The sequence below is a fragment of the Enhydra lutris genome, unplaced genomic scaffold (genome assembly GCF_002288905.1).
Source record: "Enhydra lutris kenyoni isolate GAN:26980312 unplaced genomic scaffold, ASM228890v2 scaffoldscaffold20, whole genome shotgun sequence".
NCBI lineage: Eukaryota > Metazoa > Chordata > Mammalia > Carnivora > Mustelidae > Enhydra > Enhydra lutris.
In genome coordinates this window covers 22778028-22843762 of record NW_019154104.1, presented here as the reverse complement: position 1 = coordinate 22843762, position 65735 = coordinate 22778028, and the positions used below count along the sequence as shown (strand labels likewise).

The 65735-nt window shown below is 44.9% G+C and overlaps 1 protein-coding gene across 3 annotated transcripts; it reads left to right on the top strand.

Annotated features, from left to right (window-relative positions):
• Window positions 1–31591: 31591 nt before the first annotated feature.
• LOC111148682 (tetratricopeptide repeat domain 9) lies at window positions 31592–63568 on the top strand. 3 transcript variants are annotated; one of them, XR_002640711.1, is made up of 5 exons: window positions 31592–32001; window positions 57887–58069; window positions 60259–60791; window positions 62617–62758; window positions 63263–63568. XR_002640711.1 is itself a non-coding variant. In XM_022505457.1 (3 exons), exons 1-3 carry the CDS (start codon window positions 31596–31598, stop codon window positions 60336–60338), a joined length of 669 nt encoding a protein of 222 aa, XP_022361165.1. In that variant the 5' UTR covers window positions 31592–31595; the 3' UTR covers window positions 60339–61165. The 3 variants fall into 3 exon arrangements, 1 of the variants encoding a protein (XP_022361165.1); XR_002640710.1 differs by having other exon boundaries at window positions 62617–63568; XM_022505457.1 differs by lacking the exons at window positions 62617–62758; window positions 63263–63568 and having other exon boundaries at window positions 60259–61165.
• Window positions 63569–65735: the final 2167 nt, after the last annotated feature.

The following is a 65735-nucleotide window of genomic DNA, read 5'->3' as shown; positions in this document are numbered from 1 at the left end:
TATTTATTTATTTGACAGACAGAGATCACAAGTAGGCAGAGAGGCAGGCAGAGAGAGAGAGGAGGAAGCAGGCTCCCCACAGAGCAGAGAGCCCGATGTGGGGCTTGATCCCAGGACCCTGGGATCATGACCTGAGCCCAAGGCAGAGGCTTTAACCCACTGAGCCACCCAGGTGCCCCAACCACTGCTGCTTTTCTAATCCCAACATCCAATCTGTCTTGCCTGAACATTGTTGCTAGGGGAACTTTACTTTTAAAAGTGCTTTCTTGGGCTCCTGGGTGTCTCAGTCTTTAAGCATCTGCCTTCCGCTCCGGTCATGATCCCTGGGTCGTGGGATCGAGTTCCGAGTCAGGCTCCCTGCTCAGTGCAGAGCCCGTTTCTCCCTCTTCACTTCTCTTGCTTGTGCTCGTGTTCCCGCTCTCGCTGTGTCTTTCTCTGTCAAATAAATAAAATCTTTAAAAAAATAAAAATAAAAGTGCTTTCTTGTTCTAAAATCTCTACTGACTCCCTGTTTTCTGCCCACAGGACATAAGTGTGCCCCAGCTTGCTTTCAGCTTTATCTCTCAACTCCAAACCACCACCCAATACACTGAACCCCTACAACACTGGGCTGCTCATAGATTCTGAAACTGCACAGGATGTTGATGTCTTTGAGTCCTTGGAAGTGGTTCCACCTAGAAACTTTGAACGCCATTTTCTCTCTTTCCTCACACCCTAAGCTCAATATCCAGGAAAACAAATGTGTATGCATACACAGGCACACACACACACACACACACACACACACACACACACACACACTTAGAAAGAACTACTCATGTGTAAGCAAGATTAGAATGATGGGGAAAGTATTTTAAAGTTTATTGCTCTGCAAATGTTGACAATTAGGGACTAATATAATTTGGTTGGAGGAGAGCGGGTGAGTAGGGAGAAGCCAGGGAACGGTTAATAATACCTTTACTAGCAAATCGTCCCCTTCTCTTCATTTTCTCTTCTGCTGACTTGTTAGGAAATTTTCTTAAGTCCCCCATGAAATGATAACATGTTCATTTCCACCTCTCCTCAAACACCTAATTGTCCAGGCATTTAGATGATTGGATGATCTTATCTCCCAATCCACTTTCATGTTACTGTCTCTTGGGATTGGTTGCCTGGTAACTCTGATACCAGGCTTGCCTTCCTAATAATTATGCCTTTTGTATTCTCCAGTAATTATCTCCTGCTGAGTTTTCTTGTGGTTTACATTTTATTTCTAGATCTAAAATGTGTGGACATAAAAAAATAATAGTATTTTCTTAGGACCACGTATGGAGTATATTTATGTAATAACCCTTACCAAACAAGAAGAAAATTTCTGGGCTCATTTTCCATTTCCTGCCAGATAAAGTGCGCCTTCCCTTCACAGATCTCTGTCCTTGTGAGTATGGATTTATGTGAACCTGACATATAATGTGAGATCATTCTTAACTTTCCTGTGGGTGCTCAAGTGTAAGCATCAATGTCATTTCATAGATCCATATTAAAAGAAGATTTTAAAAATTGACTTTAAAAACAGAAAAAAATGTTTGAAATGACAGACTTTGTTATACAGTGCCTTTTCTTGTGTCACCTGTCCATGACATGAGTTCTTCCTAAATTATATTACCTGAGGAGTATCAATGCATATACCATTTGGACATACAGTATATCCATGTAAAATGTAAAACCATATCGTACATGTGCTAACATTCAGGGCTTTGTATTGTATTTTATTTTGTTGTTTTTTTAAGAATTAATGTGAGATTTATTTGGACAGCCATGCATATAGTCATTATTACCACACTTAATATGAGGTGTTAAATATTTGATCCAATTTTCTTTCCTGAATTAGTTCTTCCTTCCTATCCCAGTCAGTTTTGAAAACAATAGTAGAAGAAGAGCAGTCAAATTCCAAACTGAACTCCTCAGAATGAGGTCTTGGGAGTGGGTCTGAAATTGGGGTAGATATTTGCTGATTTTGTGTGAATCAAGGAAGGATCTTCAGTGGGCTCTTGGTTGTTGAGGTCGTTGTACCAGAGCAGGTAGTCCTGTTTAAGTTAGGACCTGAGGCCAACCATGGCCTTGTGCCTTCCATAGTTTCCCGAGATTCATCATATTCACCTGGGTGGAGCATATGGGGCAGGTGGCCAGGTGCAATGGTTTGTCAGGACTTTGCATTTTAATATGTCATCCACTAACCTGAGAATATCTGTCTGATTCATGGACAGGTCACTCAAAGAAACAATTTGTCTTTTCAGCATTCATTCATCTATTCATTTTTATTTATTCATTCGCTTCTCAGTTGTGGATGGACACAGAATGACCCTGTGAACCAATATTGTAATACAAAGTGAAAAGTGAGGTGATACAGGTTATTACAGGTTTTTAGAAGAAAAGTCAACTGCAAAGCTGTGGAATAATGGGGGAAGGTTTCTATTCTCAACATGTTTAAACTTGTGATTTTAGATGCATAAGACATAGTTGTACATATGTATATACTCAAAGATGAAACAAGTCATTCACAATTAATTTTTACTGCAAATTCTATTACCTTCTCTTGGCAGAAAACTGTATTTACATATAAGAGCTGGTCAGATCCCAAAAGCTAGATTAGAAATCACAATGAAATCTGTAGCATTTTGATATAGAATAGAAATAAATTTGACTCTGACATGTCATTAAATTGAAATAAATGGTATTAAAAGATCACACCTGTGTGTATAAATTCAATAAAAATACTTTTCTTTAATCAAGCGTAGGGAACGTAGGTAGAAAGAACTTATAAACATAGGGTCTTTAAGTTATTTGATTATGTCAATATTGCTTCTTATCAGTGCAAAGTATTAAAAATACCTGAATGGACTCTAAGAATCCCCTAAGTACGAAAACTTGATCCTGGCTTAATAATAGTTCTTGATAGAACTAAATTTAGAATATCACTACTGCATGATAGTTCCATACAATTTGTTCAACCATACTCCATAAGATACAGCTGTGGTAAATGTTAAGGAATAAATAAACTAGAATTGGTAATGACAATTACCTTGGTCATTCAAGTCACCCAAACTAATACAATTCTAGGCGTAAAAGGTAGTTTAGCTAAAACATAACAAAGTTAAAATACAACTGAATTGGAGAAAATATCAGCAAAAATAGAAATAATAATGAAGCACTTACAATATGTCAGGCACTGTGCTAAGCACTTTAAAAAGGTTGCTGCAACTGACCCTCCCAACAAACTCATGTGCGGTGACTATTAAATCTCCAACTCACAGAACCAGAGGGTAGAATGGTGGCCTCCAGGAGCTGAGGGAAATGGAGAGATGTTGGTCAAAGGGTATAAACTTTCAGTTGTGAGACGGATAAATTCTGGGGATCTACTGCACAGCGTGATGGATTGTAGTTAATAATATTGTACTATATACTTGGAATTTGCTAAGAGAGTAGATCTAAAATGTCTTCACTACCCAAACAAACCCACACACGTACACACAAAGGTAACCGTGAGGTGATATGTGTGTTAACTTGATTGTGTAAACATTTCACAATGTATACGTATATTAAATCATTACATTTTACAATATAAATAAATATAGTTTTTATTTGTCAGTCATACTTCAATAAAGCTGAAAGGAAAGGTTGCCGACTTACTTATGAGAGAACAGAAGCTTAAGGAAGGTGAGCAAGTCACTCAAACTCACAGTGATGAGTGGTGGAACCCAAGCTCCAGATGCTTTTCCTCTCTCCTGTTTTGCTCTTCTGCCCTTAATGTACTGAACATAACAACTAAAATTTGATCTAGTAGAAAAAGATGAGTATGGGGGCGCCTGGATGGCTCAGTGGGTTAAAGCCTCTGCCTTCGGCTCAGGTCATGATCCCAGGGTCCTGGGATCAAGCCCCACATCAGGCTCTCTGCTCCATGGGGAGCCTGCTTCCTCCTCTCTCTCTGTCTGCCTCTCTGCCTACTACCTGTGATCTCTCTCTCTGTCAAATAAATAAATAAAATCTTAAGAAAAAAAGATGATGATGATGACTCCTAGAAGAGGAATGCGTAATTTGCTTAGCCAGAGAAATCATTGGTGCAAAGACACAGAAGTGGAAGGGATTTTGTTCAAAGGAGAGTGGGGATATTATGCCTTGAGCATATAATATGATGCTAGAAAATGAGACAGAAAGAGACTTAACTTGCTTTGGAGTTGTTTTTGTTGTTTGTTTGTTTATTTGTTTTCTGCTTAGGAGTTTTGATTTGATCCTAAAGGCATTGGCTAGTCAATGGAGGCTTGTATTTGATAATAGGAACTCAGATGTCAATGTGGAGGGAGAATTGGATACATACTACGCATTAGTTCCTAACAATCCAGACAAGAGGTGATGCTGTACTAATCTATGGCAGGAACTATGAAAGTAATAAAGATAAGGACCTTGCAGGGGTAAGAGAAATTTGCTCTTCTCCCCCAGGGCAAGAGACACAAGCACTTCAATTGACTATTGGCTATGTGCAAAAATGGGAAGGGTCAGCAAAGGAATGCTGTCCTGAGTTTTTCACACATCAGTAATGTTTCCCACTGTGGGTTCTTCTTTACCAGTCCAGATGGGGAGTCATCATTTGCGGACTTCAGAGGAAAAAGTAATTATAAAATTCATTAGGCTTCCCGAATAAAGAAGTGTAATGTCTTCCAAGAAAATAATTAAACTACCATGGGCAAAGAGCCTCATCTGTGTAATTTAAAGCAATGTAGCGGGTCATTGTTTAGTGTCTCAAATCTAGTCTACACGTAGCTAATTCATAATCATGCTCCATCTGGCCAAAATTAGTCACATTATTCTGTAGGCCAAGCAAAAATACTGCTTTTGTCTTAGAGGTTTCAATATTCTATCTAATGTTGTCTAATGTGCATCTGGATTATCCATTCTCTTTTTCTCAATATATTTGAATCTTGCTAGAGTGAAAAAAAAATTAGAATCTATAACATGTAGAATAAATAGGTCTTGTTTCAAGAGCCCAGAGCCTTTAGTAGAAGGAGTTTAGGATGGAATATTCTTATACCTATTTAAAAGAAAAGGAACCCAAACAGATGTGGGCCAAACTGGCAGGTGTTGAAGTGGTCAATTAGGATAACACACTAAAATGAAAATAACAAGCAAATCTTTTTATTTACTTACTGCAACAGTATAAACAAGAAGGAAAAGAGAAGGGCACTAGCTCACCAGGGCACTAGTGTTCCATTTCTCCCCATGGCATGGCACCAGGCAGGGATCGAATGGAAGCACAGATGGGGATATCATCTCACTGCCAAGGAACCCTGAACAAAACCCTTGCTTTTTTATGGACTTGTGGGGCCGCAGGAAGGAAGAGGGGAAAGGGCTTGGTGTGAAAAGGTACTGAGTCCAAGTGGAGAAAACTGCCTTGGCCAAGCTCTTGGTGGAAGGGCTTGATAAGTATCTCAACAACCCCCCCCCCCCCAATAAAGAGGCCTCCAAATAGAGGTGCCTATAGGCTGGGAATGCTGATATGCATCTGAGTATGGCTGGCTCAAAAAGGGCCTGAGTCCTTGACTACAATGCCCTCCAGATGTACTGGCTGTGCACCAAATCTGATATGGGGAGGGCAGCTTCCCCTGGGGAGCCTGCCAGGCAAAGCCTTGTTATTGCCTGTGGTCAGACCTGACAGGTCACACATGGGATTTTTGGCCTGGAGCCACAGTTCTCACGGGGAATCCAGGAGATGGCAGATCTGGTAGTAAATCGAGGTGGACTCAGCTGTCCAGCACGCCGGTCTGCCAAAAGCCATAAATTGTGAATAGAGGGCATAAAGGAAATTTTCTGGTCTAATGTCATGCAATTACTAAAAGTATTCAGCAGTTTTGATCTTATATATCTGGGAATCCCAAGACCAAAGATTAGATCTAGGGCTGAGAGGAGAAACTGGCATTTTCCTTCTTAGTTCCCAGCTCCACTGGCTTCTCACTCATCTGTAAAACCGACTTGGAGGAGGGAAGGGAAGGGGAAAGGAGTGGTGCTCTGAAAATGTTTGCCCTTCCTCAGCCCTGTGAGCACTCACTTTGTCAGCCTCCATCACGGGAGAAGGCAACATCAGCAGCTACTGTGTACTTTCAGAACACCGGCAAGTCCCCCCATCTGGGCTGGATGCAAGTTACATCTCAGATGTGTCTTAAATCTGTTCCCTCATTCCCACTCTCGCTGCCTCTCACTTAGACTATTGTAATAGACCTCTGAGTACTGTCCCTACTTTTGGCTTATTTTTCCCACTGGAATATCTAGGAAGTAATAAAGGACCCAGAACTGAAGCCTCTTCGGAAGTTACTTCTGTAGAGGCGATCACTGAAGCCCATGGGTATGAACAAGCTTTCCTAGTCGGTGACATAGGATTAAGAAACAACCACCAAACTCTTCCACTAATGAATTATGGAAAGAGCACACGCCCAGTTTTTTCATTTATTCAATAAATAATTATCAAGAATATTTATTTTTATGCTGTTGCTACATGCTGGGGATTAAGAAATTCTTCCCAGGACATAATGAAGGCAATGGGGTGGGGTTTTCAGCCAAGCCCGACAGGCCGGATGAACAGGTTTCTCTGAATGGGGCAGGAAGGGGGGAAAAGCGGGGGAGAAGGTAGGAGAAAGGAAGGGAAATGGAAAAATGTTGACATGAAGAAACATCCTGCCATATTCAAAGTTTTGCCAACATTTCCCTCTGGATATTGGGGCTTAAGGGGATAATGAGTAAGAAGACTGAGTGTGAGATACAGCAAGAAGCAGATTGCATTGCAGTAACCGGAGGGCTCATATTCCACTGGAGAAATAGATTTATTTATTTATTTGAGAGAAAGAGAGTGCAGGGACGGGGTGGGGGAATGGACAGAGAAAGAGGGAGAAGTGGACTCCCTGATGAGCAGGGAGCCCCCCACGAGCCGCCAGCTGATCCCAAGACCCTGAGATCATGACCTGAGCCAAAGTAAAATGCTTAACTGACTGAGCCACCTAGGCGCCCTGAGGATTTTTTTTAAAGTGTTATTTATCTGAGAGAGAGAGAGAGAGCGAGCGCGCGCGCATGAGTGCACATGAATGGGGGGAGAGGCAGAGGGAGAGAGAGAGAAGCAGACTGCCAGCTGAGTGCAGAGGCCCCTCCAGTGCAGGGCTCGATCTCACAACTGAGACTGAGATTATGAGTAGAGCAGAAATCAAGAGTCAGATGCTTAACTGACTGAGCCACCCAGAAGTCCCAGAGAATTTTTTATTTAGAGTAATGAAAAGGTCAGATTCTGGCAGTTACATGAAAGACAGGTTGTAGGGTATAGTGACTGGAGACACTTCAGCCTATATTCTAAGTGAAAAAGAACATGGGTTTGAGTAGGGAAAATAACAATGACGTCAAGAGGATGGACATCGGGAGGGTATGTGTTGTGGTGAGCGCTATGAATTGTGTGAAACTGATGAATCACAGACCTGTACCCCTGAAACAAATAATACATTATATGTTAATAATTAAAAAATTAAATAATAAAGAAAATTTAAAAGAGGAAGGAATGGATGTGATAGACATCCAGTAGAATTTAAAGGACTTAGTGACTGAAAGGTTTTGGGAGTGAGGCAGTCCAAGGTGACTCCCAGTTATTTGAGTTGAGTGAATGGGTGGATATCATTCATATCTCTTTGGGGCCATTAAAATAGCCCTCCTTATTGATCTTCGGTCTTTACCCTTTCCAGTTTATCCTTAACATTCCCATCAGAGTGATATTTCTAAAATACAATTTTTATATATCCTATCACTTAAAATTTCTCGTTGCTACCTATAAGTCTGCAAAAGAAAATCTGTTCGGCTTACTTTGGGGTTCTTGGCAGAGAACAGTGCAGCCTCACTAAAAACACGTATTTTTTATAGCCTACATCATAAGGACATAACACTATACAATTATTCCAAGAGTACCTTGGAAAGCAGTTCCCAAATCCCTGTGTATTTTTATTACTTTCTGGAAAGACAATAACCAATGGTCAAAATATCAAGCCCCCCATATTCTTGACAAGTTGTCTTTTTCTGTCACCGTAAGGTCCCAGACACACCAAGAAGATAATTGCCTTTTCTTACCAACTGTGGATCTGGCCCCAAACCAACATAAACACCACCTAGCACAGGCAGCTCCCAAAACTCTAGATGAAACACAGATGAAGGGATTTCTTTGGCTCCATACTCCTAGACCTATTCTCTAGTCATTACTCACAAATAGTTGTCATCTTAGAAACAAAGAACAACTGAAAGTGACCCAGGGAAAAGAAGCTTCTCCATGTCCCTAAATCTCTCAGATTTTATGAGCCAGAAATTTTACACTGGCAGCTGCTAGGCCAAATTCCACTTGCAAACATCTTTTGCCAGCCAACACACTGATGGTTTAAAAAAATAGTAAAATGGTTTTTAAAAAATAGTGAAATCCTTATCCCTTCCCTACTGTCAAAACGTGAAAAATGAGTTTGCAGTAGGGTTGGGGGCACTCAGTACATTTTGGCATTCCCCAATCAATAGGAGCTAGAATAGTATTCCTCTTTGGATGGAGTATTTGGCTTCTAATTCATCACCCTTGGCCCAGTTCCCTCATGTGGGTTAGGCCTCTTGATCGTTGATGTGCATACAAATCACCTGGGAAATGTTAAAATTCAGATTTTTGATTCATGAGTTCTTGGATGAGGCCCAAGATCTGTTCTCAGGTAATGCTAACACTGCTGGTCCAGAAGCCCTACTTTGGTGACAAGGAACTAGGTAGGTAGCAGGGTACTCATGTGCTCTCCTTTGGAGCCAACAGTCTGGTTTTGGATTCTAGTTCATCCACTTACTAATTGAGCCACTCTGAGAGAATTTCCTGCATTAAGGAGGGCTCAGCTTCCTCATTTAAAAAAAAGATGCTAATAATAATCCTTAATTCAAAGGAGTTTAGAAAAGATTAAGTGAGTCATTGTACATGACAGGCCTCAAGAAGAGTGCGTGACACACAATAAGAAATCAATGTTAATTATTATGATTCATTTTTGAAGTTATCATGGGTCATTCCCTTCCTTAAAATTATGGAATGGTTTTCCAGTAGCCTCGGCATGAATTCCAGACTCCTTGACATGGATTACAATGCTCTTCATGACCTGGCCCTTATTTTCCTCTCCATCCTCATCTCTCTATTTTTTGTCCCTAGCGAGACATTTAATCTCTCTCATCTTGATCCCACTGCCCTAGGAGTTCTCTTTACCTAGAATACTCTTCTGTTTCTTTATCCAGTCAACTCCTAAAAGCCCTTCAACATTTAGTTGAATCAACTCAAGTTACTTGAGTTGGAATTCTTCCCAGACCCTTCCCATCACCACCGTGAGTTATAACGATAGCTCTCTTACGGGCTCCCACAGCATTGAGGGCCCATCTCTGCCACAACACTTCCCACATTATATTGTGATAGGTTGTCTGTCTCTCTTCTTTGGGGAAACTCCTGTGGTCATAAGCTTTCAATTAATGTCCACTGTGGAGTTAAGGAATGAACAAATGACTAAATATGTTCTTGGTGCTCTTGTAGAGCTCTGTTAGCCCAAATGCTTTTATGAGGCCTCTTAGTTCATGGGTCACAGATCTTTGACCTTTAAGGATCCAGACAGGCTACCGCCCCATCCCCTCCCTTCCCAGGGATGCACACATACTCACCACTGCCATGACCCCACCAAGTAACTGGTAACATAACAGCCCTAGGGGTAATATTCAGACATTGCAGTAGTTCTTGCATTTTCAGATTCAAGAATACAGCCAATCGAGGTATGGATGTGGGGCTCAACCATCAGCTAAGCTACTAACCCAAAACAGTGATTTTAAACCTACATTCAGCAGACTCAATTCAAATGCTAGGTGCTTTGCTTAAACCATATTCACTTAACCATTTTAACTCATTTTCTGGCCTCTGAGACCTCTTACAATCTTGTTCCAGTCCACTTCTCAAACCAGGTCTCACTGCCCTCACTGTACTCCAGCCACACTAGCCTACTTTTGGTTCCTGAGGTATCTAGTTACCGTCTGCAGGATCTTCACAGCAGCTTGTTCCTTGACCTGAGATGCATACTTCTCCCAGCTGCCACTCCTATACACATACAGACCTCCAGACTGTCTCTGCCTCCTTTTCACCTCCAGAATGCAAGCTCCTTGAGGCCCAGACTTTGTTCTTGTTTTAATTTTTCTTCCCCACTGCTCTATTTCGAACACTTAGTGCCATAGGAAGAGCTCAATAGATACTTGTTGAATGTTGAGTGAATTAACACTTCCTATAAGGTCACTATTTAACCTTGACGACCCCCTCCCACATGCTCACCCATTTAAGGGCAGCCTCCCCTGTCCTGCCCCACTTTAATTCTAGATGAGCTTCCTACTGGGTTTGTTTTTATGACATCTATTACTAATGATAAATATTTTCATTTGTTCACCTTTTTCTTCTTCTTGTATTATCTCCAACAGACTCTCAGATGGAAGAAACAATATTAATTTTGTTCAGTGTCTGGCACCTAGTACTTAGTTGATAAATATTTTTTCTTTAGAATTGTTCAGTAAAAATTAACTGGCCAAAGATGAATAGTGGCACTATTATTTCATTTTATTTGTCTGACATACAAAATCCTGCAAAAGTTTCAGAGCTGTTGTAGCTTTAAAATAGGAAGAAACCACTAGTATTAACTTAATAAAGTCAGAATGGGAAAAAGCCTTAGATGTTATGAGACCCATTTTCCTTGCTCTGCAGATAAGTAAATCAGGACACAGGAAAGGGAACGAATTGCACAGCTAGTTAGGAGCAAGACTGGAAATAAAACCCGGGAGTTCTCATTGTACATGACTCATTCATCAATGAGGAATGATTTAAGTCTTGACTTAAGTGCTCAAGATGAAGGTAGGCTTATGCAGCGGTTCTTAGCCCTGGTTGCATGCTGCAATCACCGGGAGAGCTTTATTTTTTTTATTTTTTTTTTAAGATTTTGTTTATTTATTTGACAGACAGAGATCACAAGCAGGCAGAGAGGCAGGCAGAGAGAGAGGAGGAAGCAGGCTCCCTGCTGAGCAGAGAGCCCGATGTGGGGCTTGATCCCAGGACCCTGAGATCATGACCTGAGCCGAAGGCAGCGGCTTAACCCACTGAGCCACCCAGGCGCCCCTCACCTGGAGAGCTTTAAAGAGTACTGACGGCTGAGACCCAACCCCAGAGATTTTCATGGAATTTGGTTAAAAATCCTGATGCCCAGGCTACAGTCCCAATCAATTAAATCAGAATTTCTGGGGATGGGACCTGAGCATCATCATTTTTAAAGATTCCCACATGACTCCAGCATATAGCCAGGATTGAGAAACACAGTTTAAGAGGAAGAAAGGGATGTACATATTTTGATTCATTTGAAAGCGGAACTCAAGACTCTTGGCTAATATCAGTCTAAATTCCTTGACCAGGTTTTCTTCCCTAATTATCAGTTCTTGGCAAGTCATTTGTAAAGAGCCATCCCCAACTTATCAGAATAGAGCCAACTGTCCTTGCAGGTCTGGATCAATTAATTTTGTAGATAAGGACTTTTGAGATGATTTTCATAGTCAAGTTCACAGTAATCCAAGGTAGACAGGAGGCAGGGTTGATTTCTTTGTGATACTCTCTACCCAGAAGAAACTTCCAATGGTTAAGAGGAACAAAACATATAAACTTATAGGAAGAAAACAGCTACTACATAAAACAAAACAAAACAAAAACAAACAAACAAAATCTTACAAAAGGGAAGCTTACAGATATTTTAACACTTATTCAAAATGTTATTCATGGAAATAGGAATGTTTTTAAAACCTCAGATTATATTTATGTCAAAGGGATTTAAATCACTTACTAAACTACCATCTTTTTCTTTCAAATTCATTATGTTATTCTAAAATGTTTCCAGAGTCTGGGAGTTTTGACTGCCAGATCTGATCACTCTGGTGACATCTTCAGGTGTTCTGCAGCAAAAGCAGGCAGGGCACCTGAAACTTCTCAGTAGGTCCATTCAAAGACAAGTCCAGGTTGCTACTTTTTAGGAACAGATTTTTCCATTTATAAAGTAGTATTTGGGCTTGTTCAGGAAAAACTGCATTCACTTCTATTATGCTCGTGAAGAGTTCACTTGTAGCCAGTTTCTGGAGGTGGTGGTAGTAATTAGACCAATTACACAAAGACCGCATTTTGATAATCATGTATTGTCAACAAATGACTCACGGTTTTGGTATCTGCAGCTGGTTAAGAAAATCCTGTGGAGGCAGAGTCACCATGGCTCACGCCTTCTCAGTGTAGGCAATGGAAACTGGTGGGGGTATAAAAAAGTCTTACCCTCTTTATCATAAAGCACAGCTATACATGCCGTTCATAAACAAATATGTAATATATCAGCCCTGTTAAAATTTCACAGAGACCACGTATTATATGATTCCTTTTATATGAAGTGTCCAGAAAGGCAGATCTATAGAATTAAAAAGTACACTAGTGATTGTCCAGGACTGGGAGAAATGAAGGTGGAGGGCTAGGAGTAACAACTAGTGGGAACAGGGTTTATGTTGGGGTTGACGGAATGTTCTAATATGGATTGAAGTGATAGTTGCACAACTCTGAATATTCCAAAAACCATTGATTTGTATCCTTCAAATGGATAATTGTACAGTATGTGAATTATATCACAATGAAGTTGTTAAAAAACACTTCCCTCCTTTAAAAAAAAAATCATGGGGGTGGTGACTACAGGAAAAAAACAACAACAACAACATCTAAAAAGGCGCCTTAAGGGGCCAACAATGGAAAAAAGGGGGTGGGGGGAGAAACTGCCTTCAGTCTCATTCCCAGCCCAAACATCAGCCACGATAGTTTGTCTCATTAGCCTGAGCAGTTCCTTATTTGATCTTACCAAGGCCAGGTAGTAACCCACATCTCAACCAATGGGTAGAGTCTGGAACTAGTTCTGCTGGCCAGAGTCTCTAATACCAGTTGGGCTGAGGAAAGGGGTTGGGGGAGGTATGCCTTATGCAGATCAGGCGTCATGGTTGCCTTGCAGGGGTCATATTAGAAACTCTTTCCTGGGGGGTTGGGAGGGGGGGTGGGATTATGGACATTGGGGAGGGTATGTGCTATGGTGAGTGCTGTGAAGTGTGTAAACCTGGCGATTCACAGACCTGTACCCCTGGGGATAAAAATATATTATATGTTTATAAAAAATAAAATTAAAAAAAAAAAAAAAAAGAAACTCTTTCCTAAGAACCGGGATGCTTGAGACCATGAGAGGCTCCCTGAGAACTTAGCTCTTGAACTCGTGTTGCAGGGTGAACTTCTCAAGGATATAACCTCTGAAGTGGTTAACAAACATGGCTTTTATGAGCGGATACTCTTGGAATCAACTCCTGTGGAAAAGAGAGGAAGGAAGCAGGAGTCAGTTGAGGGAAAAGTTGAGCTGTGATGCTGGCCTGGAAATGGGCTCAGCCAGCCCCAGGAGAAGCTCTGGAACTGAGACAGCCCTCCAGAGTTGTCCCAACAACTGAGCTTAAGCCCTTCATTCCTGAAGGGATATCTGAGGGTACATCACAGCATTCATTGCACTCAACGTTTTCTAAGAGTCAGAAGAACTCCATCAGCGGCTCATGAGATATCCTGGTTGTGGCGACTAAGGCAGACTACAGAAAATGACCGCCAAGAGGAATCCATTCTTTCAGTCACAGAATCATAGAGAATGAATTTGTATAGCATCATAACATATACACAATTAACATTAGCTAATATCACGAACTTATATTGATATTGACAAAATGCACGAACCAACTATCATCAAGGAAGCCACATCTGTCAATGTGGGTATTTAGTAAATGCTGAAATTTAGTAAATTTCAATACCATGCATCGGTCGGTTGTGTTATCTCGCATGTAGTATCAGGTAAGATACACCATATCTGTAAGTCAGATTGTCACGTGATAATATAAAAAAACATATAAATATGTTTAGCTTTTTCATATATATATTTAAGAATGTACTCAGTAAGATTTCCCATGTCTGTCGGACGTAGTTTTGTGAAACCCTGCTCTTATCAGAAGCTACTCCTCTTCCTAAGCCTTCCATGCTGTGCTCCTACTAGGTCTTTCTGGCTGTGATTGCTCTCCCTCTAGAGAACCCTATATTTAGAAGGCATGAAGAACCCAGACTGTCTGGAGAAGGGCTTTGGAGAGACTGTGAATTCCCTAGAATTGAATGAGAAGTGTGTGTGTGTGTCATGGTCTATGTACATTTTTCCAGGACAAGAGTCCATAACTCCCATAAGATTCTCAAAGTGACCATTCCTTTGAGTTTATTAATCATTCCATCTTCCATGATGCTCTTTCTACTGTTTTATTATATTCACTGTGTATATTTGTGTTCCATCACATGTTAGGAACCAGATGAATTCCCATATCTCTTCTCTTCTGAAGTTCCTCCTTAAAAAAAACAACTTGCTATGGGTCCTTTTTGAACAGATAACCTCTTAACTGAAGGCTTATATTAATATTTGGCGCCTGATAGTGAATATATCCTAAGTAGGTCCATTTCTAACACATCCAAGAAGCTCCCTAGAGTGGTTGGTATGACTTCATGATGAGAGCGTGTTCAAGGAGTTCCTTTCTTTGCCTCAATTTCCACTTATACTCCCTGTTCTGCTCTGAAGAGAAATCCACTGGGCCTGGGAAATTATACAAGCAAAAAAAAAAAAAAGGCATTGAATTGTCTTTTTGGTATAGTTGCCATTTATGAGCACTTAAGCAAGTGTCAGGCAGTGGGCTAAGTGTTAAATAAATAATTTCACTTAACTCATATAACAAGCCTATAAGGTGGATGTTAACTGTTTTTCTCATTTTACAGAGGAGGAAACAGAGGTTGACCAAGGTTAGAGTGCTCAAAGCTACACAGATGGCAAGTAGTGGAGGCACATTTGACTCCCAAGCTGATTAACTCCAAGGCTCACACTCTTGACCACTAATGCTGACTGTCCCGAACCATGAAGGCTGCCTTTCTAACCTTGTTCACTGGAGGGGAGGAATGTATATACGTGTGTGTGTATATGTGTATATATGTATATGTGTGTAGTGTATATAAAAAAGTTACAAAGCTTAATTAATAATTACAAAATGAATGCCATTTAACCACCACCTAGGCCAAGAAATAGAACATCGTGTCTTCTTATCCCATCTTCTCATCCCAACTTCCGTCCTCTTCACCGAAGGTAACCACAATCTTGACTTTTATGATAATATCTTCCTTGCTTTCCTTTATATTTTTACCACCTAACAACGCATACCTAAACATAATTGATTGGGTCTGCCTTTTTTGGGGGGAGGGGAGAGGTTATATGAATGAGCTCATACAGTATCTCTTTTCATATCTTGAGTTTTCATTTACTCAGCTTTATGTTTTCAATTGATCTAAATGCTTATAGTTGTATTTTGCTCATTTTTATTCCTGAATAGTGTTCAGTTGTGGTAATATGCCACAGTTTATTCTTTCTGTTGTCAGGAAACATTTAGATTGTTTTCATTTTGAGGCTATTTTGAATAATGCTGCTATGAACACTCTTGAACCTGAGGCCTGGGGCACCTGCACATGCATTCCTGTAGGATGTAAAGCTCCAGGTGGGATTCTGAGTCATGGGGTATACATATATTCAAATTTAGAAGAAAATACCAAACTGTTATCAAAGTGACTTACTGGGGTGCCTGGGTGGCTCAGTGTGTTAAGCCTCTGCCTTCCATTCAGGTCATGATCTCAGGATCCTGGGATCAAGCCCTGCATTGGGCTCTCTGCTCAGAAGGGAGCCTGCTTCCCTCCCCCTCTCTCTGCCTGCCTCTCTGTACTTGTGATCTCTCTCTGTGTCAAATAAATAAACAAAATCTTTTTTTTTTAAAAAGTGACTTACTACTCTACACTCCCACCTGCACAGTATGAGATTTCCCATTGCTTCCCATGATTATTTAAAAAACAGACTGCAACTTTATTCCTTGTCTTCTTTAGGGAAGAATCTCGTCTTTTCAGCTGTCTCCTACACAGTCTCCCAGGGCCCTTTTGGTTATTGAACTTCCATTTTCCAGCCACATTTCCTTTTTCTAATTATATTCTGTCTTTTGGAAAAGAAAATACTTCTGAATTCTTATCAGAAACAAATTCAGGGGAACTCATAGGAAGAACAGGGAAAAAAGACCAATAATGGAAATTTCCTAGAAAGATATTCTGTATCAGTTTAGCTATGCTACACAAATGTCCCGGAAACAGGAATAATTGCCCTTTTTCCAGGTTAATAGAAATCCAGTCCCAAGTTTAACGAAGTGTTTCCCACAAAATGCTACATTACGATTAGTAATGAAGACTTAGCAGGTTTAGTTTGTCAGAGGATTCAGTAAGCCTCAAGGATGAAAGCTCCTGAAAGGATTTTTGTCTGATGTTCAGAACAGAGTCCAGCACATAGTAGGTGTTCAATGAATATTTGTTGGTTGTTCAATGTAAGCCTCATGTGTCAAATGTCATTCCTAAATATCTCAACAAGAAACCCAGAGACTATATAGGTGTTTGAATCTGTAAGGGATGGAAACTTTTGTTACTACAGTCAGCATTTCAACACCCCTGAATCAAGCACTTGGCTCACTCTCTCTTTTCTTTAGGCTACATGCACTGGACTGGGCATGCGACAAGATGAAAAGTCCCAGTGATGGACTTGCCAAAGATGTAGATCAAGAGAGAACTTCAGGATCTTTCAATTTCCAATTACATGTTGATATCACCGACTGCAGCCAATCTTACCTTAAGAGAGCTGCAGTATACAAAAATGATATTTTGTGTTATTACTCATAATTCATTTAATATATATAGAATGTAACATCCTGGGCCAATCACTGTACGAGGTGACAGAGCATTAGCACTGAAGAAGATAGAGATGGTTTCAACGTTTTGGTCTAGCGTGGACCTGGTAATTAAGCTACAGTGGAATTAGAACCATGATGGAGAAAACAAAGTAGTCTGAGGGCGTGAAATGAGGGTATAAAACACATGGGGAAAATGGGAGAAGGCTTCCTGGAGGAAGGAATATCTAAGCCGAGACAACGAAGAGGAGTAGGAGTTCACCAACTGAGCAAGAGAGGTAAGAAAATGCAAGGCAGAAGGAAGAGCATGAAGCAAAGCCAAGAGGCAAGAGGGAACAAGAAAGTGAAAAATGACTGAAGCACAGAGTATATGAGAAGATTGGGAGAGATAAGCCTAGAGCAGAAATCGGGGGCAGGATTATTGAAAACTGCATCAAGAGGTTGAGAGCAGGTAAGATACTAAATGAAGATTCTAAGGAGACAAGCGACAGAGTCAAATTTGGATTTAGAAATTTGTTATCATTATCTAAGCCTGAAAAGATGATGACCTATGCTAAGCAAATGATAGTAAGAAATGAACTATATGTAGGAGGTGTCATTGATAGGAATTGGTGAAAAGCCCAGGGTGAGGAGAGGGAGAATTCAAGAAACCTAGCTTGGCAGTTGGGTGAATGATTTACTGAGATAGGAAACATATGGAAGAGCAGTTTGGGGAACGGGGTGGAATAGCTGGGTTTTGTTTTAGTTGTGTTTGAAGTGCCGATGAATTATACAAGGGAAGTGTACAGAGCAGATAAAACTAAGGAAAATCTGTGAGTCTCATAGGCAAGCTTAGGCACTCTAGCAGCCACTCAGTATAGGTGCTGTGTCAAAATATTAAAGGAAACTGATTTGGTGGATATATTTATTGTCCCATCATGGGCTTACATTGATTTAATCTTCTGGCTTCTCAGCCATGTTTGCTGAATAAGGACCTTAAAGTCAGGTGTTTACCATGAAGCAGATTCCAAGTGCTAAAATCAAGATCCTTTTCTTTCCAGGCAGCTCCCTGAGCTACGTTTCAGAGAGGGGACTCGAAGACCGCGGTAATGGAGGTCACATTGTTTGAGAATAACACAAACAAGGACAACTAACTTTTTAAGTGTTTGGAAAAAGGTGGTGCTTAATATCCTTTATAGCTACCACAGACACACAGTTCCACCGACTGCCTTCTCGAGCCCTAACTCATCCCAAAGCCCTAGGCGTTCTCCCAGGGAAGACCCAGCCTAGACTAGAATGATGGTAGTTTTTGTTGAAACATAAGTATTAGGCCTTTGCATTCCAACCTTACTGAGCTTTCTGAAACCCCAACCTCTTCTACATCCCCCCTTCTTTTTAGATTACTGAAGTGGTTTTCTAGTTGGACAACAAACTTCTCTGTATCTCAGCTTATATCTCAGTTGGTCGAATCCTGAGCTAAGGAGAGACTTTTTTTTTTAACCTAAACCTCACAATAATCCTCTGAGAGGACACTGGAGTTGAGAGAAGTTAAATAGCCTTCCCAAAGTCACAGAGCCTACATTCTTTAGCAATGTTATACTGGCTCCCATTTTCTACCTATTATCTTAACCCTGATGGTGACAATAATTACCACAAAAGTAATTAGCATGTATCGAGCATTTATTATACCCCCAAAACTCAATGAGAACACTTTACATAGATTTTGGCATTTCATCTCCACAATAATTTTATGAGCACCATTGTCTCCACTTTTAAGATGGGGATTCTGAAGCCCAGAGAAGTTATCGCCTGCTGAATGCACACAGGGGACAAGTGGCAGAACCAGGATTTGAACACAAAAGGCGGACCTCAGAATCCTCACCTGTAATCATTACACTTTGGTTGGGGTAACCTCTTAGGTCCCTCTCCCAACACCCAACCTCCCGCTGCCACCTGTTCAAAGTTTCAGTGATTTGTTTCTGTACAGGAGCCTTATCACATTATATTGGTGATGTGGGAACCTTATCACATTATATTTCAAGTAAGTTACATCATTAAAAGTATGGTTTTGAATGGTTGTGTTGCGTTCATCTAGTATAACAAGTTTTTGTCTAGCTTAAGCGTTGGAAGTAGCTAAGAAGGAAACAGGTGGAGCCAGACACAGTTCGGCTCAAGGCCAATTGAGGTAGTGAGATTTATTTTTCAACCCTGAAGGTGCAGAGAAAGACCTGTCTTAGCTTCCCATGCCACAGCTTGGGAGAGCCTAGGGCTTTGCCATTAGTAGAAGCCACCTTTGCCAGCAGAGGTCTCTGCTTCACAAAACAATATCCTATTGGCTCTTTTGGATCCAGAAACAAGAGACTGGCTGGATTTTATTCTCAGAGCTCAGGAGGAACTCCAGAGTCCAGATTTACCAGGACAAAACAAACAACCAACCAAAATAAGACAACATTTTGCCTTTCTCTGACTTTTTTTTTTTAACTGAGAGAAGATTAGTAACAGGCAACTGTAATACCAAAAAAATGTTTAAGTGATCCCGAGAATGTTGCCCCCTCCCAATGTCTTCAAGCTAATGCACTAGACGTGGAAATGTACATTTGGCCTGCTTTTTTTGTACTTGTACCCTAGCTGTCTGATCATCCTCCATTCCCACAATACCTTTGTCCTGACCTTCCAGCCTCTCCCCTGCCCCAATTCGGGTCTATCTGTTTTGATTCTGAACTCTTCTCCAGACCTTCCCTGTCTTTGGCTTCCTGCTAAGGTGCTTTTGTTAATGCTGGTACTTTGCCAGTAATAGCCAACTCAAAACAACGTAGTACCTTCCTTCTCAGCACAAAAAGATCCTTGATGACTGTAGAACAGATGTATCAACTATAATACAACTTAGTGGCTGGTAAATAGAAGTAAAGGAAGATTGGAAGGAGAGAAAAAGGAAAGTAGTGAAGAAGAAAGAGAAACTGTTGGGATGCCTGGGTGGCTCAGTTGGTTAAGTGGCTGCCTTTGGCCCAGGTCATGATCCCAGCGCCCTGGGACTGAGGCCCACATCAGGCTCCTTGCTCAGCGGGGAGCCTGCTTCTCCCTCAGCCTCTGCCTGCCACTTTGCCTGTGCTCTCTCTCTCTCCCTAAAAAAAAGAGAAACTGTTAATATACTCCTTTATATGGTTGATATGTCTTTCACATGTTTCTCTCCTAATATTAGACTTAAGAAGCTTCCTGAATCCCCACCAGTGAGCCTGGACTTTGATTTGCTGAGGAAGTTCAGAGAGCTGTGAATCTCTGGGCTTGATAAGCCAGATATTTTAGACTCCCCGTAGAAGGTTATCTGGGAAACAAGTGTAAATGAAGCTGTATATTCATCTTCATTCTTTTTCTCCACCCTACCCACCCTATATTCAAATACCTCCCTCCCAGGCTCTCACTTCAGCCCTGAATTTACTGACAGAGCCTCTGCAGCCTGTGAGTGGGAGAGCTGGGGCAGAATGTAAGAAAAGGAAATAAATAATGGATGATGAGCTTGGCTGGTGACATATTGTTGCAACAGCAGCGGAATCTGCAGGAGTGTAGACGCAATTCTGCAGATCTGAAGCGATTTTCAGTACAAGAGAAAGGGAAGAAACTCTGGCCATCTTCAGCAGCTCCACAATTTTAAGCCCACACTTCACAGTTATCATAAGGCAACCAGTGTAGTCCCACACATCCAAACGTAAACGGTGGTTGAAGGTGTGAGCTGAAGGCATGAAGACAGCTACCTGCTCAAAAAACTGTTCTCAGCCTGAAATGCCCCATTCATTCATCAAAAATTGATAGTTCCCTAGTTCTAATGTCGTGATGCCAGGAGAACAATATTGTATGACTCAGGTACTCAGATTCAACTGATCTGAGTAAAAAGGGATTCATTGAAGGCTGTGGGTGGAGAGAAAGACAACAGCAGGATGATGGACTAAGAAGCTATAGGCCATCCTTCTCCAGACACTCTGTTAACAGTATACTGACAAGAATACCTCTGTAAGAACTCTAGAGACCAGTCAGTAAGTGACAGCACTCAAGCATGCTAAACCAAGGAAGGGTTCCAACAAAAAAGGTAGGAAAATTTGCGGTATTTGGATCATTCATCCCTGCCCTTCCCTCAAGCAGGACAGTGCTGAATGAGCAACTGGGAGGAAATCCCTCAGACCATCATGATGGCAACAAAAGAGTGGACCATGTTCCCATCATTCTAGTTTGTCTGGGGAATGCCTGGGTGACTAGTTTCTATCTTGACTAGTGACTTGGACCGTTTAAGAAACTGGAACCAGTTTGGAAGCCACTGAAAACAAGTGAGCAGGATGTCAAAGCTGCAGAACCACAGGTAAACACTAGGGGGAGCAATAGACCAGAAAAGGTGTGAGATGTCCAAGAACCTGCCTTGGAGCTGATGGGTGAAGGTCTTCCCCTTCACAAAGATAATAGGAAAAGACCAACACTGCTGGGAGAGGTGTTTGTTTCTTTAAATGCCCAAATCCCAGCAAAAGATTATAAGGCAAACAAGAAATATGGGCCAATCGAGAGACAAAAATAAAGCACCAGAAAATGACTCCTAAACAACAACAAACAAACAACCCCAAAACCATATCTACGAGTTGTCTGATGAAGAATTTAAAATAAATATCATGAAGCTACCCAGTGAGCTAAAAGAGAATACAAACAACTAAATGAAATCAGGAAAATGAATAAAATAAGAATATCAACAAAGAGATATAAAGTACAAAAAATAACCAAATAGAAAAGATGGAGCTTTAAAATACCGTAATAGTACTGAAAAAAATCACCGAGGGAGTTCAACAGCCAACTTCATAAAGCAGAAGAAAGAATCAGTGAACTTGAAGATGAGTCATTTAAGTCATTGAGTCAGAGGAGTAAAATGAAAAAAAGAGTGAAGAAAAGCAAAGAAAACACAAGGTACTTATGGGACACTATCAAGAGAACGAATAGACATATTAGGGAATCCAGAAGAAGAGTCAAATAAAGGGGTTGAGAGCTTACCTGAAGAAATAATGGCACAAACATGCCAACCATGAGGAAAGAAATGGACACAGATTCAAGTAGTTTAGAGTCCAATTATAAGGTGGCGCCTGCGTGGTTCAGTCAGTTAAGTGTCTGACTCTTGATTTCGGCTCAGGTCATGATCTCAGGGTCATGAGATCAAGCCGCGCATCGGGCTCCACACTGAGCATGGAGCCTGCTTGAGATTCTGTCTCTCCCTCTCTCTCTGCCCCTGCTCCCCCACTTGTGTGCGCACATTCTCTCACTCTCTCTCAATGAATAAATAAATCATAGTAGACTATGATAAATCCAAAGAGAACCACGCTGAGACACATTACAATCAAGCTGTTTTTAAAGTCAAAGACAAAGAATCTTAAAAGCAGCAACAGAAAAGTAATTTGTAACATACAAGGGAGCTTCCATAAGATTATCAATGGATTTCTCTGCAGATACTTTACAGGCCAGAACAGAGTGGCATGATACGCTCAGAATGCTGAAAGAAAAAAACACACTGTCAGCCAGAGTACTGTATTCAGTTCAGAAAAACTGTCTTTCAAAAATTAAGGAGAAATTAAAACTTTTTCTGATAAACAAAAGATGAGAGGATTTATTAATTACTAGACCTGCTCTACAAGAATTATTAAAAAGAGTCTTTGAGTTGAAATCAAAGGTAAGGAGACTGCAACACAAAGATGTATGGGAAATAGAAGATTCTCTGGTAAAGGGAAATTCATGGACGAATATAGAAACCTGTACTACTATAATTTCATCCAGAGAATTTAAATGACAAAAACATTTAAAAATAACTATAAATGTATGTGAACAGGTATATGATATATAAAATTAGAAGTTGTGACAAAAATAACAAAGTGAAGGTGGGGTATTGTCCAATTTTATATGCAATTGAAGTTAAGTTGTTATCAGTTTAAAATAGAATGCTGTAACATTAAGATGTTTTATGTAATTGTCATGACCACAAAGAAAATATTCTGTGAGACAGCTAGTCAGATTGATAAAACTAAAAGTGGAAAGGTGGCTGGGAGGAGGGGGAGGTGAGTTTTTTAAAATGGGTATAGAGTTTCAGATTTGCAAGATGAGCGAGTTCTGGGGATCTGTCTCACAGCAGTGTGAATATATTTATCACAACTGAACATAGATTTTAAAATGATTAAGAAGGTATATTTTATGTTGTTGTTCTTGTTGTTTTTACCACAATAGAAAAAAAAAAGACTACTGGGGATGAGGGGAGAGTTAGCGTTTATTGGGAACAGAGTTTCAGTTTTGCAAGACGAAAAGAGTTTGGGAGATGGATGGTGGTGATGGTCGTCTAACAACGTTTGTGTATTTAATGCCACTGAAATGTATACATACAAATAGTTAAGATGGTAGGTTTTATGTTTTGTGTTTTGAACCATGATTAAAAAAAAACCACTAAGTCCAAAATAACCAATAAGTGTGACTATATCAATGAATTCATTTCAAATTCAAAATAAATTGTGTTCCACTTTCCCTGGCAGAGCACATTCACAATCCATTACATAATATTCCCAAAGACTTGCCAATAGAAATAAGTGAAACACTGCCCAAAAACCTGGTATGGGGTAGGTTACAGAATCACTGGGGCTCAATTCAGGGATACACAGGCAAGAACAATGAATGCCCCCAGTTCATGCCATGAAATAAAGGCACAAAGTCAGCATCATGCTACCACCACAAGACACCAGACACTGCCACCTGACCCCTACCCCTGATTCTGTCCCTGGCAACGCTTGTCAAAGCAGTCCACAGCCTCTCCCCCCAGAAGACTAATAACCAATAAATTATAAGGTAGCAATTGACTGAATAATTTTATGGAAACTTCCTATTAGCAGAGTAGTAGAGGGTATAGCTAGGTACAATTAAAAAAATATATATATATATATATAATACCTATTTCTTGGGGCAGCCGACCTCCAAAATGTTCCTTTAACATTTATACCCGTGTCGTCCCTGCACTTTGTACCAGGGTTAGTCTGTGTGACCAACAGAACATGGCAGCCATGATCATATATCACTTTTGTGATTAGATTTTAAAAGACTGTGGATCTGTTAGGGATGCCTGGGTGGCTTAGTTGATTAAGTGTCTGCCTTCAGCTCAGGTCGTGATCCAAGAGTCCTGGGATCCAGTCCCACATTGGGCTCCCTGCTCAGCGGGGAGCCTGCTGCTCCCCTTGCTTGTGCTCTGTCAAATAAGTAAATAAAAATCTTTTTTTTTAAAGGGCCCATATTAGCTCCAAATAGCTTTCCCTACTAACCTAAAATTTCACTAGTAGAGATAAATTTCACTGGGACTTACAGTAGATGGTCTTTGAGAGTCTCCTGAAAGGCATAACATCTTAAAATAGCATTTACAATAAGGTCATGACAGGAAACAAAAGCTAACTCTAATGATGCATCTAAAGAGACTCTTACCATGGAAACTATTTACTAAAGTGTAGGCATGGTTATAGGAACCAGGAAAGAATGTTGCTAATCCAGAGATTAGCAAGCTATGGAAAATATTTGGGCAAAAGGCAGAAATTGCGTTAAGAGAGTCCACTGACAGGTGGATCCCAGGAGTAGGGGGCGACCAGTCATAACTTTTGTAATGAGAGGACATAGCCACCTCCAGAGCCATGGTGCCAAAGAAGGGAGGGAATGGAAAAGAAATGTATTAAATCTCTCTCCAGCCCCATCCCCCAGGCTCATGAAGCGGGTGCTCTCCTTTGGGCAAAGCTGAGCAGCAGCAAGGGGACAAAGAAGCCCACTTGGTGCAGGAGTCGGTCCCCCCAGGGCACAAAGACAGACAGAAAGGGGCAGAGAATGGATGGTGGGGTGGTACAGCATTAAAGCATTTCCCGATTCTTAAAGAACCCTAAAAGTTATCTAAGACAGTCTTTAGACTATCTGTGAAAATTGTCTTTATTTCATCCCTAGCAGAAGTCCAAAAATGCCAAAGGCATAGCTTTTGGGGTCCAGTCACCCTGCTCTGGCCTTCCAAACTATGTGACCTTGGGCCAATTCCTAACCTTTGAAATCTCGGCTCTCTTTTTTGTAAAGTGAGTGTCATAATAACCTAATAGGGTCATGGTGAAATTAAATAATATTGACAGAGGTAAAGAGACTTACAATACTTATAATTTAATATAGATAAGTAGGTAGGTAGACAAACTCTGGAGTGATGCATAAGAAACAAGTAACAGCGAATGCCCGTTGGGAAGAATTTTGGAGGAATGAGTCCAGGGTAGAAGGAAAATTTAATTTTTATTATATGCTCCTTTTATGGAGAGTACTGCTGGAATTTCCCCCTTGCATATGTACTATCTTTTTTAAAAACTCCTTTAATACCAACAGTCTTTCTAGTTGGTGTCTTGTATTCTGCTGCTTGTTCCATTTATTTTGCAACTATTACTTATTAAAATGCTTACTACTGTACTAGGTGTTGGAGCTACAAAAAAATTAAGATACCATCCCTGCTTCCAAGTAGCCAAAGTCTAGTTGCAGGGACAAAAAGCAAGAAGATAAGCATTATGGAGTGTAGTTAAGTGTGGCCTGATTTTTCTTATTTAAAATTTGAAGACATGACACACACACACACACACACACACAATCCCCCTTGAACGACCCCCTTTTTGGTTGCACTTATCACATTCTAACATCCTATTTAACTTAGTTATTTCTGGTGTCTATGAAAATTTTTGCCTGTTCTGTTGATTGGTAGATGTCCAAAGCTTGAAATGGTGAAATTTCAGTAGATATTTGTTGAATGAATAATTGCTGTGTAATAGACAAGTGTGAAAAAGGAACTGCCGGAACAAAGCATGAGGACCACTGAACTTCTATATGGAGATCATTAAAGCTTCCCAGGACAGGTGACACCTTGTGCTAAATCTTGAAGCAAATCTAGTGACTTTGGCTGAAAGATCTAATGTTTTAAGAACACGTAAAAGAGAAATGCAGAGATGAAACACGCAGGAAATTCAAGTCCAAAGGCATAGAGGTATAAGAGAGATTGGCACATATGGAAAATGGCAATAAATATTGGTTGCTGGTAATTGTTTATGCTGGCTGGGTGATGGGTTCTTGAAGATTTGTTACACTGTTCTTTCTCTATGCTTAAAATTTTCCGTAATACAAAGTTAAGAATAAATGAATAAACTATTTTAATAAGTATAAAAGAATTTTAAAAATGAATGGTTCTAGGCAGGGGAGTATAGCGATATTTACCAACCACGGGTAACAGCAGCCAGACTCGGGGGGCAATAGGTATGTGTGTGGAGGGGAGGAGTTAAATACCTGACAAGAAATACATAAATCAGTAGTTTTCTAATCATAAATGACAACTCAAACTAGCTCAAGGAGGAAAGGGAATTCATTGGTTCACATACTAGGGAGTATAGACAAGGTGTACCTGGCATTAAAAACTACTGGATCTAAGAACTTCATTGATACCACCCGAGTTCTGTCTTTCCTCATATCCTTTTTGTCTCTGTTCATATTCGTTTTCTAGATACTCCTCCAAGTGGTGAGTGAGAGCCATAGATAGCCTGTACCTCAAATCCTCCCATCTTAAAGAGCTTTTCTGTCCCATCTTAAAGACTGTAAATCTCATGGAAGTCTGTGATTGGCTCTATTTGGGTCATGTGCCCCTCCCTGAACCAATCACCGTGGGACAGGGAGATGAAATAATATGATTGGCCAAGCCTGGAATAAGGTGTAGCAAGTGGGGACTGGAGGGGGCGGGGGAAAGACCACAGACACCGAGATTGACAGCTCCACCAGGACCCCATGGAGTAGGGGATGCTGGCTGATTGAAACAGCTGACGTCACAGCTCCCACAGAGAGCCACAGCTGATGTTGGAGATGAGAAGGTTGTGGGGTGCAGAGTGGATTGAGTAGTAGGAGAGAGTAGGGATAGGCAGAGAGGCCTTACTTTTCTAAATCAGGCTACACTGGACTGGACACTGGAATTATAGAGAAATTTGTTGTTGGGTTGTGGGTGAGTGGACAGATGTGGGAAGAATGAAAACATGAGGCTCACATTAGCCTCCTACAGCAAACACTACATCCAGGCATGAAGTGGTTAAACGTCTCCCACGCTTCCATGGAGGATGATTGAAGATTGCATATGGATAAAAACTGGTGATGGGAATGCTGTAATTTTCTCAGGTAAATTGTGAAGTTGAACGCAATTAGAAAAACATCCCCAAAATAGCTTTGGTTTGGTTGGCATGTGACCAAACCCTGAACAGCTTAGATTAGTATAAAAGAGATTCAAATATATGTCTTTTGCATATGCTTAGGAAACTGAGCTGAAGGAAGAGGAAAGCAGCTCATGCCATCTGTTTAGGGAGGTATGCAAGCTTCCGAGGGAGTTTGGAAAGAAAAGGGGCTTTAGTCTTTTAAGACCAGTAGGCAGTGAGAAAGGCACATGCTCAGAGAAACAGAAATGAGGTCAGAACCCAGGACAGACAGACCGGTAAAGCCAGCAGGAGCACCATGACTTCCGCTGTGCACCACACCCAGTTCCTGCCATCAGAACAGTTCCACACACATCTCCTCTAAGAAACCTCCCTGTGTATCACAGCAGTACTGAGCCCTTCCATTCGTGGTAAGGTCATTCATAGGATTCACTGACCTGCACCCAGAGCTTGCCTGTTAGCAGCGAAAGGAAAGGTTTTGATGACATTGAGCCCTAGGACCACGAGTGCTGGAAACCTACTGTGGCTCAATCATCTTTCTCCCCTGTGAGGTTCACGAGCACGTGATACATTCAAGAGCCATCAACAGAGGAGAAATCAAAATACTCCTTTATTTTCCCATGAACAGATGCTCAATTTCTTAGTGCAGAGCTCTCTTGTAAAAACAAGGTCAGAGCAAGCATCCGACAGTAGAGGCCTCCCCGAGCCTCTCCCTCCCCACTACACACTGAAATCTTCTCACCCTCTGTCTTGCCACACTAGATCAGAAATGGAAGCAATAAAAAGTATGCTCACCTATGCATTGAAGAAAGAGAAAACAAGATGACCAGATCCCAAGAGGCGGCCTTGGCTCAGCGTACCTATTCCTGTTGCATGAAATAGAAGAAAAAGCTACACAGAGGTTCCTAACCCTGCCCTTGTTAAATATGGCCCAGTTAATTTCCTGGAATCTGACCGAGCTAATGAACACGTCTTCTCTGGGAGAAGGCAAAGTCTGGAGAGAAGGGGAGACATGAAACTACCCTTTCCTCTAAATACTTGCTTCTCAAAATATGGGCCCTGGACCAGCAGCAGCAGCATCACCTAGCAGCTTGTTAGAAATGCACAATCCTGGACCCCACCCTAGATAAAGGGAATCTGGCAGTTGCATTGTAATAAAATCTCCAAGGGATTCATATACACATTAAAGTCTGAGAAATACTGAGTTTCCGAATCCGTGCCCAAATTGTCGTTTTGATTTTTGCTCGCTTCCAAAAATAGGGCTCTGCATATGGTCAATAGTTAATGAAAGGATGTTTGAGAAATTCTCTTTGGCACCTATTTAATTCCATGTAAAGGGAGACCATTTCTGAGAAACCAGCACCCATTCACCAATGAGTGTCTTAGAGACAGAAGCACACTGAAAACAACCAAACAAAACAGTCCTAGACACACACGCACAGCTCCACTGCATAGGACAGATGGACATAGTAAATTTCCTCTCACTTCACCCCCCCCATAATTTTCTCTCCTTTCCTCACTCGCACTCTCCTTCATCCAAGCTACTATGAAGCTTTTGTGTTGGGCTGACATCACTCACAGGCTAGTACCCCCCTGCATCACGTGTCTCTTGCAGCCCTGTCCTCAGACCCAAAATCTAAGAAGGAGACAATGCACCACTAAGCCAGGACACCGTAGGCTAACAAAAAGCAATTTGTCATATCGTATGTCTCCCCTTTAAACAGTTCTGATTGTCATGACCCAATTCATACCTTATCTCCAACAGTAGCAAAATCCCAGGCCTAGATCTTCATCCAACATGTGCCTGAGTATGAAATTAACGATAAAAACTCAGAGCACTCGGGGCGCCTGGGTGGCTCAGTGGGTTAAAGCCTCTGCCTTCAGCTCAGGTCATGATCCCAGGGTCCTGGGATCGAGCCCCACATCGGGCTCTCTGCTGAGCGGGGAGCCTGCTTCCCCCCCCTTCTCTCTACTTACTTGTGATCTCTGTCAAATAAATAAATAAAATCTTTAAAAAAAAAAAAAAAACAACTCAGAGCGCTCAACCCCAATTTCTCCTCTTGGCTCCACCTGATATAATCCCTTATAGGAAAAAGGGCCAGGGTTAACAAGCGCCTGCCATAATAGTATTAGGGGATCCAATAGTGACAGGATATAATGAATAATGATTAAATTACCATCTGCTGAGCACTTGTAATGTACTTAACAACAACCTCATGAAGGAAGTAGTATTCCCGTATAATCAGTGAGGGAATTTGAAGTTTTCAGAAATTGAATAACATCCAGGAAGCAGCCCAGATAGATACCCAGCATATCTCTTAAGGACAAAGCCACTCAACCGCGACAATAGTACGATGTTTCACTTGTCAGAAAACATTGCAAACTCCCAGGATGAGTAAAGAATCATTTTCCTTCTCGGGGGCTAATGTGAGGATTAAGCGGGATTAAAGATGTTAAGGCATTTAGAAAAGTAAGATACTGCAACATACAAGGTATCATTTAGTACATTAAGATCATGTCCAAATAAAAGCCTTCCATACTATACAAATGACAACGATACATATGAAAAATGTTCACCCTTATAATTAAAGATACCCCAGTTCATTCACTATCCAGTTCTCATTCATCAAATTAGAAAATACTTTTCAAAGCTTAACCCTCACTGTTGGCAAAGATGTTGTGAAAATACAACATTGCTGGTGGGAGTTCATGTTAGTACAACCTTTCTTAAAAAGCAAATAGATAATATGTTTCAAGACATTTTTAAAAATCGACATAATCTCTTGTAAGGAAAAAAAATTAGGACAAAATTTTAAGTACAAATACAGTTGAGAGCATAGATTATGAAGCCAGATTGCTTGGACTTAAATCCCAGCTCCACTGCTTACCAGCAGTGTGCCCTTGGGAAAGTTTCTGTCACCTGGTGTCCAAATGGGGATAATAATAGCACCTATTTCACTGAGTTGTTATGAGAATTAAATGAATTATTACACATAAAGTACTTAACCCAATGCCTGGCACAAAGAAAGCATGATATATAAGTGGTATCTATTATTTTTATTGTCTTATTTATAGTAATTGGAATCACTGTCTGACTATAGAAAAATGGTTAAGTACACCATGGTACGGACATAAAATGAATATTATGAAGCCACAAAACTTTAAAAGACTATTTAACCTCATGGAATGTAAAGTAAAAAGAGCAGGAAATTGTATCTATCACCCCCATACCATTCATGCTTGATAAAAGGGCACTTTGTACAAATAAGCATGTGTAGAAAACGAGTGGGGACTACATCAAAATATCAGCAAAGAGTATATGTGGGTGAAGGGGTAGGGTTGGGGGTCCCTTCTCTTTCTGGACTTCACAACTCTATGGCAGTGCTTCTCACAGTCTAATATCTTTGCCCCTTAACCCCAGCCCGTTCCCAGCAGACAGCGGACACTCAGGCTGCCTGGAAGAGTGAGTGACGGAATGGAACCTCGGGACGAAGGGCACGGAACTGTCCTGTAAATGGAAACTGGAACGCATGCACCCCCAGCCGGATGACCCTCAGTAACAGGTGTTTTCCATCTCTGACCTCGGTGATTCATTCCGCACAGCTGCCCCCACACAGGGGTGTCCGCGGCTCCTAGAATACAACGCCCCACACGGGCAAGTGCGCAGTGTTCCGGACGCCTGGGCGGCCACACACGGAGACACACCTCGGGGACAACCTGGATCCACAAAAAAGAGGCCCTGCCACCTTAAATAGGTTCTTTGCCTGACTGCAAAGAACAAGAAGCTATGGCTTGTGCCTACGCCCCTTGCTCCCAAACGCACCTTTCTAGTTTTCAAGCAATCTATTGAGGGTGAGTCTGCATGCGTCCGGTCGCTGGCGGACGCCCTCCCTACACACACACACACACACACACACACACGCACGCACACACGCACACCCACACGCACACCCCTTCCCCCACTCGTCTCTTTCAGGCTAGGCGCGTCTCCGAGGGTTGGGTTGAATGGGAAAGAACGGGGCCGTCTTTGTCATTAATCCTCCCCTCCTTCGGGCGAGCCAAGCTTCTTCCGGGTCAGCGACAATCACCGCCACCCCAGTCGGGCCCGCGGTCCCCCATCCCGCTAGCCTCGCGCCCGCGGGGGCCAGGTCGCCACCGCCCGCAGGTTGCGGGAGGGGAGGAGGGCGAGGAGAAGGGCGGGCGGCGCGGGAGAGGGGGAGGGAGGGAGGCGGGGAGGGACGGCAATCCGAGGAGGGGGAGGAGGAGGAGAGAGCAGCCTCCCGCAGCTGGCGAGGAGAATGGGAGTGCGGGGCGCCAGACCGCCGCGGGGTGTCACGGCAGCGGCCGAGCTTGCCGAGCGCGGGGCCGGCGCCCGCCGCTTTTAAACCCGGGCCGGCGCGGCGGAGGCGGCGGCGGCGGGCGGATCGCGGCGCGCGCTGGGCGCCGGGCGGCGGCCGGATGGAGAGGAAGGGCTCGGCGGCCGCGGCCAAGGGGAACCCGAGCCCGCCCGCGGTCGGCGAGGCGCAGCGGCCGCCGCCGCCACTGTGCGTCCCGGGCGGCGGCGGCGGGGTCCCGGCGCGCGGCCAGGCTGGGGCGGCGGCCGAGCCCGCCGAGTTCATCCGGCGGGCGCACGAGTTCAAGAGCCAAGGGGCGCAGTGCTACAAGGACAAGAAATTCCGCGAAGCCATCGGCAAATACCACCGGGCGTTGTTGGAGCTGAAGGGGCTGCTGCCGGCGCCGGGGGAGCAGGAGCGGGACTCGCGCGCGGCCTCCCCGCCCGGGGCCCCCAACCCCGGCCGCCTCTCGGAGGAGCAGAGCAAGACGGTGGAAGCCATCGAGATCGACTGCTACAACAGCCTGGCAGGTGAGCTGCGCCGCGCCGCGCCCGGCCCCTCCGCCCCTGCCCGCCCGGCGCCCGGCGAGGGACCCGGGCCCTCGGGTCCCAGCCGACCGCTGCGGCGCGCCCGCGCTGCCCACTTCCCCGCCGGCACCGTGCTGCCCCAGGAAGGAGGACCCGGGAGGGGGGCGCTTTGGAAAAAGTGACTTTTAGGATTGTACCTCCCCAAACTCGTCCCTTCCCCATGGACACTCCCGAGTCCCTTCCCCCTCGTCCATCGTAAATCTCACCTAAAAATAACTGGACAGACAGAACGAGCCCCGGCTGGCCTGGTGGCGAGTACTGCTGCTACTGCCCACCAGTGGACCTGGGTCCAAACGCGGGAAGTAGCGCCCAGGGTGGGCACCCGCACCCGCCGCATGCCCAGCGGCCGCTCTCCTCAGGTATCACTGGCACCAGAGCTCGCCCTCACCTTGCCCTCAACCGACCGCATCCCCATGGGCAAGGTCCTTCCTGCCCCAAGTTCCCTTGGCCTCGGTAGCAAAGGGCAGTTTGCCACGATGCCTTCGGCATCTTGAGCAAAATGGATTCCAAAATGCCACTTTCTTCTCTCTCCGCTCTGCTGGGGCCCCCGGTTGCCAGGTGAAGGGAGCGAGCTCAAAGGGAAGCTGGTTCATGGTTGGGCTTGAGCTGCGTGCGACATCCTTGCTCCTTCACTGGTCCTCTTCCAGCTGACTGCAGGGCCCGAGGCCAAGGGGGCCCTTCTGTTGGGATGAGAAAGTATATACATTTGGGATGAGAAAGGTACATTCATTCCAGAGTTCCAGAGTTCACTCTGGGGATTTAGGTCACCGTCAGGCATTTAAAAAAAAAATTTTTTTACTTTGCCACAGGAAATCAAAGTCTCTTTAAAAAAAGGAAGAGCGTGGGTCCTTCCAGGGCCTTCCTGTGAGAAGGTGTAGGCGCAATGGCCTTACATTTGGAGAGGCATTCTGTACTCCTCTCACCCCATTTGGTGGGATTTGGGCATGGTCCAATGCCCAATCCAACGGCCAAATAAAAGGCCATTACTCCTAGTCCCTAACCCTTGAAGTTGCCTTAACTAGCTCCGGACAGTTGGAGAAGTGTAGCTTGGGGAGAAGGACTGGGTGTGGCCGCGGAAGGTGAATGTGTTTTGGGCACAGGAAGTTGGGGGATGAAAAAAATATATTTCGATAATTCTGCTGTGTTCCCTTTGAGGTGTCTAGTGCCAGCCTGCCTCTGTGTTCCCATAATGCCATGCCCAGTATCACCTTCAATCAGGCAAAACCCAGCCACTTTATAAACTGTGGTTTACAAATGGAAGGGATTAATAGACTAGTAGTAGTAGCAGTTGTAAAAATGGTGGTGCCCATAGCAGTCCTAGTAGTAATGGCAGTAGGTAAAGTAGTTGTATAGCAGAGATGGGCTATCTCAATCCGTCATCGCCCACAGCTTGGTTCTCTTTATTTCCTGTAAGCCTCTGGCATACTTGCTTCTTCTGCCTGATGAATAGTTAAAGGGTAGAGTGGGCGTGGGTGGAGGAGAGGCCGTCTGGATCACTAATGCGGTGATTTCAGAGTGGTAATAGAGTTTTATATTTAGTCTTATCCACGGGCATTCTAGGGTTGCCTCTCACCCCACGCTTTTGGCCGCTGGCCTGTGGCTAGGACTGCCTATTGCCAACCCGAGAGGTTACATTTCCATGGCGAAACCAAAGATGTGTCCTTGGGCAGGCAAGCCCAGCCCGGGCGGGGCTGAGATCTCGCCAGCTCCTTCACCCCTACCCTCACCACGCAGGCAACTTGGGAAAACTTCAGCTGTGAGAGAATGGAGAGTGGCAATCGCTAGCGGATGGATTTCCCCTCTGCTGCCTTCTCCAGCCGCTCGCCCCTTCTTCGTATTAATAATGTATTGTGTGCACTGTGCTAGTCACCCTAGTGCAATGTGCTTTTTAACCTTTAAAACAACTTGCTGAAAGACTGCAGAGCGAAAAAACAAAAACAAAACCTGAGGTTCCAGAGCCACCCAACTCCAAATCAATGATCAATGTTCTCGCCATCATACCTTGATGTGCAAATTCAGTGTCTTCTAGGCATCTGGCTCCCTGAATCCAGTCTTAGGTGGGCTTCTGTTTGGAGTTCTGAGCCCTGGGAACCAGGAGAAAGAAACACAGGACCTAATTCAAAACCCTGATAGGGCTCTTCCTAAACATTTTCAAGTTTCAATGAAAGAGAAAAGAAGAGTAATTACAAGCTGAGCAGTCATGTCAAAGCCAAAATCTGTATCCTGGATAGAAAATTCAATTGGGAGATAGGATCCTGGAAGTCACCTAGAAAATAAGTAGAAGCCCAATGTTGGTTTCCTTTGGAATAATGCATAAAATCTCTTACTACTGTCTGAGAAGTCCTAGCTGATAGGAAGGTATCCTTTCTTGTTGGACAGCACACGTGATACATATCTTTAAAGTATATTTTCTTTTAGAAAATATCAAAAAGTTTAAAGGAGAAAATGCAAAATTACTCTTAACCCTGCCACCAAAAGACGCTCCTCGTGATATATTTCCTCCCTGTATTTTTCTCTAGACATTCATGTGAACTGTTTTCAAAGCCAGGACCTTCTGTATCTGCTTTTATTCCCAGTTACCATTATTATCAGAAGCATTTTTACATTTCTTTAAATGTGAAGATTATTTGAAGTGGCAACATACAATTTTTAGCGTTTACAATGACCATTTGATGGAAAGGGAAGAAAAGATCACTGCTACTGTTGACAGAGCCAGAACAGTGCCATGAAGCCCATAAGATACCCTGTCCCCGCTCGTGCCTGCTGATAGGAAGGAGACAGCAGCTGCACATTCTTTCTGGCAGAAAGGCAACTGACCCTTCCATCCGGACCCTTCCATCAGTGCCGACTGAGCAGCCCAGCCAGCTCTGGGTGGGAGCAGTCTGAAGACTTTTGTGCTCTCAAAGATCTGTCCTTCTACACAGCTGTCCATAGAGGGAGACATTTGGGGTTTGGAAGGAACTTGGACCAGCCCAGAAGTACCAGGAGGATTAGGCTATGTTGCTAAGGGCATCTCAGCACCCAACAAAAGGCTATTGGGAGGCTTCTGGAAAAAACCTAGGTCTGGTTGGACCCTGATACTCTTCAAGAAAGGCTCCAAGAGAATAGCAAGAGGGTGGTGGGGATGTGCAATGTACTAAGAGATGTTCGTCTAAAAATCCATTTGGATGACTTGAGGGGGTCACGTGAAGGATGTGCAGACAGTTGTCAGAGTGCCTGTGGTTGTGGTCTGTTCTGGTTTGGAGTTCCTCCTGATTAGGAGGGATCTATCTGACCAGTACTGCAAGACCCCTGGACTTGATTTTACCCGTCTTATTCTTTATGGAATTAAAAAAAAAAAAAAAAAAAGATGGGAAGTATCCCGTTCTTTCAGAATTTTGAATGACATTGATACAGTGATCGAAAAGATATTCTGACCTAACTAGGGCAATGTAGGACTCTACTCCTTGCCAAAGCTACAAAGGAAGCGCGTGTTGGCCTGTTAATCGACTCCTATTGACCTTGAACAAGACACAGGACTCCCCTGGGGCCCTGGAATGTTTTGTGCAGAGTTTCTTGAAAGACAGAGCCTTTTGCTCCCCATGGTTCCCATGGGGCTGTGGTGGCCCCAGCTGGGTGTGATCAAAAGATTACAACATGTAATGACTTTGTTGGTATTTTCGAATGACATTCAAGACTCAAATGCCCGCAGTGTAGATGAGTGCCTACAGGCCGTGGCATTGGATCTAGATGAGAGTCAGCTTGTGCCTCTATCCCTGGCAAACCCTGTGACTTTGGTTAAGCCCCTACCATGTCATTTTGCCCATTTTCCCATCCAATTACAGCTACGTTTAAGAGATTTTTTTGTTGTTTATTTTACCAAAGGGACAGATAGTACCCACTGATCCTATATGAAGCCCCAGGACAAGGGTATGGCAAGGCCTAGAGAGGTCACACTGGGAAAAGGCCTGGGATGGACATGTCTTAAAGCCATGGGACCAGGGCTGGCCACATAATTTGTGCAGCCCAGTGCAAAATGAAAATGGGGAGCTCCTTATTCAAAAAATGTGTGTGGGATGGGGAGAGGTATCAAGGTGTTGAAAGATAAAGCTTTTCTCCTTTCTTTCATGACCTTTCTCCCTCTCGATTTGACATGGTGCTTTTATTTGCTATTTAATGTCATTATAAGAAAATTAAAATTTTAAATTATTGTCATGAATTTTACTGTTCACCTTTATATTGTGCAAAGCTAGTTTTAAATGGAAACGTGAAAGGACTTACCTTTTATGTGCAATCACATAAATTACACAATTCACATCTTGTACCTTATACATACATATGTGGTCTATTCTTCCTAGAGCAGTGGAAATGCTGACAAAAACAAACTCAACTATTTTTATTTCATTTCTTTACATGCATTCTTTATGGGGCACTTTCCACCAAGTTTGCCTTTCTACTGAGTAAGGAAAGGAAAAGGCACTATTCCCTACTCTTACCCCACTCTCTCCTTTTATGTCATCATTTTCAGCATAAGCAGTTGGCTAGTGCAGGGTAGAAACATAAGTAGGAGAGGATATGATGGGGCTTTCGGTCATCTGTGCTTCTTACCGCTTTCTTTCTGTATTTGAAGCAATTTCTGGGTTGAATGGAAAGCATGCCTCTTGGGGCTGTCAGCATGTCTGCCTGCTTACTTAGTCACAGACCTGACAGTCTTACCTCGTACTCAAGCTGGGTCCTGCTGAATTCTCACGCATTGTGGGTCCACTGGAATTCTGTGCTCATGGAGCACCCTGAGTGCTACATGCAAGTGGGGTTGCAAAGAATGGTTGTGCCTCTCTCTTCTGCTCATGTCCGTGCACCATCATCCCATCAAACTTCACTTACAAAACACAGCTCCAAAGACAAAATTGTTAGGAAGTTCAAGGAAGCAATAACAGAGCATTAAACCAAATACAGGGAACTTCTGACCGCATATGGCACCCACCCTTGAAGTCACCCCCAATGGGATACCAGAAGTTGACTGGGTAGATACACCTAATTGGACAAACTTAGACGTAGACTCTGAGGCAGGTTCTAAGACCAAGGGTACTCAACAGAAAGGGGTGTGGAAGCAGAGAACCAAGCATGAAGATGGATGAATTGCAAATGCAAGAACTCAGTGGTAAGAAGGAGATGAAGACTAGAGACAACTGGTAACCCAGTAGCTATATAATTTATACATATAAATATACATACTTAATATATATAATTTCATTTGATCTCACTTTGTGAGACAGAAAACTTAAGCTTGGAGCAGTTAAGTCACTCACCCGTGGTCACGTGGCAGTATGTGGCAAGCTGGAATTTCTCATCTGCCACTCTATAGTTCCACAGCCTGTGGTCCTAACCATTTACCTCGCAGCCTCCGTTTTTAGGAGTTTTCTTCCTTAGATACTAAAATTCACCCCCGTGAAATTTCTATTGATCCATCCATATTCTTTTTTAAAAAATATTTTATTTTTTTATCTATTTTATTTATTTGAGAGAGAGCATGTGTGGGGGGCAGGGGAGGGGGAGATGCGGCGCAGAGGGGGAGGGGGAGATGGGGCGCAGAGGGGGAGGGGGAGAGACAAGCAGACTCTATGCTGAGCTGGGAGCCCGATGTGGGGCTCGATCTCAGGACACTGAGATCATGACCTGAGCTGAAATCAAAAGCTTAATCAACTGAACCACCCAAGTGCCCCTGATCTAGTCATATTCTATCTACCCTTTGAGGCAACACAGACTATATCTTATCTCACAGACTACATCTCATCACCCTTGTAACAAGGACAAGCCTTGGCATTTTTAGAGCATTTCAGTTGCCCCTCGTCCAGTCTTGTATTCTGTAGGTCAAACATCCTTTTACTGTGATTGTGTCTTGTGTGATTAAGAGTCCCCTTCCATGACCATTCTGGGTGGTCAAGAGACAAGTGTCCTGCGTTCTGTAACCGGGTCAGAATTTCCCTTTTGTCACCAGGAAGATGACCTGAATTTGTATGGACAGAGAAGTGCGAGGAGCTGGTGAGTCCTGATTTCCAGTGAGCCTAGAGGCTGCAGGAGCCCCACCACACTTCTTCCTCCTTTCTGTTCCCCTTGCTTTAGAGCGTGTGAATTCCAGTTAGGAGGTCCTGAGAAACTTGAGTGGAAGTGTTAAGAGCCGGAATTCCCTTCAGCCATTACTGTCTCAGTAATCGCTCTGTGGACACTGTGAGGAGAAACGATCCACTAGATGGATAACGTCTGGAATTGTCCAAATTACTCTAGACCTGGTTGGTTCTAATGTCATGAGAGCGAGGATGCCATCCTTTAAAATCATGTTTCCGTTTTAATGCCAAATGAAGTTGGGCACATTATTATTCCGGGTGGTGTGGAGCATTTGCTCTCCTAACATCCTGGAAAGTAATATTTACGTTTTCGTTTGTGTTTTTATGACTGGCTGGTACTAGGTTCTGGCTTTGTGGGCCAAACCTCATCTCTCAAGAAACAAAAACAAAGAGTCCCCAAAGCCAGCACCAAAGAGACCAGTGGCCCTGTGTCTAGTGGAATGCTGACTGGGGCAGACTCACGTGACCGCTGGTGGCACATTCACCGTACGGGAACTTAATCTGACCTTGGTTTGCCTCTCTTATTAAATGGGTATAATCATGCCAGCTTGACTCACAGGGTGCGGGCGAGGAGTAACGTGAATATATTTACGCAACTATAAAGTATGACTAGTGTAAATCAGCATTTTAAGTGGGTAGGGATACATAGGAGAAAAAAAGGTAGAGGAGAAATAAAAAGTGAGACCTGCCCAATGAAGGAAAATGCTCACCTCCAATGTTAATAATTCTGGGATAAAAGGCATACTTGGATAGTTAGTATCCACTAGGAAAACTCGCTTGATGCCCAGTTTCTGTATTAAATATCTATCCACAGTGACTCTCCAATAGTGTTTCAAACACACATACTAAAATAGTCCCCCAAATACTGGTTTCTTCATAGTCCACACACAAAAACACTTGCTTAAAAAAAATCATCTAATGAGAACGTGAGGGCTGTTCTCTGAACTAAGATTTCCCTGCTTCTGACATCCCTACCTTTGAGAACAGAATGGAAGCTTGGCTTGGTGAAAAAGGACTTGGACTCCAAGTTCTCCAGGTGCTGGTGCCTTGTGTCGAAGACTCTTCTCTTTTGGGCTCTAGTCCTCTTATTTACAAAGACTAGGGTTGGATTCCAAGCTCTCCGAGGTCTTTTCCAGCTCTTCAAAAAGGTCGTCTTCTCGCCACACTTTCTGAACTGTGTGGTCATTACACGGGATCGGGTCGTTCTGTGTGTGCAGATACATACCAGTCTCCAAAAGCTGTTATGACATGAAAAGGCAGAAGGAAGGCCACTCTTTAATACAAGTCCCTTGTGCGAGTAGATACAAGCTAGCATCAATGTATCTGTGTCAGGGAGATCATCTGAAATCCTTCAAGTGAAGCTGTTAACCTCACTTGAAAAGGGGACCGGGCAGATAAATTAACCTTAACTTTTTTTTAAAATTATTAAGACTTTTTTGTTTGTAGGGCAGTATTCACAGCAAAATGGAGGGGAAAGTACAGAGATTTCCCATACAGTCCCTGCCCCCACGTGCACCACCTCCCCCACTGGAACGTTTGTTACAAAGGATGGACATACGCCAACATGTCGTAATCACCCAAAGTCCGTAGTTTACATCAGAGTTCGCTCTTGGTGTTATGCATTGGATGGCTTTGGACAAATGTATAATGACATGTATCCACCATTAGGGTATCATACAGAGTGTTTTCATTACCCTAAAATTCCTCTGTGCTCTGCCTGTTCATCCTTACGCCCTACCCCACAACCCTTGCAAACCCGGAGCTTTTTACTGTCTCCATAGTTTTGCCTTTTCCAGAATGTCATGGAGTCGGCATCATATAGGACGTGGCCTTTTCAGATTGGTTTCTTTAACTTAGCAATACGCACTTAAGGTTCCTTCATGTCTTTTTTAACTTCTTAATTTTAAATCTTTCTATAGTATTTGACTCTTCTAACTATATATGCATGATGGCTATTATTTTTTAAGAAAAATGATGACAAGGTTATCACTTAGAGAAATCATGGATAATCTGGCTTTCTTCTTTTTATTTTCCCAAAGAAAAGCTACCTCATAGACATGATTTTTAGTGCCGTGCTAGATATTTTCTGTCTTGACTAGCCTGGTCAGGCAGTGACACCAAAGATGTCAAGCAAAATTATCCCAAGCCCCCCCAGTTTCTCTTAATATCCCACAGTGGGATTCATCCCCCTTTCTGCAGTGCCTGCCACCCCAGTCCGCACACAGAGCTAGATCCTGATGGCCTGGAACCCCCGGTGGGAGAATGCCCCTCAGTAGTACGTTAGTGACAGCTCGAAGCCGGCAGTGAGGCAGGGAAGGGAGTTCGGTCAGATCTTGTGATATGAATTGGTCCTGAGCTTTAGCGACGTGCCTCTAGGATGGAAGAAGGGGTGCCATGTGTCATCAGTGTCCAAGATTCTTACTGGCCCCTGAATTTTGAAATCCTGGCCATTGGTACCTCAGATACAGCAGCCTGAGCATGGGAAGGCAACTCGCTTATTCACTGAATCTTTCCTGTGCGCTTTCCTGGGCTCCTTACAGCCCAAACCCAAACCTTCCCTGTTCACCTCAAACATGGCACAGGTGTAGTGGGAACTGGAGTTCTAGTCCAGAATCTGGGGCTAACTTGCTCTGTGACTTTGGACAAGTCACATCACTCCGAGCCTCAGTTGCCCCAAATGTAAACAGTGGGGGTTGGGTCAGTGCCATGCAAGTGTCCTCTCACGAGGGCTGAACTGTTTAGGATTTTGAAGACCTTCTAGCTACCCGCTCCCCTTTCTGGGAGCAGCCGGATTTAGGAAAGGGACAAGGGAAAGGGACAAGCAACAAGCTCGCTTTTATTCTAGTTTACTGGTATGTGCTGACAAACAATCGTTAAAACATCCCAACTAAGATTTCCAAGGCCACCCTTGCAAATAGGGAGGGTCAAGCGAAATAAGGGACCTCACAACCTCCCAGGATGATAGCTTCAGACAGAGCGTCTCTGAAAGAAACCAGAGTGAGGATTGGAGGGCTATTTAAAATATTCTCTGGGCTCTGGAATCTAAATTGATGTCCCCAAATATTACCTAGTACTGCTAAATATTTCCAGATTATTTCAAAATTCGGGCTTGGATTCTGAGCAGGCAGTCACTCACCATCAGAAACCTGGCAGTGCCGGTTAGACTAGGCTAGGAAGGCCTGATGGCAAGAAAAATAAAAGTTTTTAACAGACAGTCAGGATGCCGAGGTGGCTCCGCTGGCAAAGCGTCTGACTCTTGGTTTCGGCTCAGGTTGTGATCTCAGGGTTGTGAGAGGGAGCCCATCGGGCTCCATGCTCAGCACGGAGTCTGCCTGAGGTTCTCTCTCTCCCTCTGCCCCTCCCCCCACTGTCTGTCTAGAAATAAATAAGTTTTTTAAAAAAGAGAGAAAGGAAGGAAGGAAAGAAGGAAGGAAGGGAGGGAGGGAGGAAAAAAAAAGAAACACTGTCAAGGCCAAAAGTTACAGGCAACAGGTGCTGGCTAAGAGTGTCTCAGACAGTTGCCACCCTTGGCCCAAAGCTAAAGATCCTGCAGGAGTCCAGCCACATCCAAGCATTTAGGGATGTGATTCTGGGCCTATTGCTCTTACCCTGAGTCAGAACTGAGCTCCTTCCTCTAATGCGCCTGCACCCTCGGGCTGTGGAGGGAACTGGGTCACTGGGAACGTGTGTGGACCCGTCCCTGACACCTAGAAAGTGAGAAGGCCTGTCACCCCGAGTTTGCCAATGAGGATGGGAGGGAAGAAAGAGAACACAGAGGAACAGACGGGCAGAAAACCTGCAGAGCTATGTGGCCTAATGGGAGAGAACTTTGCTTAGCATAAGCAGGTCTGGGTTTGAATCCTGACTTCCCATTGGCTCCACCATTAACCTTGGTCAGGTCCTTCTCTCGGAGTTTGTTTCTGGTAAAGGGTGGGAGCAATGATGTGCCCTGCACAGGATTGTGATGGTAATTGACATGAAACGATACATGCTCACATGCCTCGCACAGGGCCTGGTACAGAAGAAACGCTTCATAAATGATGGTCTCTGTAAATCTAATTCCCACTCCGGAAGGTACTAAGACAACAAAGCATGGGAGAGGGGAGGAAGAAGGACTCTGCAAAGGAGGTTATGGGGGACTGTTGGAAGCAAGGGAGCACACGGAAGAGGACAAAAGAGTCCTCAGTGACTCCAGGGCAGGGGAGGTGAGTAAGGTGTAACCCGACAGCCTTCAGTGTGGGTGTTTCCGACCTGGTGTGTTCAGTTGGGTTCCCTGGGGAGCCTCACAAGCAAGCAAGCTTACTGGTGGGAAGGGGCACTGGGGGAAGGTAAGGCCTGTTTGAGAGGGAGCCATCCAAGGGAGAGGCTATGAGGCGGCAGCCTGGTGCCTGCCCTGCCTGCCCCGTTGTGCTGCATGCCGGTGGCGCCAACTTCCTGAGCCTTCTCCCCGGTGTCAGAAGAGGAGAGCCTTTGGCTTACTTGGGTGTCCTGAGAGCGAAAGCACCAGCAGGTGTGTCCCTTGGAGCCTCCTTGTAAATCCCGCCCTTGCAGGTGTGCCTCTGCCACGATGCCCAGGACCCTCTCAGGCCCCCCGGTCTTCCCAAGGCAGGGGCCCCCGGAACAGGCAATGCTCTCTGCTCAGGAGACCCTTCAGCCTTCTCTGCAGCCCTAATGCCAAGTTCCATCCACCCCTGCTCTCTTTGAAGACATAATGGGCGGAGGGGATTTTTAACATAGTTTCCTAATTATAGAAGTAAGATGTTGTAACTGTAGAAGATATTAGATAAAAGAAATTCAAAGGAGGGGCGGCTAGGTGGCCTGGTCATTAGGCGTCTGCCTTCAGCTCAGGTCATGATCACAGGGTCCTGGGACTGAGCCCCTTATCAGGCTCTCTGCTCAGTGGGGAGTCTGCTTCTCCCTCTCCCATTCCCCCTGCTTATATTCCCTCTCTCACTGTTTCTCTCTCTGTCATAAAAATAAATAAAATCTTTAAAAAGAAATTGAAAGGAGAAACTAAAACTCACTTGTTATCCAGCCATCCAGCCAACTCTTCCCTGTTTGGGTTTATTTCCTTCCACTCTTTTCTTCTCTGTCCATATAAATATGTATCAGCTAGCCCACTTCAAGGTCTACCTTTCTCCAGTTTATTTAGGAAACAAGGAGTTTGGGTCCTTTGTGCTGGGGCCACCACCAGTCTCCTTCCCGGTACCCCCAGGATGCAGCTTACTCTCCCCAGGGGGTTGCCAGGGGCGATCAGTTCGGCTTCCTCTTTTTGCCCCTTCACTTTCACACCCCCGGTACCACCACTTGGGGTTGTAGAGTTCCTGAAGGTTATGGCATACACAAGGAGTTTACATCTCAAAAACTGAATATTTAAAATTCTTCTTAGCATTCATTTGGCTGGCAGACTACCAGGAGTTTCTTACGGACCGGACCGCTGAACTTCTTCTGGCAGGTTCTAACAACCTGCCACGCTTCTCAGACTCTTTTCCCCCCTCCATCCCTTCTCTGTCTCTTAGGCTCTTCCACTCTCAAATTCAGATCATTTCAAACACAGAGCAGTTTGCTCATCTTTTTTTTTTTTTTTTAAAGATTTTATTTATTTATTTGACAGGCAGAGATCACAAGTAGGCAGAGAAGCAGGCAGAGAGAGAGGAGGAAGCAGACTCCCTGCTGAGCAGAAAGCCCGATGCGGGGCTCGATCCCAGGACCCTGAGGCCACGACCCGAGCCAAAGGCAGAGGCTTTAACCCACTGAGCCACCCAGGCACCCCAGTTTGCTTATCTTTTTATCTACCTTATTTGCCTCCGACTGCTCTCAAAGCTTCACCTCACCCCCTAGAGCAGTTGATGAAGGTGTTCTTTAAAAAGGATACTTTTGGGGCGCCTGGGTGGCTCAGTGGGTTAAGCCTCTGTCTTCAGCTCAGGTCATGATCCCAGGGTCCCGGGATTGAGCCCCGCATCAGGCTCTCTGCTCAGCAGGGAGCCTGCTTCTCCCCTCTCTCTCTGCCTACTTGTGATCTCTGTCAAATAAATAAGTAAAATCTTTAAAAAAAAAAAAAAAAAAAGAGGATACTTTCTTCCCTGAGAAGAACTCTGATGCCTCCTATTACAGTTCTTCACTGTGATACAAACACACATTTATTTTTCACAAGATTCCGCTTCTACCGTGTAAACGTTTACCACCTTGATTTTTCCACCAGTATTTCCCACTAAAAACATTTTGTCAGTGTCACTAAGCATTTTTCTTCAGCACGATGTCAATGTCTGTGTCATGTTCCATTGTACCCGTGTCCCATTATTTATTTAACCTGCTGGTGGATATTTCGGTTATTTCCAACGCTCGGCTATTACACATGGTGCTGCCACAGGGAGGCCACAAAGTGCTTTTCGGTGACACGTGTGCCTGTTAAGTAACTCAACCCCAAAGTATCTGGTGACGTTTGCACTGGTGCCACGGAAGGACGGTGGGAAAGGCCATAGGAATAGGAGAGATGTTGCTGGGTCACGAAGGGGTGGCTGGAGAGGTGAGCAGACCAGGGACAGCGTTCTTTAAAGTCCAAAAGGAGAACAGGATGGGAATTTGGCTTCTGAGATTTCCCCTCATCCTGGCTGAGAATTCCTGCCAATAACCATGAACATGTGTCTTGCTTAGCCAGCGTCAGCAAGGTGGAGATGGATCTCTGCTCTTGCTGGGTATGTGCTCATCACCACATTCTCAGTGACCCAACTGGCCCCACCAAATCCCACTTCCAGCCCAACGAAGGGGTGTTACGCAGACTCCAATAAGCAGTAATCCTGTCCTGCTTTCTTCCTACTACTCCCTTCTCTCTCTGCGTCTACCACGATGAGGTCAAGAGGGAGAGTTAGGGGCCACAGGGGAGGGATAGCTTGTTAGCACGCTGCCAGAGCACCGACAACCTGAACTGACCCCAGGCTTTGGCGTTGCTGTCCTGTGGAGCAGACTCTGATGTCCCTTAAAGGAGTGCCACTGTGAGCCTGCAATGTATAGGATTTTCCATTGGTTTTTCCACTTTAGCTCTCCCACCTGCAGCTTTGCCACCTTAGTGCTGGCCAAGAAAAGGTGGAAAAGAAGAGGATGAGCTCCTGGAAGCTATCAATATCTTTTCAACGCTCTCCGTTTTCCTTTCCCATGGCATGGGCCATGATGAATGAACCTTTATCAGATACTTTTACTAAGAGCCTCTGCCCAACATTGTGTGGCCATGGCAAGAGGGATGCAGCATCCCTTGACCGCTGGGGACGTCCACGTGAAGAACTCAAAGGGTGGGCAAAGTAGACATCTCCAGAAACAGGGTTGCTAACACAAAGAAAACAGAAGAAATCATTGGCTGTGCTTGTTTGAATCAAATGCAAGCATGTGCTGGATTGGAAAAGCAGAAGGTCAGTAATGAAGATGATGGTGTCAGGGGATGTTCAGCCCACTAGACAGAGTCACACGACTCGTGGTAGTGGGAGTCGTGGCATCAGTGTATGGGAGAGCTCTTGTCTGGGCACCAGGCAGGGTAAGTCTGGTGTGAACAGATACTGCTGTCTTCCTGCTTTTCTCAGAGCTTCCCAGAGCCTTGCACTCAGAAAAAGACCTTTAGATCGTGGAGTCCAGGTTTCCATTCTTTCCCACCAGCTCAGCTGGAGTGGAACCAACATGGGACCTGGGTTTAGATAACCCTGGCCCTTTCCTTACAAGTCAGATGGCCTTAGCAAGTCACTTAACTTCATTAAGCCTCAGTTTCTGGAAGCAGAGCTAATAATACCTATTTCCCACAGTCATCATGAAGGTCAAGTGAGTTGTTAAACAATATAAAAATGTTAGGTATTGCTGCTTACCGAGTATACAATGTATGCAAACCACAATGATGCCATTTTGCTGTGTGGGGATTGAAAGATGCCCCGCACAGGGGCACCTGGGTGGCTCAGTCCGTTAAATGTCTGACTCTCGATCTCAGCCCAGGTCTTGATCTCAGGGTCCTGAGTGTGAGCCCCGAGTTGGGCTCCATGGTGGAGCCCTACTTAAACAAACAAACAAACATAAGATACCCTACAAATGCTTGTCTGGAAGGGCAGAGGAGCCGTGTTTCATGAAGAGCGACAGTGACGGGCATGACCAGGGCATGTGGCTGTGAAAAGTAATTTTATTCTTTGGAAAACTAAATGGTCCATTTGATGGTGGTACCTGTAGATCTGACCTCATTGGAAAAAGACTACCCAGCATGATGCCATCACCATCAGGTACTAGAAAAACAATAATTTCCCAGCAAGTTAGACATAGAAGGAAGTTACCTGATCTTGATAAAGAACCTCTAGAAAACTACAGCTAACACCAAGCTAAATGATGACTGATCGAACGTTTTCCCTCCTGACCCGGGAATTGCCCTCTTGGGCATCTGTCCTAGAGAAATGAAAGCTGTCTGCGACTGGTCCTAGCAGCATTATTCACAATAACCAAAAAACCAGGAACAGTCCGGATGTGCTTCCTCAGGTGGACGGTTGGACGATGGCTACGTCCACGCCGTTGAATGCTACTCAGCAGTACAAGGAACGAACTATCAATCCATGCAACAACTTGGATGCATCTCAAGGCGATTATGCGGAGTGGAAAAAAAAAAAAAGCCAGCTCCTAAAAGGCTTCATACTGTATATAATATAATATATAATATATGTTATATATTATATATTATATATGTAATATATATATAGTACTTTGAAATGACAGATTTTAGAAATGGAGAATAGACGCGTGGTTGTCAGGGGGTAAAGTAGACTTGGGGATACAGGAGGGATATGGATGTAGTTCTAAAAGGGAAATGGGAGGGATGCTTGTGGTCATGGAACTGCTTTGTAACTTAACTTCGGAGGTAGACAGAGGAAGCTACATATGCGATAAAATGGATAAAACCAAACACACACACACGCAGAAGCACGAGCAAAGCTGGAAGGATCAATCTGTGGGTTGTACGAGTGTCCATCTTGTGGTCAATGTATTGCATGATAGTTTTAGAGGATGTTACTTACCATTTGGGGGAGATGGGGTAAAGGGTACAGGGAAGCTCTTCGTATTATTTCTTGCAACTGTATGTGAATCTACAGTTAGCGCCACAAAAATTTCAATTAAAAAATCAGACCGTTGGGCGCCTGGGTGGCTCAGTTGGTTAGGCAACTGCCTTCAGCTCAGATCATGATTCTGGAGTCCTGAGATCGAGTCCCACATCAGGCTCCCTGCTCAGCAGGGCGTCTGCTTCTCTTACTGACCTCTCTCCTCTCATGCTCTCTCTCTCTCAAATAAATAAATAAAATCTTAAAAAAAAAAATCAGACCGTGGGGGTTAGTCTTACGAACACCAGCTGAGGTGGGGATTGTTTCAGGAAGAAACCCGAGACTTGTCGTGTCAGCCCTATGAGGATAACCCGTAGACTCTGGATGGAGTTGGAGATGCTGGTGGTTTTGGAACTTCAAAACAGAACAAAACAACAAAACAAAAAAAACCTTGGTGGAAACCCTGCACGTGGTTTTCTTTGTTTGTTTCCCTCTTCGATGCAGAGAAACAAGGAGGGTAGAGGGTCCTAGAGAGTTACATAGGAAGCTTCCAGATGAGAAATCTACATGTGAAGTGAGCACAGTCTGGCACCACCAGGACCTCACGCTCGCGCCTCACGAGAAGTAGACCTCACCGCTCGAATCTGTCCGTGAAGGACATGAGTTTGAATGCATTCTAGGCAGTTGAGCATCCTGGGGGGAACACTGGGTCCAGTGCTTTAGGGGCACAGTCTCAGGAGCCAGATGGCTTAGGTTCAAATCCTAACCCAAACACTTAGTCACTTTGTGACCTTGAACAAGTGACTGAACTTCCTTAAGCCTCCGTTTCCCCACCTAGAAAATGGGTGAGATACTAGAGTCTACCCCTAGGTTGTGGTCAAGATGAAATGAATTAATGCTTAGAATAGTGCCTGGTCCATTTAGGCTTAATAAAACTTATCTGTTCTTATTCGTCTGGAGGGATGGATGAACATGGCCTACAGGACCAAATTCTCTTGAGCTCACCCTGGAGCATCTCAGGCCTTCTGCTCTGTTTCCCTGTTTCCCTGGTCTAGGCTGCTGTTCTCCAGGCAGAAGTCTCTAATCACTAAGAAGAGAAAAACCCCAAAATGTCACAAGCTGATCATCTGTCTGAGAACTGTTGTTTTTCCCACATGTGCAGATTTTTTTCCAGCTCTAGGACTTGGCCATCTGGGACCTGTTTGGCCTTGTGGGTAACCCTGAAGCTGCTCACAGCTTTCCTGGGCTCTCACAGTTGGTTTAACCAACTGCGTGGTCCTTAAGACACCTACATCCAAAATGCTAGAATATAAAGTACCAGTTCGGGAGGTAAAGGCCCCTACAGACGCCCACTGGGGACTTCTTAAAAATGTGTATTACTGGCCTCCACCCTGGCCCTTTGGAATCTTCATCGTTGGGCATGAGGTCTAGGATCTCTATGTTATACACGTTTCCATGGATGATTTAACATCAAACATTTGTCTGTAGGGTTCTCACCAGATGTCAGACTTACTGCGTCCTGCCAGCAAGCCTTCAAGGAAAAGGTAGATAGCCACCATAGTTATTTTTATGCTTATGCACTAGAAAGTCGAAATCCAGAGAGGTGAAGTGTTTTAACCCAAGGACACACACATGAATGCCAATGCCAGGGACATTGTCTCTAATCAACTAGCTCAGAGGCACCGAAACTGGCCAGCAACTTCTCTGCTAAAAATACTTCTTCCCTCTTTCCCTCCCAGACTCTCTAAAGCCCTACAGAGTGGGGAACCAGGCCTATTCATTTTCCTGCCACTGCTGGCGTTTTGAGCTCCTAGTTCTCCTGAATTATTAGGACCCCAGAGGAGCTCAGCTACTTTGGGTCCATCCCCTCCCCATCCATAAAGCTGTCAGCCAGATGCTGCCTGGGGAACCAGTTCCTCTATGGGCAGCAAGAGAACAGGTGCAGGCAGCACTCCTGTTTGCTGTTTGGGGGTGTAAAGGGCTTGTTGACTCAGAGGCCGGCTCATGTGTGAGAAGAAAATACCCCCGAGCCCCACGCCATTCTTTCCTTTAAGCCCCCTTTCCTGGCTGCAAAGCTCCTTCTGTAATGTTCTCTGCATCTCCCCAGCTGCTTCCAGTAGAGAAAACACACCTTCAAAAAGGAAAAGGGTTAGGGAAAACCAAGCATCCAACCTACGTTTGGGAAACACTCAGAGCAAGTGTGAGTTTGTGTACATCCCTGACCATGAAACAAAAATGAGAAATCCAAAGAAGAGAGTTGTTTTCAGAACTCTGAATGCAAGCATTTGTGTACACAGAGGGGAAAATTGCGCTCTCAGGGAAAGGTGGCATGGGGTGGGCCATGGCAGACCTGGACGTGGAGCCTCAGGAGGAAGATTCCTGTCCTCTCGCTGCCCAGGTCACATTCCCATTGCTCTGCCGCAGAAAGACCCTCTAGATCACCCTCCACTGTGTCTCTGACCTAGTCTTGAAAATCTACTTAAAATCAAGCTCTAGCTCCATGTATGTGTCATACACTCTGTGTAGGACTCAAAATGGAAATTTTCTCTGGTGAATGTGCGTGTTGCTGGGGAAACCGTATTTGACTAATGGGTTCCTAAAGAGAACCCGTTTCTGTGCCCAGCACTGTGTGAAGCATAGAACATACATTAATTATCTCATTTTATCATCACAAGAGTTCCCACAAAATAGGTATTATTATCTCCATTTAATACACGAGAAGACTGAGGCCGAGGGACATGAAGCGACACGCCCAAGGGCCCGGGCTGGTAGGTGGCAGAGCTTGGACGGCGCCCCGGGACTGTATCTCCAGACCCAACGTTTGAAGTTCAGCCAGGACACTCCGAAACTGGCTTGATACTCCTTGCCTCTTCGGTTTGGCTGTGACCTATCCCAGTTGTTAGATATGCCCAGTGTCACCTCTGTTCACCAAACTCCATCCACTTTACGACTATGCAAATGCCCCTTAAAATAAATATGAAAACCAAATAATTTTGTCCCCTTCATGGAAATTTTCCCCCAGTAATGTGATAGACACTTGCCGAGCCCGCCTCTCAAAGGAATGACCAGCAAGGTGTGTTAGTTTCCCAAGGGTGTCTGTAACTATCCCAGTTCTGGAGGCTAGGAGTCCAAGGTCAGGGTTTGGGTAGCATTGGTTCCTTCTGCCAGCTGTGAAGGAGAGTCTGTTCCATGCCTCTCTCCTAGCTTCTGGTGGCCTGGGTTCCTTGGCTTGTACATGGCTGCTTTCTCACTGTGTCTTTTCACATCATCCTTCTTAAGTGTGTGTCCATCTCTGTGTCCAAATTTCTCCTTTTTATAAAGACATCAGCTGTATTGAATTTAGAGCCCATTCTAGTGACCTCATGGTGACTTCATGATCTCTGCAAAGACCCTTTCTCCAAGTAGGATCAAATTCTAGATACTGAGGATGAGGATGTCAACATCTCTTTTGGGGACGACACAATTCAACCCATAAAGTGAGGCAACCTCCTTCTTCTCACTCCTGGCCCCAATCTGGCCTTTCCTTCCCCCACATCCAGCCCATGCTTCCCTTCTGGACAGCCGGTATGGGCAAACTGTAGCAAATCACCGGAGGAAGAAATCCAGCGTTTGTATGAACTTGTTCTCCCCGTCTCATCCAGTGTCCCTTCATCTCCTGCCAGCGAGTGGCACCTTGCCCAGGCAGTCACAATGCCCTGCGTGCACCAGGAAAAACAAAAACAGAACAGGTGCCAGAGCCAGTAGAACCTGACCTGTTTTAGCCTGAGGTCTCAGTGTGGTTGTTTGGGGAACGTCCAACATAGGATTTCCACTGTCCCGAGCACACAACCGTGCAGTGGGATTCTTTCAGTTGCTGAGTCTCTGATTTTTTCCTACCACAGATCCCTTTGTAGAGCTAAGAAAGCCTGTGGGCTCCTTTTATAAAACCGTACCCTAACCACCCAAAGTTGACCGTGGAAGAGGAATCTCCACGTGCGAGGATGGTTGGACACTGGCAGTCCAATTCTGGTCCCCCAAATGTACTTTTCTCTTGTAACTTGCACTGTCCACTGCTTCTGTCACCACTGTAGGCCTGGGGAAGGCTTTTCTCTTCTAGTCCTTCTTCCCAGCCATGACTAGCAACTTGTCTGAATCCTCCATGGCTCAGCTGGTTCCAGGCTGTAGCATTTATTTAAACATGTCAGAAGACCCAGAGACCAGAAGGTCCATAACATTTCTTTCAAAAGGGCTTGTGGGTGTGGTTGTCTGGGAGCCCAGGCCCATCTTCACATGTCTACTGTGGACATGTCTCCCCACTTCGTACCCCTTCTGCCACCCAATGACTGCATCTTTGAATCCAAATATATACCCAGAGTCAAGGCCACGAATGGGAACAAGCTCCCTCTCCATCCAGCAGGAGACCTGCCTTCCTGAGTTCTCAGCCTTCTCTGTGGAAACTGATGGCAGAGGCAGACCTTACTCCCTTCCAGGAAGATCTTGCCCTAGAGCCTGGCCTTGGGGAGACCACATAATTCAAATCCGTGCCATGCCAAAAAAAAAAAAAAAAAAGAAAAAAAGTCTCTATGTAGACAGAAAGTTGTCTTACAGAAGCCCTTTTGATCACTGCCCTCTCCAACAGAAGATGCCACGCCATAAGTAGTAGGGAGAACAGAGTTCCTTTTGAAGAGGAACCGGTGAAACAATGTTGTCCTTCTATTCAGTGGCCAATAATTGTATTCACAGGCTGTTCGATTGAAATGGAGAGTAGAGATTATTCAGCCAAGTGGAGGTCCCTCCTTTCATAGAAAGGAAACGGAGGCCCAGAAAGGGAAATTGATTTTCACACTATGGGCTAGTGGCAATGGTGGAACTAGAATCTAGCTTCCCTGATTCCCAGCCCAGTACTCTTTAAAATATGGACCCATTCCATATAGCAGAGCACATAGGCTGTCGTCTTATAAACCCTAATTCAAATTCAGACCAGGGTACAACAACGTGGAAGAAATTTCTGAATCATCAGTGAATCCAAAATGGCAGTCTGAGCCCTCCTGGATGAAGGGCTCTAACCACATGAGTGTAACAGGAGAGGGAAGATATTTCAGGAGTTCCCTATTGCTAGTCAGTTCTGTCTCCTAGATGCCTCTTAAACTGCTCCCTCTCCCCTGTCTTTCTGCCTCTGCTTCAATCAACCCAGTCAAAGCATTTCATCATTCCACTGTGACTAAGAATAAAGTCCCAGATCCTTAACGTGAACCAGAAGGGTGTAGGTGTCCGGGTGGTCTCTTGCGTTTCTACCTTCCCTTCCTTTTACCCTTCCCTCAGTCTCTCTGCTCCAGCCAGCCATAGTTCCTCAAAAATCCTCAAGTAAGTCAACCTTCCCCTTCTCCCCCACCCCCGATCTCTTCCTCTGTTGGTTCTGCCTAGAAAGTGTTTTCTCCTTTCCACCTAGATCACTGGTTCTCAGGGAGGATTTTACCTCCCCCTCCAGGACATTTTGCAATATCTGGAGATGTATTTTTGACTGTCATGACTGGTATGTAGTGGGTAAAAGCCAGAGATGTTGCTAAACACCATATAATGCACAGCACAGGGCAATCCTCCTATGACAAAAAGTTATCATCCTAAAATGTTTATAGTAGGGGGATCTATCAGTTAAGCAGCAGCCTTTGGCTCAGGTCATGATCCCAGGGTCCTGGGATCGGGTCCCACATCGGGCTCCCTGCTCATCGGAGAGCCTGCTTCTCCCTCTCCCTCTGCCTGCTGCTCTGCCTACTTGTGCTCTGTCTCTCTCTGCCAGATAAATAAACAAAAAAATCACAAATAAGTAAATAAATAAACAAAACATTTAAAGTGCTAAGGTTGAGAAACACTCAGAGCCAGCTTAAATGCCACTTCTTCCACGAAGCCCTCCTGGGATACTTTGTTTTGGCCGAAGGCCCCCCTCTGTCCGTGTGCTCCCTCTCTTCCCTTCTCCTTGTCAGTGTTGACACATGGGAGTATTCAAGATACTGGAACATCTGCCTCCCCCACCAGCCCATTTGCTCTAGGACGGAGGGGAGTATTTGTTCACAACTGATCCCAGCGCCCAGGGAAGTTAGGCATTGCTTTTTGCCTTGTTGACCCTGGAGCACAGAGAAACGTAGTTTACACAGGCGATGTGACTTTTACCACGGGTTACGTTGGTTTTGGCAGGCTTCAAACGCAGACCCACAGAGACCCATAGTCAAGAGCACACTCTGGGGATCCTGGCAGAAGTGGGTGGATGTCATAATTCTCCCACCTCCCAGTTGAGCGACTTTGAGCAAGTTACTTAATTTCTCTGGAACGGGTGTCATCGCCAGTAAAAGAAGGATCAACATTGAACCTGTTTCATAGGTACCGTGAACGTGAAAAGGTATAACGTACATAAGGTACCGAACGCCACCTCTGACACAGGGTAAGGGATTAACCGCGGAGAGAAAGCAAGGGCACTGGGAGGATGGGACCACAGCCCACAGGCCCTGGGTAGTGGGCCTAGGGGTGCAGTAGGAACTTCAGGAGACTGCTGGTCAACCTCTTCTTCTGAACTTTCTCTACTCTAAGGACGTGCCTACAAACGTCCCATCTTACCTCTCCCCTAGGCTTGTTATGTGGACCCCAAATAGCTCCCCACCCAAACTACAGGGATGCCTAAAAATCACCTACAGGTGGGGCTGAGGGTAGCTTTCCAGACTTTCACTTACCCCCTCTACCTCAGAGGAGCTCTGGCTAACACCCTGGGTTTCTTGCCTGACTTCCCCCAACCTCCCCCGGCCCAGCACGCAACCTTCAGGATGGCGGCTCGTTTGGACCCACGCTGGCTCTAGATGGCTCCACCTTCCTGGGCTCTGCCTGTGGTGCCAGCAGGGGCCCCACACCCTATAACCTGCCCGCCTCACCTCCCACGGGGTCTGAAACCCGGTATGCTGCCAGGTGGCCCCGTCGCCACTGGATCTGGAGCCACAGGGGAATTCAAAACATTTTCAGCGAAGGGTTCCCAGAATCTGATGGCTAGCCTTTCCTCTCCCCTAGGGGAGGAGGATCTGTTTCCATTTCCAGGCCTTTTTGCTTCCTTTCCCCACCACCCCACCCTCATTTTAATCACTCAAAAGCTGTTTTTAAAAGAGACAAAGGTCCATTTCCTTCACTGCTCAGGTCAGTGAACAGAAGTGTCTGTCTGAAGATGGACGGGAAGAGGTTTGCCCGTCTGGGCAGAGAGGACAGCAGATGAGGCACATGGGAGCCCAGACAGGAAATCCTTTAGCTCTGGGAGCTGGTGTTGGAGCCAAGACCTACACAGGTAGCCCGGGAGGTCCATGCACAGGAAGCTCTTGACAGAAACCTCTCCCTGTCCGCAGAGCTGTGTGAGCCCCAGGACGGGATCCAGCAGCTTGGGGGGTGGGAAGAGGTCCCCACAGCCAAGGGAGGAGAGGAGAGGGAGCTGGTGGCATCAGCTCAGCCCCATGCCCGGTTGCCAGCACATCCTGGTTTTCTGTGACTGCAGCCACCCACGCCCAAGGGGGTAGCAGCCCCTCGCTTCTGTCTCCTTCTTTGGCTTTCTGCCCTGGGGCCTGTGAAACCTGATGGGTCAGTTTCTAGATCTGGGCTGATTCACTTCCACTTCCTGGTTCTCACATCTTCAACTTCCGAGACTGTGTGGTTCACCTCCCCCTCAGTCGGCCAAAAGGATGTGGGTGAGTATTTTTTCTTTTTCCCCAAAATGGCCAATGAAAGAGCTGATCTCCTAATCAGCGATTCTTATCCCTGGGAAGTTATTTAAGGGATCAAAACAGCTGAAGTTAGACCTCTGAAGATTTAAATCAGTGACTCGCCTCTATCCCAGAGAGAGGACGTTTCCTCCCTCTCAAGGAGCAGGCATCAGGCTTCTCCCCCACCATCCAGTCTGGTCTTGGCGGGAAGAGCACTTTTGCCTCCTCCATCTCTCTCTCTCTCTCTCTCTCTCTCTCTCTCTCTCTCTTTTTTAAGATTTTTATTTATTTTAGAGAGAGTGAGCGTGAGGCGGGGGAGGGGCAGAGGGAGAAGCAGACCCCCTGCTGAGCAAGGAGCCCAGTGCAGGGCTCCATCCCAGGACCCTGAGACCATGACCTGAGCCAAAGGCAGACAGTTGACCCACTGAGCCACCCAAGTACCCTTGCCTCCTACATCTCTTTTAAGTCACTTTGAAGAAGCAGAGAGGTGCCTTTCCTTGCCCCTTCCCTCCCCCTTTCTGGTAATCCCTCCAACGTGTATAACACAATCTTCCTTCAGTGCCTACTAAACATTTGTGTGATCACATGGAGGGGGAGGTAGCTCAGCAGGGCGGGGAGTTGGGTGAGGGAGGGGAGGCCGCTGGGCACCCAAGGAAAGGGGGCATCACTCTCTAGGGTCTCGTGAGCTTTCTGGCCCTGGCTCTGGCCCTGCAGCTGATGACTGGTGAGAGAGAGCTTCTTCAAGGAGAGACGGTTTACTCAGAGATGGCTGAGGTACAATAGGAAGGGGCTCCACCACGGGCACCTGCCAGCCTCAGCTTCCTCTTGCCTAGGGCAAGGGTCCCGAGGTATGCTCTGTGCGGGCTTTTGCACTTGCCCCATCAGAAGGCCCCTGGTCCCTGGAACTGCAAAGACAAACTTGCATGAATGAGAACTTGAAGAAAATGAGACGTAGTTGTCACGGCAGGGGCACAGGGTTGAAAAGAATTATAATAATATTAAATGACACTTGGGGTGACCTACTCTGTGCCAAGCCCTATGTTAAATACTTCATGGCCATTATTTTGGAAAATCCCCTCAACAACTCTAAGAACTTGGGCACTGGAACAGGCGGCTTTGATGTAAGTCCCAGCCTTGGGACGCTTGGGTGGCTCAGTGGGTTAAATGTCTGCCTTCGGCCCAGGTCATGACCGATCCCCACATGGGGTTCCTTGCTCAGCAGGGAGCTTGCTTCTCCCTCTGCCTCTCCCCTCTGCTTCTGCTTTCTCTCTCTCTCTCTGACAAATAAATAAATAAATAATCTTTTAAGAAGCAAGCAATCCACCCATCCATCCATCCCAGCCTCGCCTCTGTCATGTTGTGTGCCCTTGGGAAATGACCTAATCTTACCGGGCTTCAGTTTCCTCATCCGTAAAATGGGAATAACGGTAGGCCGTACATCATGGTGTTCTGAGGGTTATGTCGGGGAATGCAAGCAGAGCAATGACACGAACACCCTGCACCCAGTGGGCACTCAACAAGTGTTAGCCACAGTTGGCATTGTTAGGGCCTCTTATAGCTTATTTCTAGGGTCGCCCCAACGTAAGTCTCATAAAGTGGCAGCTTGAACAATAGAAATGCATTGTCTCATCGTTCTGGAAAGCAGGAGCCCAAGACGGAGGTGTTGGAAGGTTCGGTTCCTTCAGAGGGCTGTGGGGGAGAGTTGGTGCCATGCTTCTCCCTCACCTTGCAGGGCCTCCGGCGTTGCTTGGCTTCTAGACGGCCATCTTCTTCCTGTGTTTCTTCACATTGTCTCACCTCTGTGTGTTTGTCTGTTTGAGCTGCTATGTCAGTAGTGTAGACTGGGAGGCCCAAACAACACAATTCATTTCTCACAGTTCTGAAGACTGGGGAGTCCAAGATCAAGGCAGGAAATTCAGCATCTGGGGATAGTCTGCTCGCTGGTTCACAGACAGCCGTCTTCTCACTGTGTCCTCATGGCAGAAGGTGAAGGGAGCTCGCTAAGGTCTCCCTCATAAAAGCACTAATTCCAGTCACGAGTGTTCAGCCCTCGTGACCACATCACCTCCCAAAGACCCCACCTTCAAATACCGACACACTGCGGACTGGCTTTCAACATATGGATTTTTCAGGGAACATAAACATTCAGTCTATAGTGTATGGTTTTTTTTCTTTTAATTAAAACAAGTTTTTTTAAAAAATTTATTTATTTGAGAGAGAGAGAGAGAGTGAGGGAACAAGAGCAATGGAGAGTGTTCGAGGGAGAGGGAGAAGCAGACCGCAGGACCCTGAGATCATGACCTGAGCCAAAGGCAGACCCTAACTGACTGAGCCACCCAGGCATCCCTGTAGTATGCGTTTTTATAAAGACTCCCATCATATTGTATTAGGACCCATTCCAAGGACCTTACTATAACTTGATTACCTTTTTTGTAAAGATCCTATTTCCAGGGGCGCCTGGGTGGCTCAGTGGGTTAAGCCGCTGCCTTCGGCTCAGGTCATGATCCCAGGTCCTGGGTTCGAGCCCCACATCGGGCTTTCTGCTCAGCAGGGAGCCTGCTTCCTCCTCTCTCTCTGCCTGCCTCTCTGCCTACTTGTGATTTCTCTCTGTCAAATAAATAAATAAAATCTTTAAAAAAAAAAAAAAAAAAAAAAAGATCCTATTTCCATGTAAGGTCACATTCTGATGTACTAGGAGTCAGGACTCCAACATATCTTTTTGGAGGGGACAAAATTCAACACATAATACAAGGCTAAGTAACTCACTCAAGCTCACACAGCTTGCTGGTGATGAAGGTGGGTCCTGGAACCCTAGATCACTTGGTGACAAATCCCACAGCAATACACCCCAACATAAAGCCCCAGCACTACTCCACCTTTTCTAGACAAGGAGAAAGAACCAAAGAGAGACACTCAGAGTCTGCTGTATTTTAGCCCTTTTCCTTTCTCTCTCCTTCCTCCACAGCCTGCCTGCTGCAGGCTGAGCTGGTGAACTACGAGCGAGTCAAGGAATATTGCCTCAAAGTCCTGAAGAAGGAAGGAGAGAACTTCAAGGCTCTTTACCGGTCTGGTGTAGCCTTCTACCACCTTGGAGACTATGACAAAGCACTCTACTACTTGAAAGAAGCAAGGACCCGACAGCCAACAGGTAAGGTGGCAGTTACTGTTTTCTTACTGGCAGTCCCTCTGGCAGCCTCCCCATCATGGCGCCCAACTGTCATGGCAGGCGGGGCCAGGTGTGGGCCAGGACCTGAAATGAGGAGCTCGGACAGTCCACGCATTTGGCTGGGGTTTTGGTTCCAGGGAGCTTGGGCACCTCTTTTCAAATAGAATATGGAATTCTCTGGGGTTTTTTCCCAATCCAGAAGCCAACTCTTCCCACTTACTCAATAAATACATATTGAGTTCTTAGTTTTGTGCCACAGTTCGTGCTGGGTGCCAGGGATGTAGATGAGAAGATGGAGTCCCGGCTTATGAGGACCTCACAGTCCAGCTGGTGAGATAGAATGCAGATGGATACTCTTGGTGCTGAGCTCAGCGACTTGTGGGAAGGGTGCTCTGACTTCTCTGGTCAGCTCCCCTTCCTCAGAGCCTGCATTTCCTGCACCATTCGCTCAAATTCCTGTCCACCGGCTCAGCCGTTCATTCATCCCACAGACATGGGTCATGAGCAGGTCTGGATGTGTTCTAGGAGCTGGGTAGACAGCAGGGAACAAAAGGAAGCTGCTACCTTCCAGGACTTTGTGTCACGACGGAGGAGGATGGACAGGAAACAAATAGGTAGAAAATACAATATTTAGTCGTGTTAAGTGCTGGGAAGGAAATAAAGTAGAGTAAAAGAATCAGGAGTAAAGGGGGTTCTGTTTTACACCAGGGGATCAGGAAGAGCCTCTCTGAGGAGGTAACATTTATTTATTTGTGTGTGTGTGTGTGTGTGTGTGTGTGTGTGTTTTATTAATTTTTTATATTTTTTTATAAACATATTATGTATTTTTATTCCCAGGGGTACAGGTCTGTGAATCGCCAGGTTTACACACTTCACAGCACTCACCATAGCACATACCATCCCCAATGTCCATAACCCCACCACCCTCTCCCGATCCCCCTCCCCCCAGCAACCCTCAGTTTGTTTTGAGGGATTAAGAGTCTCTTAATCCCGATCCCATCTTGTTTCATTTATTCTTTTCCTCCCCCCAAACCCCCTACATTGAATCTCCACTTCCTCATATCAGGAAGATCGTATGATAGTTGTCTTTCTCCGATTGACTTATTTCGCTAAGCATAATACCCTCTAGTTCCATCCACCTCGTCGCAAAGGGCAAGATTTCATTTCTTTTGATGGCTGCATAGTATCCCATTGTATGTATATACCAAATTTTCTTTACCCATTCATCTGTTGATGGACATCTAGGTTCTTTCCATAGTTTGGCTATTGTGGACATTGCTGCTATAAACATTCGGGTGCACGTGCCCCCTCGGATGACTACGTTCGTATCTTTAGGGTAAATACCCAGTAGTGCGATTGCTGGATCATAGGGTAGCTCTATTTTCAACTTTTTGAGGAACCTCCATGCTGTTTTGAGGAGGTAACATTTAAACAACGAATTTGAACTTGGTATTACCATTGTTGTTCACATGGCTGATTTTTTAAAAAATCCAATCCTCCTTCCAAGAAGAATTTAAGAACTTCACGATCAGTTTGCAAAGACCCAAATGTATACTTTTTTCTATATTCTTAAAGACTGCCCATATCTTTATTTTTATGTATCACTGTTTTGCTTTTTGTTTTTTTTTTCTGTATATAAATGTGTTCTAGACTTGAAGCAACTTGAGAACTAAGAACTAGACTCATTTAACAGAATTTTCTTGAGCGCGTCCTATCTGCCAGCACTGCTGGATGCTATAGCTGGCATTTTTGAGTGTTAGTATTTGCTTCTGCTTCCTGAAGTATAACATTAATATTTAATGTTAATAACATTTAAAACATTTACATTCAGTTAGTATTTACTGCTCATTGGATGAAGCACCTTTGGACTTCTCTATCTTGGTCCTCACGGCAATTTTATGAAGAAGGTAGACGCTCCCCGAGTGAGGGAGGCCACCAAGGCAGGCTCACCCCTTAACCGTGGGCCTCCCTGGGCCTCTTCATCTCTCCAGGGGCTCAGTTCTCCCTCTGTCACATTGAGGACGAGGATCCGGACTTGGCATGATTGTAATGAGGTGGAAATAGATGATGACGGGAATAAGCGTGGCCCTAAGTAGGATTCCGTGTAGACCCGACCGTTCTCCTCCCCACGCCCACCAGGTGTTCCCTAAGGTGTGTTTCTCTCCTCGCAGACACCAACGTGATTCGGTACATCCAGCTGACGGAGATGAAGCTCAGCCGATTCTCCCAGAGAGAGAAGGAAGCCATGTGACAGCTGCAGCCGCCCCCGAGGACGGACTTCCAGGCAGCCCCCCGGGCGAAGGGCCCCTCCTGGGTTTTGCTCCCTTATCCCCACGTCTGCCGGCTCCCCCTTTCTTCCTCCGGCTGCCCCTCAGCAATCTGTCTGCTCCCAGTGGGAAAGGAAGGAGAGGCAGATTTGGAACCTGGTGTGTTGCCTGCCATGGAGACACCCCTTCTCTAGCAGGTCCACTACTGAGAGGGACCTCACTTCTGCGGGGACAGCTGGAGAGGACTCTTCCAGGGCCCAGAACGCTGATGCAGCAGTGACTTCAGCCAGTGCTCCTGACAGAGGCAGAGCCTGGTAGATGTGCCGTCGCAGGCACGGAGCCCACAGGCTGGACCCCTGCACACTTTCCGGACAGACCAGAGCATCTCAAGGCAACCGTGACCAATCCAGGGAAGAGACAAACGCCAGAAGCATCAGGTTAAGCCAACAGACCGTGCATTTGTACACTGGGATCCCCCCCACCCCCACGCAGCCACCTCAGCCCCTGCCTCCCTCCCTCCACTTGTTGTCTTGGCCTGGCTTTCTTCTCTCCCCCTCGGGGATCTGAGACTGCCAGGATTCACAAGCCTCTGAAACCCACTCTCAGTGCCCTCGGGTGACCACACATACCATTCTCCCATACTCCCGCCCAGCAGGCAGCTGTGACAGCAGAGGGACAGGGTGAGGAGGGCCCCAGGCTGAGCACGTAGGTGATGGAGGGGAGGGGAGATGACCTCTAGGGGAAGGAGCATTGTCTAGCCTGCGGCATCGAACTGTGGACTCAGTAAGTGTAAATAAAAATAAATTAACAGGCAACAGCTCCTGTCATTTCTGTTGGAAGCAGCCCACTCCCTCGCTGTCACTCCCTCCCCCAACTCTGAGTCAGAGCTACTTACAGCTTCCCCCAAAGCGAGGGCCCATTTGTCCAGGGGTAAACAATGTTGGCTGCCGCCTCTGTGCGTTGGAGTGGGCTGGCCTTGCGGAGACTAGCCAGGGACTTGGCCTTGTGGGAACTTGTAGAGCCTCCTTTTGATGAAATTATCTGGACTCAATATCTAGCACATAGAATGTGTTCAACAAATATTTGTTGACTGAATAAATTATGACTGCAGACTGGCTCTCCTGCCTTAAACTAATTTTAGCCCAGCCTAGTCTCCTGATATCTATGCTCTTTACGCTCTGCCGTGTTGCTTTAGTCAAATAAGAAACATTTACTGAGGGCTTATCGTTTGCCGATCATTGTGCAATATGCCGTGGGACGGAGGACATCGTCCCGGTCTTGAAGGGGATGGAAGAGTTGAGAAATACTCGCATGAGATTACCACCAATGACACCTTTAATTTCTATGATGCTTTAAATTTTTCAAAGCACTTTCGTGTATTTTTTGTGTGATTAGTGAGACAAGATTGTACAAATTAAAATATATACAAATGCAATAATGTTAATAGTTAGCATTTATTAAATGCACTAGCCTCAGACACTTACACGTATAATCTCATTTCTTTCCTGCAATTACCCTCTGAGATACTATTCCCATTAGGTGGGTAAGGAAACTTAAAATCCAGAAACATTCCCTCCCCCAAGGTGATAGGGCCTTAAGTGACGTGGCTAGGATCTGAACCAGGTCTGTTTGACCCAGAGCTCTAAATGCTAACTACCCTAGTTAGCTGCTTTCTACGAAGTAGTCTATAGAGCTGTTACGACCATTAGGGAGTAGGACAGTGCGTATTCCGTTGAAAAGCCTTACTAGGCCAATAATGGTATATGGGCTGCCTCTGTATTTAGCCCAAGGTTTAAAAAGGTCCCTAACACCAACTCCTTAGTGGTCAAGGCAGTGACAGGCCAGAAAAGACAGCTGAGACCTAGCAGTTACTTCTGTGTATGATTCATTGTACTTTCTGATGTCAGCGCATATCCAAACCCACCCTCCATTTCCCCAGCCTTGGGGAAGGTTCACAATTATAGGTAGAGATCGAAAGGAAACACAAAGTTAATTATGGGTTCTTTGTGCAATCAGAGACTCCACCCCTGCAGGATCCAATCACTGCTGAGAGGCCCAGAAGCCAGCAGTCCAGGTTATAGTCCCATAGCTGCTGAAAGGCTTCCAACAGGGGTGTTAAGAAGGTGCTAGAAATACCCAGGGGCCCCGCAGTTGCCTGTCTATAGCTCACTTCTGGGGAAGAGGAAAAGGAAAATGCTGGTATCACTGCCACATTCTCCCCCCACTCCCCACTAGATCCTTCCCTCTGCCCTTTTCTTCCAGAACGGGTTCACATTTACCCAACTCAGAACCATCCTGCGTCAGACACAGCAAAGGCATATGTGCAAGTCTCCCCCGTTCCCAAGCCTCCAGCCCAGGAAGCTTGCGAGTTGGCAAACTGCTTGCCAGGGTCTGAAGGATGCCGGTGAGTTCAGAGGGGGGAGGCAGAACCGGTTCAAACCAGCAGGGTCTTCCTTTTGTCTTCATGCCATCAGGAAGGACTCGTACTAACTATCCCCAAACCAGAGCAGGAGAGAGGTCTTGCCTCAATGAGTAAGTTGGGGCAGAGCTGGACAGAGGGGGATAAGATCGTCACCATCCTTCTAAAGAGGAAGGTGGAAACCCGGAACTAGATGAGCACAGCGCTGAGCACAGATTCCCTGCCTGTCTGGTGGTTCGCGTACACTTGCTTACTGGAATCCGTTCAACTGTGACCCAACGTTAAGTGATTCCCAAAGTAAAAATTTGCCCAGGAGTGTTGTCTGATATTTGGGGTGGAGGGTGAAATTGCTGTGCATTTTGTCCAACAAAAATTTCAGAAAGCTGTTAAGCAAGATCAGGTCTATTCACCTTAGACGACTTCAGCTTCCTGCCCCCCCATCCCTCCTCAAAACACGGACTGTGATTTCATGACACCCTTTGTTTGCAGACGTCACTGCTGACCTGGAGCACTAATCCTGGATCTGACCTGCTGTGTCATCTCCTGCTTGGACTTTTGTGATAGACTCTTCGGGGAAAAAAATTATACTTTTCTTGTTATTGTTATGAAAGCCTCACATGTGTATTGTAGAAATTTAGCGGGGGGTGGGGGGTGGGGAGACAAACTCCAGCCCGTCATCCTACCACCCAAGACAAACATCACTGTCCTTTTAGACTTCTCTTTCAGTTCTTTGGGGTATAAATGTTCACATGCACATGCAGGGCTTGTTTTGTTTTGTTTTTAACAAAAACTGGATTACACTGTAAATACTCTTTAGTAACTTACTTTTCAAAATGTGTATTTATATTTTAGAATATGTAAGACACACACAGGTAATGAAATTCAAAAAGGACACAAAGCTCTAGAGTAAGAATTCAATCTCCTTCCCACCCTGTCTGCCAGCATCTAGTTTCCCTCCAAATACTTGTACTGTATATCCTTTCAGAAACATTGATGCATTTTCAAATATATGTGTATATATTCTTTTGTCACAAATGGTAGCATATCAGACACACCTTTTTGCCTCTTGTGCTATTTCACTTAACTCGATCATGAGCGAAACGTTTTGTGTGGGTGTCACTTGGACTTTTTCAACAGCATCTTCATTATGTGGATGGACTCTCACTTGGTAGCCTGACTCTTTACACGAATTATTTCATTTGTTCCCATTCTTTATTGTAAATAATGTTGCAGTAGGCATTCCTGTTGCTAAATTTTGCACACACCTATGGCTATTTCCTTGGGATAAAATCCAAGAAGGAAATTGCTTGGCTCTCTTTAAGAATTTTGATATATGTTGCCAACTGCCCTGAGAAGAGTTTGTACTAAACTTCGCCCCCTCCTGTTTGCAGGCTTGAGATTGCCCTGTTCCCTGCAACCTCACTAACGGTGGATATAGTCACTTACCAAACCTTTACCAGTCCGGTAGGGAAATAATAGTATGTCAGTGTCACTGGAACTCACACTTCTTTGATTATGAGTGAATAACCTCTTCAAACGCCTATTGACCCTTTGTACTTGTTTCCTTGTGATTTTCTGTTTATTTGATATTGGTATGTTTACCTTTATTCCCAATATGTAATTTTATTAAGAATATTAGTTTTGTCAAGAAACATTGCAAATATGCTTTCCAAGTGCTTTGCTTTTGAATTTTGTTTATGGTGCTTTTTGACACACATAAATTCTTAATTCTGCAATTAATCTGGATCTCTGTTGCCAGCTCCTTCTGCCGATGGGTCACCCTCTCATTGCTGTCAGAGCTCCCCCTCTCAACACAGTCTGATTCTGTCACTCCACATCTTAAATATCTTTAATGGCTCCTCACCACTTTTGGGATAAAGGCCAAACTCAGCATAACATGTAATTTCTCCCACGGACTCTTCCTGGCTTCCCTCCTGGTCCTCTTCCAAAGGTACCCTACATTTCACCATTGTTCAGCTCCTTGTGATTCCCCAAACCCATCGCTCTGGGTCTGTGGGTCTTTCCATGCGGTTCCCTCTGCCTAGCAGGCCACGCCTCACCCCTCAAACCCCCTCTTTGCCTTGCTAACTCCTATAGGACTCCACCAAGGAATCGCTGCTCCAAAGCTTTCCTTGACCCCATGGTTTGTACTCCTAAAGCAACATGAGCCTGCCTCTGCATAGCATTTGCTCCAAGGAATTGGAAATTCCGATTTGTGTTTGTCTCCCCCACTAGCTGACCATTCCTTAAGGCAGGCACTGGGGTTTACTCATTCTTTGCAGCCAGCATCTTGCACACAGTGTCTGGCACACAGTAAGTGCTTGATAAATGCCACTGAGCCCTGAATCTGAAATGAATGAATAATGGCAAATGAACAGCAGCACATGCTACTTGGGGAAAATGTAGGGTTGGACTGGATCTGTGCTTCTGAGAACCGAGAAACCCTAGGAAACTCAGTGTGGAAGAGAAGCCACATGCTCCAGTGTTGTGTTTTCCAGAACATCAGGATCACTTGGAGTGGCTTTTTAAAAATACACAATCTCAGCCCCTGCTTTAGACCCATTGGTTCAGACTCTCAAGACACTATAGTTTTTTTTTTTTTTTAAGATTTTATTTATTTATTCAACAGACAGAGATAACAAATAGAGAGACAGGGAGAGAGAGAGAGAGGGAAGCAGGCTCCCCGCTGAGCAGAGAGCCCGATGCGGGACTCGATCCCAGGACTCTTGAGATCATGACCCGAGCAGAAGGCAGCGGCCCAACCCACTGAGCCACCCAGGCGCCCAACACTATAGTTTTTGAAATGTCCTGAAGTATTTCTGATGACCAGCCAGGTGAAAGAGTACGGTGAGGTAGACCAGCAGACAGTGCAGAGCACCTGGCATTTCTAACCATGTGATTTCTAGGAGTGGACAGATGGAGCTTTGTTTGAATACCAGCTCTGACATCCACTAGCTGTGTG

Excerpts from the sequence above, each read along its gene's own strand:
- LOC111148682 (XM_022505457.1), top strand. The coding sequence starts at position 31,596 with ATGGAGAGGAAGGGCTCGGCGGCCGCGGCCAAGGGGAACCCGAGCCCG. Across the intron at positions 32,002-57,886 it reads CTGCTACAACAGCCTGGCAG|CCTGCCTGCTGCAGGCTGAG; the intron begins GTGAGCTGCGCC and ends CTTCCTCCACAG. Across the intron at positions 58,070-60,258 it reads AAGGACCCGACAGCCAACAG|ACACCAACGTGATTCGGTAC; the intron begins GTAAGGTGGCAG and ends CTCTCCTCGCAG.